The sequence below is a fragment of the Kogia breviceps genome, chromosome 18, assembly GCF_026419965.1.
Source record: "Kogia breviceps isolate mKogBre1 chromosome 18, mKogBre1 haplotype 1, whole genome shotgun sequence".
Lineage (NCBI taxonomy): Eukaryota > Metazoa > Chordata > Mammalia > Artiodactyla > Physeteridae > Kogia > Kogia breviceps.
Genome location: NC_081327.1, coordinates 6,595,863 through 6,655,067, shown reverse-complemented (window position 1 = coordinate 6,655,067; position 59,205 = coordinate 6,595,863). Strand labels below are relative to the sequence as shown.

At 55.8% G+C, this 59,205-nt stretch overlaps 8 protein-coding genes across 14 annotated transcripts; 3 read left to right on the top strand and 5 right to left on the bottom strand.

Moving 5' to 3' along the window:
* Positions 1 to 3,072: 3,072 nt before the first annotated feature.
* Positions 3,073 to 7,098, top strand: BAX (BCL2 associated X, apoptosis regulator). 3 transcript variants are annotated; one of them, XM_067018637.1, is made up of 6 exons: positions 3,073 to 3,166; positions 3,737 to 3,788; positions 3,880 to 4,026; positions 4,408 to 4,543; positions 6,311 to 6,415; positions 6,832 to 7,096. In XM_067018637.1, the coding sequence occupies exons 1-6, from the start codon at positions 3,133 to 3,135 to the stop codon at positions 6,934 to 6,936; spliced, it is 579 nt and encodes a 192-aa protein (XP_066874738.1). In that variant the 5' UTR covers positions 3,073 to 3,132; the 3' UTR covers positions 6,937 to 7,096. The 3 variants fall into 3 exon arrangements, with proteins under 3 accessions (XP_066874738.1, XP_066874740.1, XP_066874739.1); XM_067018639.1 differs by having other exon boundaries at positions 6,311 to 6,420; positions 6,782 to 7,017; XM_067018638.1 differs by having other exon boundaries at positions 3,103 to 3,140; positions 6,832 to 7,098.
* Positions 7,099 to 10,249: 3,151 nt separating this feature from the next.
* On the top strand, positions 10,250 to 11,833 carry FTL (ferritin light chain). Its single transcript, XM_067020379.1, has 4 exons — positions 10,250 to 10,570; positions 10,737 to 10,883; positions 11,236 to 11,361; positions 11,527 to 11,833. Exons 1-4 carry the CDS (start codon positions 10,469 to 10,471, stop codon positions 11,677 to 11,679), a joined length of 528 nt encoding a protein of 175 aa, XP_066876480.1. The 5' UTR covers positions 10,250 to 10,468; the 3' UTR covers positions 11,680 to 11,833.
* Positions 11,834 to 13,220: 1,387 nt separating this feature from the next.
* GYS1 (glycogen synthase 1) lies at positions 13,221 to 27,797 on the bottom strand. 4 transcript variants are annotated; one of them, XM_059046115.2, is made up of 16 exons: positions 27,404 to 27,797; positions 25,785 to 25,966; positions 23,650 to 23,841; positions 22,724 to 22,909; positions 22,336 to 22,480; positions 21,374 to 21,491; positions 20,959 to 21,079; positions 20,530 to 20,636; positions 19,229 to 19,288; positions 19,060 to 19,138; positions 17,249 to 17,362; positions 16,835 to 16,961; positions 15,748 to 15,843; positions 15,395 to 15,558; positions 14,852 to 14,932; positions 13,221 to 14,689 (listed from the first exon to the last, which is right to left on the bottom strand). In XM_059046115.2, the coding sequence occupies exons 1-16, from the start codon at positions 27,519 to 27,521 to the stop codon at positions 14,366 to 14,368; spliced, it is 2,214 nt and encodes a 737-aa protein (XP_058902098.1). In that variant the 5' UTR covers positions 27,522 to 27,797; the 3' UTR covers positions 13,221 to 14,365. The 4 variants fall into 4 exon arrangements, with proteins under 4 accessions (XP_058902098.1, XP_066876478.1, XP_066876479.1 ...); XM_067020377.1 differs by lacking the exon at positions 27,404 to 27,797 and adding an exon at positions 26,541 to 26,584 and having other exon boundaries at positions 25,785 to 25,995; XM_067020378.1 differs by lacking the exon at positions 15,748 to 15,843 and having other exon boundaries at positions 27,404 to 27,719.
* Positions 27,680 to 41,862, top strand: RUVBL2 (RuvB like AAA ATPase 2). The gene is made up of 15 exons (XM_059046131.2): positions 27,680 to 28,242; positions 31,713 to 31,767; positions 33,374 to 33,429; positions 33,741 to 33,882; positions 35,336 to 35,465; positions 35,614 to 35,680; positions 36,591 to 36,697; positions 36,784 to 36,877; positions 37,271 to 37,394; positions 37,717 to 37,811; positions 37,908 to 38,026; positions 40,516 to 40,635; positions 41,026 to 41,155; positions 41,523 to 41,637; positions 41,752 to 41,862. The coding sequence occupies exons 1-15, from the start codon at positions 28,231 to 28,233 to the stop codon at positions 41,775 to 41,777; spliced, it is 1,392 nt and encodes a 463-aa protein (XP_058902114.1). The 5' UTR covers positions 27,680 to 28,230; the 3' UTR covers positions 41,778 to 41,862.
* Positions 41,863 to 41,940: 78 nt separating this feature from the next.
* LHB (luteinizing hormone subunit beta) lies at positions 41,941 to 43,904 on the bottom strand. Its single transcript, XM_059046155.2, has 3 exons — positions 43,066 to 43,904; positions 42,544 to 42,717; positions 41,941 to 42,276 (listed from the first exon to the last, which is right to left on the bottom strand). The coding sequence occupies exons 1-3, from the start codon at positions 43,078 to 43,080 to the stop codon at positions 42,034 to 42,036; spliced, it is 432 nt and encodes a 143-aa protein (XP_058902138.1). The 5' UTR covers positions 43,081 to 43,904; the 3' UTR covers positions 41,941 to 42,033.
* An 80-nt stretch (positions 43,905 to 43,984) lies between these two features.
* SAXO3 (stabilizer of axonemal microtubules 3) lies at positions 43,985 to 46,585 on the bottom strand. Its single transcript, XM_059045623.2, has 5 exons — positions 46,414 to 46,585; positions 45,929 to 46,129; positions 45,667 to 45,828; positions 44,825 to 44,952; positions 43,985 to 44,357 (listed from the first exon to the last, which is right to left on the bottom strand). Exons 1-5 carry the CDS (start codon positions 46,567 to 46,569, stop codon positions 43,985 to 43,987), a joined length of 1,020 nt encoding a protein of 339 aa, XP_058901606.1. The 5' UTR covers positions 46,570 to 46,585.
* A 1,698-nt stretch (positions 46,586 to 48,283) lies between these two features.
* Positions 48,284 to 51,064, bottom strand: NTF4 (neurotrophin 4). 2 transcript variants are annotated; one of them, XM_059046126.2, is made up of 3 exons: positions 50,955 to 51,064; positions 49,828 to 49,956; positions 48,284 to 49,184 (listed from the first exon to the last, which is right to left on the bottom strand). In XM_059046126.2, exon 3 carries the CDS (start codon positions 49,170 to 49,172, stop codon positions 48,540 to 48,542), a length of 633 nt encoding a protein of 210 aa, XP_058902109.1. In that variant the 5' UTR covers positions 49,173 to 49,184; positions 49,828 to 49,956; positions 50,955 to 51,064; the 3' UTR covers positions 48,284 to 48,539. The 2 variants fall into 2 exon arrangements, with proteins under 2 accessions (XP_058902109.1, XP_058902108.1); XM_059046125.2 differs by having other exon boundaries at positions 49,833 to 49,956.
* Positions 51,065 to 53,043: 1,979 nt separating this feature from the next.
* KCNA7 (potassium voltage-gated channel subfamily A member 7) lies at positions 53,044 to 57,439 on the bottom strand. The gene is made up of 2 exons (XM_067018198.1): positions 56,825 to 57,439; positions 53,044 to 55,837 (listed from the first exon to the last, which is right to left on the bottom strand). The coding sequence occupies exons 1-2, from the start codon at positions 57,377 to 57,379 to the stop codon at positions 55,019 to 55,021; spliced, it is 1,374 nt and encodes a 457-aa protein (XP_066874299.1). The 5' UTR covers positions 57,380 to 57,439; the 3' UTR covers positions 53,044 to 55,018.
* Positions 57,440 to 59,205: the final 1,766 nt, after the last annotated feature.

Below are 59,205 nucleotides of genomic sequence, written 5' to 3'. Positions count from 1 at the left end.
TGCAAATGGCATTATTTTATTCTTTTTTATGACTAATATTCCATTGTGTATATAGACCACATCTTCTTCATCCATTCATCTATCGATGGACATTTAGGTTGCTTCCATGTCTTAGCTATTGTAAATAGTGCTGCTATGAGCATAGGGGTGCGTGTGTCTTTTCGAATTAGAGTTTTCTCTGGGGTAATCGGTTTCTAAAATGGCTCTCAATGACCTCCACCTCCTGGTATTCGTGTCCTCATATAATCCCCTCTCCTGTGACTGTGCGGGACCTAGTGACCTGCCGCTCATGGCAAAAGTGATGGGATGTCCCTTCCGAGACTAGGTGATAATAGACTATGACTTCAGTCTTGCCTGCTCACTTTGATTAAGCTTGCTGCCATGTTGTGAGCTGCACTATGAAGAGGTCCCATGGCAAAGAAAGGAGTTCCAGCCAACAAGGAACCAAGATGCTGGCCCTCAGTCCAGCATCTCTCATGTGACCGGGTCTTCCCAACAATCATTTACGGGTGCTTGGAAATGGATCCTTCCCCAGATGAGTCATTGGATGAGACCAGAACCTCAGCTGACACTTTTTTTATAGCCTTGTGAGAGAATGCAAAGCAGAGGACCCAAGTAAGCCACCCCCAGATCCCTCCCCATTATATCCATCTTGTAATATACACCGGTAACTTTAAAACACCGATAAACTGTATATTCCTTTGTTAGAAGAGTCTTAAGTTACTTCCCTGGTGGTCCAGGTGTTAAGACTGCGCTTCCACTGCAGGGGGCACGGGTTCCATCCCTGGTCTCGGAACTACGATCCCACAAGTCATGCGGCATGCCCCCTGCGCCAAAAAAAGTCTTAAAACATCATTTTCTCTCTTATCCCTTTGGATATACAATAAATAACAGATTGTACTAGATTCATGTCTTATAATAATGTGTAAGAGAGACTTACTATTACCAGTGTGCCATGGGAGGGCTGTGAGCAGGTGAGGACCAGGGCCAGCTCTGGATATAGAAAAACCCATCTAGGTTCATATGGAAGATGGGATGGAGGGGAGGGACAGGAGGCTGGGGCCTATGAGTGGGGCTGAGTACGAAAGCCCTGTCCAAGTGACACGGGTCAAGCTGGAGACCTAACAGCACCCACAAGAACTGTACAATTCTGGCAAATCCATCTCCTTCTCTGGGCTCTGGTTTCTGCATCTATAAATAGGCCATAATTATCCTAGATGTATTAGTTATCTATTGCTGTGTAACAAATTGCCCCCAAACTTAGCAGTTTAAAGCAACCATAAACGTTTATTGTCTCACACAATTTCTGAGGGTTGGAAATCAATGAGTGCCTGAGCTGTGGGGTTCTGGCTTAGGATCTCTCACGAGGTTGCAGTCAGGATGTTGGTGGGGACAGCTGTCACCTGAAGGCTTGACTGGGGCTGGAGGACTTGGTTCCTCAACACGTGTGTTTCTCCAGCGGATGATTGCTTGGGTGTCCTCACAACGTGGCAACTGCTTCCTCTAAAGTGAGTGATCCTAGAGAAAGTCTGGCAGAAGCTGCGGTGACTTTTATGACCTAACCTTGGAAGTTACACTCTGCCGTTTCCACAGTACCCTATTAGTCACACTGTCAGCCCTATTCAATGTGGGAGGAGACTACACAGGGGCCTGAATACCTGGAGGTGAGAATCACTGGGGCCCATCTTGGAGGTGGGCTTCATAGTTCTGATATAGTATCTTTATTATTGTAAACAATACTGACTTCAGAACTATCTCAAAAGATTTTTCCCCTCTACTCAACAGCTGTACTGTTTAGAGGTCTGTGGCTGCATTAAAAGCCCTGTCTTCCTTCTCTGTAACTGGGATGGAGGGAGGGCTAATTCATTGGGCTAGAATAACAGACACAAATAAAGTCAGCTTCAAAGTTAATATGAAACACTATTTCCCAAGGACATGCTTTCTTACTCACACTGTTGGAAATTCTATCAGTGAAAATGAAACATCCCACCCTTGCCTGTAGGACCCAAGTCATTTGATACATAGTAGCAGCCTCAATTTCCAACCCAGGTGCAGAGTAAAGTGTTTCTGGACCCAACACTACACATCTACATTCATATTGTAGTTTGCAAGGATACGGGACCCTGGTTCCTTTTGCAGTCCACACACTGCTTGGCTTTGAGCCCAACATAGAGTCATCACCTAAACTCCACTCTTCCTCCAAATCCTATAATAACTCTACCTTTTCCGTTGTCAAGATGCCCCATGATTTCTCTGTTGTGTGGTCTCCATTATCTCAATGGGTCAATAAACTTTAATTTGTCAGACTATATTCCTGGTGTTGTCAGGCTGATGGATTAAGACACCTATAATCTTCAATTGCCATGGCTCCCAGCCACCCTTGGGACATAGATTCCCTTCACTTATATGCCCAAACCGTTCATCATCTGACCCCAGCCTATTTTTCTAATCTCAGTTATTTTTTCTTCTTACTGTTTTCTTTTGAAAGGGAGATATAATCATTTCCATACAGTAAACTGCACGTCTTGTGTGTACAACTCAGTGACTTTTTAAATATGTGTACGCCCAAGTAATCACCACCCAGATAAATATATAGCACATTTCGGACACCCCAGGAGCCCCTCTGTCCGCACCCTGCCAATCTATCACCAATCTATCAATTTTTGAACTTCAGATTCCTTTTATTTTCACAGAAACACATATAAACATTCATAGACTTTTGTCATCTGGAACGTCCTGCCTCAAAGAATGCTACCTTTGGCCTCTGATGTTCCTTCTGTCCTGGCAAGGGCTCAAGTCCCACCCGAAACTTTTGAAAATGTTGCAGGAATGAATAAATGAATAAAAGTTATAGCTGCGATTGAATGCGTGCCTGGTGGAACGGCGCCACGACCAGTTCCTAAGGGGAAGTGCTGATCGGGCAGTCACGTGATAGGGGCCGAGCCTTCCCGGAGCAGGTGAGGCAGGTGCGGTCCCGTGTCCGGGTAGCCCTGCGGGGCAGCGGCTCGCGGCGGCCATTTTGCGGGGCGATCACGTGAGATGACGCACGCTCAGCGGGGCGCTCACGTGACCAGGGGCGTGCTGCGGCCGCCCGGGCGGACCCGGCGAGAGGCGGCGGCGGGAGCGGCGGTGATGGACGGGTCCGGGGAGCAACCCAGAGGCGGGGGTGAGGCGGGAGGCGGACGGGCGGGAGGAGGGCGAGCCCCTCGCCGGCCGACCCCAGGATCCCTCCTGCCGGTATGGGGCCGTGCGATCGCCAAGCACTCCGGGGCAGAAACTCCGGGATCCGGCGCTGCCAGCTTCCACCCACTCCCGGAGTCCCGGGCTCTCTGGCCTCTGCGTCCGGATCCCTTCCTGTCTGGCGCTCTCGGACCCCCGAGAAGCTGGGAAACCCCATAATCCAAGCCCCCGGGGCAGGCCCGGGCTTGTTGCCGGCACCACTTCCTGGTGGGAGGGGCGGGTCTCCCCTCAGTCCCCTCAGGCCAGGGGTCTGGTTGCATGAAGTGTTCCCTCAGCCTCCTCCCCCGGAAGAATGAAGGATACAGGCCCAGGACTCCTGCCTCTTTCTCCATCAGGGACTCAGTTGCCTGGGCCCCCAGTCACTTTATCTACCAGGGACCCAGAAATGCAGGGTCCCCTAGCGTTGTCCTCCCTCAGGGATCGTGAACCACTCCAGTTCCCTGGATCCCCCTAGGACCCAAGAGTCCAGGCACCTCTTCCCTCCTTTCTCCTCTAGGGCCCACCAGCTCTGAGCAGATCATGAAGACAGGGGCCCTTTTGCTTCAGGGGTGAGTTTGAGGTCTGATTATTGCGGAGCAGATTTGAGGAGTGAGGCCCCATTCTGATTCTGCATTCCCTGCAACTCCATTCCCACTCTAGTTTCATCCAGGATCGAGCAGGGCGAATGGGGGGAGAGACACCCGAGCTGGGCCTGGAGCAGGCGCCCCAGGATGCATCCACCAAGAAGCTGAGCGAGTGTCTCAAGCGCATTGGAGATGAACTGGACAGTAACATGGAGCTGCAGAGGTGTGGTCCCTGGGACCCAGGAGTCCAGCCAGTGAGCCCCTTCTCCTCAGAACCCAGGAGTCCCAGCTCCCAACCCCCACTCCCCCTGGGAGCCTGGAGTCCAGGCCCACAACCTCCTTTTCCGCCAGACCCAGGGGTCCAGGGCCCCACCACTCAACTCAGCACTCTGGACTCCCAGCCCTCCCCTGCCCTAGGATCTTGAAACTCTCCTTTAGGGAGTCATTTTCCCCAATTTCCTCAATGTCCACCTTGTGGCTCTCTCCCAAGATGGCTTCCTGGCTCAGGCCTCAGTTTCCTTATCTTTGGTATGGGGTGGACACCAGAGTTTCCACACTCCGCCTGATCCTCCCTCCCCAGCACTGGCTCTCCTCTCTCCTGCAGGATGATCGCGGCCGTGGACACAGATTCCCCCCGAGAGGTCTTTTTCCGAGTGGCGGCCGAAATGTTTTCTGACGGCAACTTCAACTGGGGCCGGGTTGTCGCCCTTTTCTACTTTGCCAGCAAACTGGTGCTCAAGGTGGGCGGCTGCAGGGCTGTGAGCCCAGGCAGGCTCCCCTGTGAGGACCTGGGAGTTGTGAGATCAATCCCTGTGGCAGCCCAGTAACCACAGAGGGAATGGAGAGAGACAGCTATGGACCGCTTGTCTGCTTTTTCAATCATTTATTCATTCAACAAACATTTATGGGGCCTATGGTGTATGTGATCTGTACTTGGCACCCAGGACACAGAACAGAAAAGGCTAGGTCCCTGCTCTCAGGGAGCCCACGTCATATGATGAGTGCTGAGCGAAGTAAACTAGGGTGACGTGAGTGGGCAAAGTGGTCAGGAAAGACTTCTAAGAGGAGGTGACGTGAGAGCCAAAGTTGGAATGACAAGAAAGATGCAGTGATATATTGTATAAAGACGGGGGGAAAGGCATCCTGTAGAGGGGCAGAACATGCAAAGGCCCTGAGGTAGGACCAAGCCTGGTGTGTTGTGGCCAATGAGGAGGCCCATGTGGTTAGAACAGAGTGAGGAGGGGGAGAAGGTGAGAGATGAGGGCAGATTGCGAGGGTCTTGTGGGCCACTGTAAAGACTAGCTTTACTCTGAGTGCGACAGGAGTGACTGGCTGGTTTTAAACAAGAGAGTGAGGTGACCTGATTTATAAATAGAAAAGATTTTTCAAGCAAGGAGAGCAAAATGTTAATTGTAGAATCTAGGTTGTGTGTATATGCCTGTACACTTTGAAATTTTTTTAACTTTTCTCTGTGAAGATTCTCATTATAAAATATTGGGGGAGGGGAAGCCCAGCAAATTATTTTGGCCGTTGTGGGTAGAAAAATGGATTATGGGGCACAAGGGCAAAAACTGGGAAGCTGACGAAGGGGTACCTGTAATAGTCCTGGCTAACGGAAGACTGGCCTGGAGTCAGGCGGCAGCATTGGAGGTGGAGAAGTAGATTTCTTGATGTGTTTGCAAGATTGAGCTGATGGGGCTTGAATGTTAGAGGTGAGGGGGACAGCAGTCAGGGTGATGGTAGGGCTGCGTGTGGAGCTGGGGACAGCAGACAAGAAGCAGCGAGATAAAGGCTGAGTAGGGAAGCTTAGGGAGTTGAAGAGCAGGCGTCAGGCCTTACCTGGTCTGAAGGTCAGAAAGCCCTCTCTGGGGAAGTGACATTAGACCTGAGCTTTGAGGGATGAGTGAAAATTCCCTTGGTTGAGGCCCACTGAGGCAGCAGAATCGGCATGTGCAAAGGTCCTGAAGCAGGTTAACAATTTGGTGGGAATGAAGATATGGAAGAAGCATGGGAATTCCCTGGTGGTCCAGTGGTTAGGACTCCGTGCTTCCACTGCAGGGGGCACGGGTTCGATCCCGGGTCGGGGAACTAACGTCCCACAAGCTGTGTGGAGTGGCCAAAGAAAAAATAAAAATTAAAGTTTAAAATTAAAAAAAAAAAAAAAAAAAAAAAGATATGGAAGAAGGGCAATGAGGCACAGAAAAGAAGAGGAAAATTGGAATGTGATGTGATCAGGTCAGAGGCTTCACACAGAGCCGTGTGGGCCAAGATGTGCTTTTGATTTTTTATCCCAGAGGTACTGGGGAGCCATAGATGGTTTGTGAGCAGGGCAGTTGACAGTGACCAGATCCACTTTACAATTTACGAAGCTCATTCTGACTGTGAGTGGGAAAGAGACTGTAGAAGGGCTGGAGGGGAGGCAGAGAGTTGAGAAAGGAGGCTGGGGGCCACGGCCCCAGGCAGTGGGGACAAGGCTCAGTCCCTAAGGCCCGGCCCACTCCCCGCAGGCCCTGTGCACCAAGGTGCCCCAGCTGATCAGGACCATCATGGGCTGGACACTGGACTTCCTTCGAGAGCGGCTGCTGGGCTGGATCCAGGACCAGGGTGGTTGGGTGAGGCCCCTAACCCCACCCAATCCCCCACTCCTCTGGGACACCTGGGCCTTCCTGAGCCCACCACAGTGGTGCCCCCCCTCCCCATTTTCGGATCATCAGATGTACTCTGTAATGTGTTTTCTTACATGTCTGATCAACCCCTGATTCATAAGGCCCCCACTGACCTCTCCATGACCCTTGACCTCCTGGTGACCTCTGACCTGACTAGTGCCTTCTGCCCTCCCTGGTGCCCCTACTCCCTTCGGAATCCCTCAAGTTCTATGATAACTCTTTGGCCCCCAACTCTTTATTACCATTAATCTTAGGCCCTTGCCCCCACTCATGCCCTCTGACCTCTCTGTGACCCCTCATGTGCTGGCCCAGGGCCTGCCCCTTGGCTGAGCTGCTGAAGTGCCTCATGTCCCTATCCCCAGGACGGCCTCCTCTCCTACTTTGGGACACCCACGTGGCAGACAGTGACCATCTTCGTGGCCGGAGTGCTCACTGCCTCGCTTACCATCTGGAAGAAGATGGGCTGAGGCCACCAGCGGCCTTGGACTGTGTCTTTTCTGCATAAATTATGGCATTTTTCGGGAGGGGTGGGTACTGGGGGCCATGGGCATTTTTCTTACTTTTGTAATTATTGGGATGGGGTGGGGAGGAGTGGTCTCGGGGGGCAATAAACCTCTTTCGGGCCACACTTTCAGAGTCTGAGTTACTGAGCCCACTTCCTGGCTGTCGCAGGAGACCAGGCTTCATGTGCTGACACATCTTTTTCTGAGGTTGCCTGGTGCCCTCTATGGGTAGGTGGTGAGTTAAGTCTTGGCCCTTCCCTTAAGGAGCCCACAGTCCTGAGGGGAGCCGAGGTGACTTGAGATCACATGAGTCATGTGTCACAGCCTAGGGTATTGTGTTAGAGGCGGCACTGTGCCAGGCCCAAGCCCGGCAGAGGGGGCGGGGGCGGGAGCGGGGGTGGGGAGTGGATATCAGGGTAGCAGGGTGCAAAGCAGCCTCCTGGACCCTGGGAACTAGGGCCTGGAAGCTTCCACTATATGGGACCACAGGAAGTTGCACATTTACTGAGGTGGAGAAATAGGGAAGACGCTGGAGGGGGGCGGACCTCGGGAGGACTAGGAGAGCAGGGGAGGGCTCTGGAGCCTTTTGGGGAAGTCCCTGGAGGTTGGAAGGCTGAGGAGGCTGGAAGGCTGAGGAGGCTGGAGAGAGGGTCCAAGGGGGACTCCAGGGGAGGCCTGAGCTTGAGCTGTGTGGCTGCAGAGGAGACACACAGGCTGGAGACTGACAGGTTGTGGAGGGAGGGGCTGGAGGAGGAGGAGGAGGAGTCTAGGGTCTGGCCCCTAAATGGGAAGGGCCCTCCAGGAGAGGAGCGCCCCCTGGGAAGATGCTGCACTCACAAAGCGGCACAGTAGATAGAGCCACAGAAGGAGAATCAGGAAAGGGAATTACAGAGAATAAGGTCACTCGGAGAGCCACGGTTGTCACCTCTCTGACTTGGGTCTTCGTTGCTATGCGCAGTTTTTTTTCTCTCTAGTTGCGGCGAGCGGGGGCTACTCTTCATTGCGGTGCCTGGGCTTCTCGTTGCAGTGGCTTCTCTTGTTGCGGAGCACGGGCTCTAGGCATGCCGGCTTCAGTAGTTGAGGCACGCAGGCCCAAGAGCAGGCGGGCTCAGTAGTTGTGGCTCGTGGGCTTAGTTGCTCCACAGCATGTGGGATATTCCCGGACCAGGGCACGAACCTGTGTCCCCTACACTGGCAGGTGGATTCTTAACCACTGCACCACCAGGGAAGTCCCACGCCTCTGGCTCTCTGTCCCCCTCTCTCTGGGTCCTTCTGTCCCCTTCTTTATCTCTGTTCCTGTCTCTTTGTCCCTCTCTGGGTCTTTCTGTCCCCCTGTCTCTCTCTGTCCCTGTTTCCCTGGGCCACTTGTCTTCTCCCATACCCCCTGATTCCCCCCACCTTCTTCAGATCATCGTTATCTCACCCCTTCCTCTCCCTTCACCTGTGATCACTTTCCAGGTCACCTCTCCTTTCCCAGGCTAAAGGTCTTTGGGCTGAGGTATGAAATTTGGTGAATGAGTAACTGAGACCCCATGGTGACTGTGTGCCGGGGGCAACTGCCCCTCCCCCAGGGACAGCAAGTCAGGGGAGAGATGTCAGATAAGACAGAAGTGAGGGGAGACTGAGCCACCACCCAGAGAGAGGGGACAAATATGGCCACAGGCGGGAGCCCAGGGAAACCATCCAGGGAACTAAAAAGACAGTGCCTGGAGACAAAGCACTCAAGGTGGCACCTTGGGGGAGGGGGCCAGACTTGGGGCCCAGCCAGGCCTAGTTCCCGGGTCCCAGCCAGACTGCAGTCCACCCAAAGTAGATGAGGTCAGCAAGCAGGCTCCACCCCGCCCCCCTGCGGGGAGCCCCTTCCAGAGCTGAGTTCAGCATGACTCAGCACGGCTGCTCTCCTGGCCACTGGCCCAGACACCCCTTGAGGACCCCAGATACCAGCCTGACTGGCGTCCCCTTGATCAGGGAGTACCCTGCCCGGGCTGCTTGAAGAGGCTGCTCTGCAAGGTGAGCCCTGACCTCTGCCCCCAGCGCCCCAGCGGCTTCAGCTTTCCTGCCCCAGCCGACCAGCTGCCTCCGTTAGGGCACTGAAATAGGGTCAAAGTCCTGTCTTTGTTTCTCCTTCCCCCCAAACAACCACAATGGGGAGTTCCTGGAGGGCTCCTTCAGCCAGCTCTGCCACCCAGGCACAGGCCTGGACCAGACACACTTTTAAAATGTCCATTGGTTAAAGACAGACATCCCATCCATAGGTGCCCAGACCCTCCTTGTTTCACCAGGACCCAGTACTTCTCCGTGATCTTGAAGGAGCATGTGTCAGGCAAGACAGGGACAATTGCAGCGAGGCTGCTTCAGAGTCAAAAAGAATTCCCAGTCTCTGGCTGCCTGCAAAGACATCTCCAGGAAGTGCAGCCTCAGAGGGACCCCCAAAACTCCAGTGTCATTTCACCCCTCCCCATCTCAGCTTCCAGAAAAAGTGAGCCCCTAAAATAGCCCCTAGGTATTCCAAGGGGCCCAGACAATCTTTCGAGGCCTCCAAAAGGCTCTCCAAGACCCCTGACCTCTTTAAAAAGCCCCTACTAGGCTTCTGGAAACATCCCTCTCCCCCCGCTCCGGGGCTGAACACCAGGGCCTAAAGACCGCCCTACCAGATCACTTCAAGGGCCTAAAGACCACCCTACCCCCCCGGGGAAGTTTCCAGAAAAATAGGGACTTCCATTGTGAACTCTAAAGCTACAGAATTTCCCCCCACCTTTGAACCCCAAGGCTCCAGGTCCTCCCAGAGAGAGACCCAAGGTTCCAGACATATCTCACCGCCTTCCAAACTTCTCAGTGATCCAGGTACCCCAGCGCAAACCCCAGTCATGTGAAGGTTTCCGCACCTCTGAGGAACCCCCCCAGGGTTCCAGTAAAGTCCGTGCCCTGACACAGCACCAGAATCCGATCTACTTTCCTGAGACACCCCCAGGACCCAGGGATCATTATTTTCCGGGGTTCCCAGTGTCCTCATTAATCTTTCACCTACCAGAGAGTCTCCCTCTCCCCCGCCAGAATCCCTTCACTTGCCACCCATTTCACAACAGCCCTCGCGTACAGGCGCGTGACTTCCCCACCTCTGGCGCGGGGTTGGCGTGGGGGGCCTGGCGGGGAGGGTGTCTAGGAGTCCTATATGCTCCTGATTGGTCACGCCTGGGCTCCAGGCCCCGCCTCCTGCCACCGCAGATTGGCCGATTGCTCTCCCTGACCGTCCCACTTCCGAGGGCCCGCGCGCTATAAAAGAAGCCGCCTTGGCCACAGCCGCTTGCATTGCGCTCGGCGGTTCCCTGGATCTGTGTTTTGCTCCAACAGTGTTTGGACGGAACAGACCCAGGGTCGCCCTTTCCTCCAGCCTCTGACCACCCTCCAATCTTCGGCGTCAACCACTCAGCTATCCTCGGTCACCGGGACCAGCCAACACCATTCTTTGAGCCGAACTCCTTATTACCGATCAACCATGAGCTCCCAGATTCGTCAGAATTATTCCACCGAGGTGGAGGCCGCCGTCAACCGCCTGGTCAACATGCATCTGCGGGCCTACTACACCTACCTCTCTCTGGTGAGGGTCCCCAGGACGCCCCCAGCCCAAGTTCCCCTCAGCTGCGCACCTCCGGCCCTCTGCGCACGCGCTGGCCTTCTTTGTCCTGTTGGATAGTCAGAAGGCGGAGTCCGCATGCCTGGCCTCGCCTCCTGCTAACCATTGTTACCGCCATCTCTTCCCGCAGGGCTTCTATTTTGACCGCGACGATGTGGCTCTGAAGGGCGTGGGCCACTTTTTCCACGAATTGACCGAAGAGAAGCACGAGAGCGCCAGGCGTCTCTTGAAAATGCAAAACCAACGCGGCGGCCGCGCCCTCTTCCAGGACGTGCAGGTAAACAGTGTGTGGGCAGCGGACTACATCTCCCAACAGTCCCTGCACTAGAGGCCCCTTGACTGTAGTGGTTTAGGCACCGCGTAGGCTTCTTGGAGATTGAGTTCAGTCTTTTGTGGGTTATTACAGCTGGAGATCGAGGCGCACCCAGTTCTCCCAAGAAGTGGCGGTCCAGAGTGCAGCGTGTAGTATCCTGGGATGTGTAGTAATAGGACACTGGGGTATGATAGATACAAACTCTTAGACGCTTTTTTCCGGTTAAGCCCTCTACTCTCGCAACTACTGGAAAATTAGTTTTTAGTCCTTTCCAGAGTATGTGGTTAGTACTGAGCCGTTTCTGTGTTCGGTATAGAAGCCATCTCAAGATGAGTGGGGTAAAACTCAGGACGCTATGGAAGCCGCCATTAACATGGAGAAGAACCTGAACCAGGCCCTTCTGGATCTGCATGCCCTGGCTTGTGCCCGCGCAGACCCCCACGTAAGTATCTCCAGTCATGTCTATAAGACCTTCCCTGGAATGATGCTTACATACTAAGCATTGGCCTCATTTGATTGGACAGATTTCCTTCTGAGCCTCCTTCCCCCCACCTGTCACGTTGTTAGATCTGTACGTGGCAACATTTTCTCCTCTTTTATCACTCAGCTCTGCGACTTCCTGGAGAGCCACTTCCTAGATGAGGAGGTGAAACTCATCAAGAAGATGGGTGACCACCTGACCAACCTCCGCAGGCTGGCTGGTCCCCAGGCTGGGCTGGGCGAGTATCTCTTCGAAAGGCTCACCCTCAAGCACGACTAGGAGCCTCCGGAGCCCAGTGGCCTTTGAGGAGCCCCTCTGGTGTCAGGGCTTCTGCCTGAAGCCCCTCTCTGCAGCCAGTAGGCAGCTTGTTAACCACACTGGAGCCCTCTCCCCAGCCATGGACCAAATGGAAACAATAAAGCTTTTTGCAGCAGCTAGTGGTTTTGTGTGTGTATCCTGGGGAAAAAGGTGGGATCTATTTTCACAAGGCTGCTGGCTGCACTGGGCTGGCTGGGAGAGAGGAGTTTGGCGCTCTTTACTTCTAAGACATAATAACACCTGTGGGGGTGTTGCTGTAGTGGGTTTTCTGCTTTGCCAGGCTGTTAACTGCCCCTCCTAAGATGGTAGAGCCCAGACTCCAGGGAGAGTCTGGTAAAACCTGGGGTTGCTAGCTGGAATCAGACAGCTGTTAAGGAGATCAGTAATGAGAAACCGGTTCACATGAGTTATGTTGCTAGGCACTTGCCAAGCTCCGAAAGTACTCTGCCTCAATTCTGGGAGGCTAAGTAGAAATGTGAGCTCCTGTATATGGGTAAGTCGAGACAAACTGTGTAAATTACCCATGGTAACCGGGAGGCACACCCCAGATCTGACCTCCAAAGGCTGTTTGTTACAGGTGTGGAATTCAAGGCACACAAGAGGTAGAACCTGGCTAGCGGGTCGGAGCAGCTGAGGGCACATGGTGTGAAAGAGGTGCTGAGCTAGGGGTTCAGGGCTCAGCACAGACAGAAATGGGATGTGAAATTATCCAGATGGGAACTGAAGAAGCTTGAAGATGACTTAAGCAGCTGCTGGGTCCAAGCAATAAAACGTCAACTCTGATGACCCCCTACCCCATCCTATTTTTGGTAGATGAATCTAAGAGGAAGTGGCTGCTAGACAGCTGTTCTTTGGTCTGCTCAGCACCAGGGCCCTCCCGCTGGTAATTCTGGTGGGGGAGGGGACTCGGGTGTCACAAACACTGTTGCTAACAGAAAGATGATCACACATCCAAATTCAAACAATCAGAGCTTTCTACTCCCCTGAAAAACGATTGATTCAGACATGCACGTGTAGCCTAGGGACCATTAGAACTGAAAGGAGAAAAGGATTTTTTTTCCAAAAGTAGTCATCCAGGGGACAGTAGGGCCAAAGTCCAGAGGCCAGAGTCCTAGAAACATGCTCTAAGCCAGTGCTGTCCAATAGAACTTTTTGCAGTGATAGAAAGTTCTGTATCTGCGCTGTCCAATAGGGTAGCCATGGGCCACGTGTGGCCACAGTGGCTATTGAGCCCTTGCATATGGCTAGTGCTACTGAGGAATTTAAGAGCCTGAGCCAACTTTGCCACTTGCAAGTTGAGTCAAAAACAAGAGAGTTGCCTTCCTTTGAAATAACACTGGAATCCAGTGGCAATCCAAGTCTCTAAGAGTAGAATGAGACAAGAGAACCAGGACACAGCAGTGGCCAAAGGGGAGGAATCAGAGGGGAAGAGGAGGGAAGGAAGAGGAGGGCGGGGCCAGGATTGAGGCCCACCAAGCCCTCCGGTCAGACTAGACCTGAGATTCTTAAATATAGATGTATTTTTTCATCTCTGGACACACTTCAATCACACCCCTTCTGCCCTCCCCCCCCTCCCAATTGCAAACCAAGGGCAGCAGACACAGCACAGCACACGTGAGGGGTCCCTCCCTTTCACCAAAGCTGGGGGAAGGGCACGGCTTAGGGATGGAAGAGCCTCGAGGTAAATATGGAGGTTCTAGAATCCAGTGGGCTGAGTTCTAGACCAGAGGGAAGGGACCAGGATGCAGCAAAGTGGCGAGGTTCTAGATTTGGCAGCTGGAACCTAGAACCCAGTGGTTTCATGGTGGGTCTAGGGGTTGAGGGTTATGTGTGCAGGTACTGGGGAAGACAGACAGTTGTCCTCAGCAGAGGGATTCCCTGTAGGGTGCAGGAGTTTAGAAATATGGGGAAGAGTTCAGACTCAGGGAAGGAGTAGGGTCTGGTCCAGAAAAGGCCAGAAAGGCCTCTAGACCAAGACAGCTTGTTCTCCAGTAGGAATGAGAAGCCAAGTGGTTCTGCCCCCACTTGCTTGGCCAAAGTGCAGAGGAAGAAGGGAGCAGGGGTGGAGGGATCCTCCAGGCAGAGCCGGACACCCCAGGGAGGGCTAAATCAGACTAAACACGAGTGCACTGGCCTGGAGCCCGAGTTCTGGAGTTAACGTGCATTAAGTCCCTGAAAGTGCCCCAGCTCTGTACTTGATTGTCTCATTAGCAGGGACTCCACGCGGTTTCCAGTGCTTGGTGGCCCAGGGCCAGGCCTGAGCACGGCAGGCTCTGTATGCTGTAAAATTAGCAAGCCGCAAGGGGCTCAAGGAGCCCCAGAATAGAAGGCAACAGAGCAGGTTTCTGAAAACCTCTGGCACCACGGCAGGATAATGGCAGATTCCTGGCCTCTGGGATGGCCTGGGGGACTCCAGGGCACAGATTATGCATTCTGGAACCCAAGAAAGGCACTGGCGTTGTGGATTCTGGAGTGTTTGGGATTCCGAGAGAGGAGCTAGAGGGGCTGGAGTGTATGGAGGAGGGGGTAGGGCTGTGGACCCCACAGAGGGTTGGGGATCTGGAGTGGAGTTTAGGGACAGTGCCATTCTGCATCCATCCTCCAGATAAGGGAGGCAGGGTTGGAAGGGGAGTGCGGGGCAGGGGACTTAGTTGCGCTCCTCGCCCAGGGAGCTGGCGGGACTGAGGGGCTCGCTGGGGGTGCTGACTGAGCTGGAGGGCGCTGTGTCCACCGAGCCGCGCTTGCTCCCGCCGGTTGAAGATGTGCTGGAGGAGCGGCGCGGCCATTCCGGCGCACGGATATTGCGCCGGTCCTTGGCAGCCTCCTCGTCCTCGTCGTAGCGCTCGGCATCTTCATCGGGTGGTCCGTCCCGGAGCTCCTCCTCATCCTCGCTCTGGTGCGGGCTGGAGTGTCTCGATAGTGAGGGTGATGGTGGCACTGAGGCTGGCCGCGGGTAGCGGTAGCCCTGGGTCTGCGTACGGAGGTGTAGGCACAAACCGCATAGTGAGCAGAGGCCTCTACAGCCTGCCTGGGCGTCCAGCGTCCTTGAGGCCTTGCAACTCCAGGAGGGACACCCCACTTCACCCCACCCTTCTAGCTCCTGGCCCCCTAGAGAGACCCCGGATCCACTTACCGCGTCAGCCTCGTGGGGCTCGTAGGTGAACTGTTCTGGAAAGGCCTTGGCCAGCGCCATGTGGCGCGCGGACATGTAGTACTTGTTGGGGGGAAAGAAGAGGAGTGGGCATCAGGGGGCAGGAGCCTGGCCCCGCCCCCAGCAGGTTTGGAGGTGGGGTGAACCCTGGTTACACCTTTTAGGCAGATGAGCACACGCTGCGGTGGTTTCCAGTTGGCCCCTCTGCCTATCATCCATCTTTCAGGCTCCACCCCTTATGTAGATAAGCAGAGCTGTGAATGGACAGTCTTTGAGCCACACCCCTTTAACAGGGGCGGAATTCTCCAGTCAGGTACCTCTTTGGCCGCACCCTTATGCAAATAGAGAACCTCCCACCTCCGTGGTCTTCCAGTCTGAAAGTTGATTCTTTTCTTAAAGGGACAGCAAGCGTTACAAATAGGAAGAGACCATGCCCTTTGCGCCAGCTTTCGAGGCACGGGGAATCAGAGACCCAGAGCCGTAAGTGACAGATCCACCAGCAGAGGACAGGGAAGGGAATTATACCCGGCCTAGGTATTTCCAGTCCAGAAGGTCGGAGAGGCGCTCCGTGCGGTTCCGCTGGATAATGCGCTGCCGCCGGCTCTGCTGGCAGAAACTGTAGAGGAAGGAGGTGAGCTGCGAGCAAGAATCATCCAAGCCTCGGAAACGCCGGTCCAGAATGTAGATGCCTGTCGGGGCCAGGACGAGTCTCAGAAAACAGATTGGGGAAACCTGCATTGTCTCTGGGACTCCAGGACTCCAGGACGCCTCCTCCCACTGGGACTCAGGAGTCCACCCCCTCCTCTCGTAGTGACCCAAGAGACCACGCCCCTCCTTCCCAGGATCCAAGAGTCCCGGCTCTCATTCCGGGCGCTGACCGTAAGCTGAGGGGTCGGCGATGTGTTCCTCCATGAAGCAGCCGAAACCAGAAAGGTTGGTGGAGACACTGGGGATACCCATAACCGTGCACTCAGCTGCGGGAAGGCGTGAGAAAGGTCCGCTTAGCTTGCCCCTCTTTATTGCCTTAAATCCCAGTAAAAGCCCAAATGGCGCCTTCTATTAGCGCCTTTAATAAGAGCCGGGCGCTGGGCTGCGCAAGTCAGGAACCAGACAAATTAGGCTGTGCATTAAAGTATGATAGTCCCTATTCCTTAGAGGGGAAGCTACTAGGCCCAGAAAAGGGAATTCATTTGCCCCAAGGCCTCAGGGTAAGGAAGAGTCCATAATTGGGTAATAAGGATGCTAATTTATTGAGCACGGTACTCTGGGCCAATGTCTACCATTTTAATTTATCCTCATGACCTATAAGACACCTTTTTGTGCCAGACTGCAGTTTTGGTTGTCATAGCTTTATAGTCTGTTTTGACAAGAGGTAAGACAAGGTCTCTCATTATTACTTTCACTGTGTACAGAGCACCTACTATACCTCGTTTACTCCCTTAAATAACGCTGAGAAATGCTTCAAGGAGTTTATTATAATTTTTATGTAAGTGTTTCTAAAAACCTCTGTAAGCTGCAAAAGTAGGCACTACATATAACAAGGCTTATGGGAAAAATAGGGTTGGAGCTGGTCACACAAAAACCTATGCACCATTTTAACCGTGGATGAAACTGGCAAATTTCCTAATCATCACACAAGTACAGTTTAAAAGACTTGTCAAATTACTCATCATTTAAGAAATATTACAGCAAATGTGGTATTTATTTCGCCTTAAAAACATATGAAAATAGCTTGTTAGAGGACCGTGCATTTAGCTGTTGTTGTTTTGGGGAACCAAACAGTAGCAAATTGGGAGAAATCAGGTGTGAACTCTGACATCAGCCCTCTAGTTACTCACATGAGCTACTGTGTCACAAAAACACATGAACAGACTGTTTCCATTGTTCCTGTTTTGCAAAGGAGGAGTTTGGAGCTCAGGGAGGGCCAGTCCTTTGTCCTGGGACCACGCCAGACGCTGAACTCACCTGGTGTGTAGCCCCAAGGCTCATAGTAGGAGGGGAAGACCCCCAGGTGGCAGCCGCGGACAAACTCCTCATAGTCCACAGGGAGCAGGGGGCTCGTGGAGGAGAGGAACTCCGGGTGGAAAATCACCTGGCAGTGGACAACAAGGGCTCAGCCCGAGCACCTTATTTAGCTACTCCCTGGGGATCCCAGAGAGGATGAAAAAGTTGTCTAAAGCCACACAAGACAGTGTCAGGACAAAGACTGGAACCCAAGTCCGTCTGCCTCAGAAGCAAAGGTTCTTTCTAAACATTGCAATCCTTTGATATACCAGGAGAGATGGGAAATGTGAGGCTCAGGTCCAGCCCCCATATCACCGCCCTCCCCAGCACCCCCACCCCCACCCATGCCCAACCCACCCTGGCCAGTGCCCTCACCTTGACCCTGTCAGCACTACTATTGAAGAGGCCAATTCGGCGGATGGTGGTCAAAATAGGATCTGAGGAGTCATCCAGCATATTGTGGGTGCACACAGGAGGAAAAGACTGCCGCTGTAGGGGCCACAAGTGGGGTGGGGGTGTCAGGGAAGGGACAGAGGGCTCCCTGCTTCCCCATGAGCCATGCTCATCCTGGGGATCTAAGGAGACAATTCCCATCAGGTTGTGAAGCAACAAACCCAGGAGATTACCAGGAGTTGTAGATTTCCTACTTGGCTCTATCTGTAAAGGTTTTCTGTTCCCTTTAACCACCGTAAGCCGAAAAGAAACTACAATCCCAGCTGTCTTAGAGGCAGAGCCAGTGTTAACATGCCTCACAGACTAGAGGGAGTTGTAGCTATCTTGTTCTGTACTCTGGGCTCTCATCAAAGAAACTCAAAAGGACTGTAACTCCCAGCACTTGATGGGGGCTGTGCCTTTCAGGGGCTGCTTGCTGGAAGTTATAGTTTTCTTATGAAAATCCTGGATCTCTTTCTCTCCAAGTTCCTTTTACTCTCCATCCTGTGTTCTCTCCACCTCCACCCTCAAAAGAGGCCCAAAGAAACCACAATTCCCAAGAGCCACTGGAGGAAGACAGAGCTAGTGTGATAGCAGCCCCAGGGGCTGCTGGGATATACAGTACTTCACAGCTGTCCCATCATTCCTCTCATTAAAAGATCCACTCATCTTCAGTTTACTGACTCCAGGAGTCCAGGAAACTACAACTCCCAGCAGCCCCATGGCAGAAACATCCCCAGTGAGGCTGACTGCCTGAGGAACTACTGGAAATTACAGTTTGGCAAAAACCAATTCACACCTTGTTCGTGCAACTTGGCTGTCTTGGTTTCCATTCCCCAGGATTGGGGGAAATCACCAACCCTGACCACAGCTACCAAAAACCCTGGACTCCAGAGAATAAAAGAACTCTAATTCCCAGGAGTTTCTGGGGCAAGGGAAGAGTCAAGGTAGCAGAAAGCCCTTGGGGCTGCCGCGAGTTGTGGTTCTCATTTTGTGACTGCCAATTTTCTCTAAGGTTTCCCACCCATCTAATTAACCTCAGGTATCTAAAGAAGCTACAACTCCCAGGGGTATTTGGAGCCGAAGACACAACCAGTGGGATAAGAAACAGTAGCTGCTGAAAGTTTTCAGTGTTCTTCAGTGAATAACTGTCGTTTTTTTGTTGTTGTTATCGTTTTTTCTTCTTCTTTGATCGCACCATGTGGCACGTGGGATCTTAGTCCCCAGCCAGGGATCGAACCTGCACCCCCTGTATTTGAAGCACAGAGTCTTAACCACTGGACTGCCAGGGAAGTCCCGAAATAATTTTTTGAGCTGACCTGGCTCTATCCCTAGAGGCCCGACAAAACTACCACTCCCAGCAGTCTCTGGGGGAAGAGGTGGAGGTAGCTTGCAGCAAGGCCCAGGGTTAGCTGGGAGTTGCAGTTCTCCTTTTGCGGCTATCTTGACTTTAGTTTAAGGTCCCTTCCACCGTTTGTTCATGGATCCCCAAGGACTCAAAGAAACTACAACTCCCAGCAGCCTCTGTGGAAGAATAAGCTGTGGGAAAGCAGGCTGCCCTAAAGGCTTCTGGGAACTGAAGTTCTACCAGTCAGCTCACACACACCCCCTTCTGACTTCAGAATTGATTCCTTGAATAAGGGCTGCCAACAAAGCAGAACTCCCAGCCATCTCTGGGGTCAGAGCTAACACGGCAAGCTGCCTCCAGGGCTGCTGGGAATCGCCATCTTTCGACTCAGGAGTCCAAACCATACCTGCGTGGCAAAGATGGCTCTCTTCATCATCGTGAAGTCCTCCTTGTCCAGCATCTTGTTCATGTCTGGGAGGCTCCCCCTGTAAGGCGAGCAGGGGGATGCATCTGGGAATGGGTGATGAGAGGGTTTAGAGCCCAGGAGGATGCAGGGCTGAGGGCGGGGCACTCACACCAGCAAGGATTCATAAAGCTTCCTCCCAAACTTCTCCTTCACTGTGTTGGCCGTATCCCTGGAAGGAACAGAACGACAACATCACTTGTAGACCAGCTGCCATTTATTGTTAGGCTTCTGGGGCAGCTGGGCAGTTGAGGGCTGAGCAGAGAAGCTCTGGGAATTTCTGGCTGGAGGATGGGGACTCAGGGAATAGGCCCTGGAAGGCTAGGATCCCTTGTGCTTTGCATCAGCTCTGCGGCCAGGGACAGGTGGCTTTCCCTCTCTGACTTCAATGCCTCATCTGTCAGATGGGGATAAAAATAGAAGCAACCTCAAAGGTTTGCAGTGAGAATTCGATGAGGTCATGACAAAAAGCGCACAGTGCCCATCACGCAGTGAGCCTTCCCAAAATGTCAGCTATTATTAGGACTTGGGCTAGTCCTGGTAGCGGTGATGCAAAGCCCCATTTTATAAAAAGGGAAAATTACATTCTGAGAGAGGAAAATGTATGGACACAGGTAAAGCTAGCAAAGAGTGCCACCCTACAACTTCATTGACATTCCTCTGTTCGTGGTCCTCTCGTAGCTCTGGCCTCATTTTCTACCCCATCTCCCTAGGGTACTCTGCTTCAGCCCCGCTGGCTTCCTTGCTGTTTCTCAAACATGCCTCAGGGCCTTTGCACGTGCCATTCCCTCTGCCTGAAATGCTGTTCCCCAGATACACACAGGGCTTCCTCCCTCCTTTCCTCTCTTGGTCTCTACTTGCTGGCACTTACTCAGCGTGGCCTGTCCTGACAAACCTGTCTCATATTCCAGTCCTGCTTTTTTTTTTTTGCCAGAGCCCTTTCTATAGAACTTTCTAGAATGTGAACACAACGAAGGCAGGGATTTTTATCTTTCTGTCTCACAGCTGTGTTCCCAGTGCCTAGAACAGCACCTGGCATGCAGTAGGAGCTCAAGAAAGAGCTGATGGCTAATGGGTGTTTTTTTACAGGTGAGGAAACTGAGGCTTGAAGACAGGGAGCGGTTTGCCTAAAGTCGCAAAGCCAGAGCAAGACAGGGGCATAAGCGGGATCTTGCCAGCTTGACACCAGAGCCCCTGGTCATGCTGTCACGCTTGTCCTGCCCGCGACTGCGACTTCGTACTGCCCCCGAGTTGCAGGTGTCTGGAGCAAGTAACTTTGCTGGGCATCAGGTGGGGGATGGATGGCTTGATCATGTCACAGATGACAAAAGTGAGACTCCAGGAGAAACAGGGGACCCAAAGCACCCAGCTGGGAGTGGGGGCGGCAGGGATGCCGGGCCGAGGGCTGCTGACCAAAGCTGCTTGCGCACGGCTTGGCCCTTAAGGGTTTCCACGTTGAAATTGTTGGTACGGGCTGGCATGATGAAGAAGGCGACCACTGTCTGCTCGCTGCCATTCACCTGGGGCGGAGGAAAGGGAGGGGGGGTGCGTGTGTGTGCGTGCGCGTGTGCGCGTGTGAGGATCACGTGGGAGAAGGCTGAGACCACCCACCCTTTCCCACCCACCCCCCAAGACCACGAGGACCCTGCCATGCCCCTTACTGTCAAGGAGAATTACAGGACAGAGCTACCATTCCCACGGGGACTCTGATCTTCTTTCTGGGTCCCTACACTCCTGTTTTACACATGGGTTTCCCTGCCCCCACCTCCCCAGGTCTCCGTTCTCCCCAGTCGTGTACTGATTTTTCTCATCCTCCTTGTCCCCTTGCAGCCCAGGCCTTACTCTTAGCAGATAGTTGAGCCGGGCCAAGGCCTCCAGGAAGACATCGGCCCCCTTGTTGGAGAATTCGTAGCGGCCAGCGATAAAGAAGTACAAGGTCTTGTCCAAGTTGAAGTCCAGGTGTCTAAAGAAGCCACAAGACAGGGTGAAGCCAAGACCCTCACCCATTAGCCCCAGCCTTGAAACTACAAACCCCAGAAGCCACAGGGGACAAAGAAGATCTTAGGACAGAGGCATCATGGGAACTCCTGGGAATGGTTCTTTTCTCCTTAGATGGGGATTTCCTGAAATACTCAGCCATTGTTCTGGCGCTCAAGAACTCAAGAGGCTGAGCCCTCAGCTGTCCCCTCTGTTGGCCCCAGAAGTCTGGGTTCCCAACCACCCTCTCTCTCAAGACCTAGGTACCTGGCCTACATACCCATAAAAATGGCCCCGCACAAACTCCTGGATTCGAGCCTTGCTCTGAGCATGGAGGTTCTGGAACTCATGCATGGCAGAGAATTTCTTCACGTTCAGTCCATTGGGGGTCACGATATCTGGGATTGGGGTAGAAGGTCCCACATTTCATTTCTTCATTTCTTTATTCAGATCAATGTGGCTGAATGAATAAATGAAGGAAAGACCCCTTTCCTTTCACAATGTCTTTGTTTCGATAGCTCCCCAGTGAGCTCCTGTGGTGACCCAGCTGCCTTGCCTGCCACTCAGATATCTTCTTGTCCAACATTGCATGCTTATATTCACAAGCCTGACTACAACTCCCATCAGCCCCTGTGAATGGCCAACCAGACTGGGAACAGAGCAACATCGGGGCTTCTGGGAGTTGCAGCTCTTTTGTTTCCCCTATGCCACCCTGAGCTGGGGGAATGAGTCAATGTCCCCATCTTGCTTCTCTATCTTCAAGCCTCTTTTAGGGCCCCAACCATTTCCTATTCTCATAGAAATTAAAGCATATCAGTGAAAAACTATAACCTCCATCAGCTCCTGGGGCAAAATTCCAGGAATATAAGGAGTTGGACAGCCAAAGGTCTTCTGGGAGTTATAGGTCTCACCTTATACCCATTGAGAATGGATGCTATAGTTTGGGAAGAATAACTGGTTCCAACACTGCTTTTCTCAAAAACAAAATCCAAGGAACCTTCTTCCTCTTTCAGAAGACCAATATCTACATTAGCCAGTAAAAGAATTTTACCATTTCTGAAATTAAAGAAACTACACTTCCCATTAGTCCCTAGGGCATGCAGCCAGGCAGCGTCATATTCAGGTCACCAACCTAGGGCATTCTAGGAGTTGTAGTTCTCTCCTCTTTACAGCAAAAACATTGGAACAGGCCTTGGCATAGACTACCTCGTTTATGTCTACGGGCCCAGGCCTATTTCCTACCTGGTTTCCTTTTGAGTAGGTGCTGAGCCTCAATGGCGGTAATCTGGGACACGGTAGTGAAGACATGAGCGCAGTGGGCTGCCGCCCGCTCCATGCAGTAGCGGTGATAGATTTGCCTCTCACCTGCTTCCTTGTCCACGTTGAACTGGGTAGGGAGGGAGGGCAATCAGGTTAGAAGAACTGGGGAGAAGACAGGGGGTCCAGACTCTAGGGTCTTAGGGGAGATTGGGCCTTGAAGCTGGACTCCTGGGCCTGAGGGTGGAGGCGGTTGGGGACTTGGATTCCTGGGTCCTGGGGGAAGAGGGAACTTGATCCCCTTGGGCTTCGCAGACAGCCTCGGGCTGTCCTGAAATATTGGCAACCCCCATCCGCCACACTCCCAGCTCACATTCTCCAGGTTGTTGTAGAAGTCCACGGCACCGGCACACAGGTATCGCCCCAGCAGCGTGGCATGGGTCGTGAAGATGGTAGCCACGGGCAGCCGCCGGGCACGGCATAAGCAGAGCCCGATGCCCGCCAACCACTCATGGAAGTGTGCAACCACATGTGGTTTCTCCTCGCTCTGGGCCAGGAACTGTGGGGCAATAGGGATAGGGCCACTGTGTCTCCATAAATCCTTAAGGCAGCCAGACTAGCTGACCTCATTCCCAGAGGCTGATGGAAGCTGTGTTTTTTGACCAACCTTCTAAGTCCCAGAAGGGCTGAATTGGAAAGACCAAAGTTTTAGTGTCCCCAAGTCCTGAACACAATTCCTGGACGCCTTTTATGTCAACAAAGAGTAGACCTGTACCGGATACTGGTTGAAAGACTACAACTCCCAGAATGCCCTAGGAGCAGCCAATTCATAAACTGTCCCAGGATATGGGAAACAAAGTTTCTTGAGCCTTTTAAAACCTCAGAGAGGGTCCGAATTGGGGTTCCTGGTTCTCAGATAGGCTGGGGAATTCCCAAACATCCGGGGACCCACCTGAGAGCCAAGTCCCGCCCATATTAGAGAACTACAACTCCCAGAACTCCCTGGGGGGTGAGCCCGCCCGTCAAGCCAACCTCCCCAAGAGCAAATGGCTTAGAATTCCTATATTTGGAAGACTAGAGTGAATGAAGCTGGTGTTGGGAGACTGGGTCTTTGAGGAAAGAAGAATCTTGGCTCCCGGATATCCATATTGCCAGAGATCAGAGCTAATCCTCGGTTTAAAGGACTACAACTCCCAGAATGCTCTGGGAGACACTAGCCACCCTCTGGCCTCGGATGGCCAGTGTAATTTGGGGCCTGGGGTCGAAAGGAGTGACGCGGAGATTGGCAGTGTGGCCTACCTCACCCAGGAACCAGGTGGTGAGAAAGCCAAAAAGGACAGCGTCGTTGCCTTCCCGGTCATACCAGGGCACCCCGATGTTGCACGTGTCCCATAGCTCCCCCTTCCAGCGCTCCAGGGCCCAGGCTGAGGCCCCCACGTCGAGGAGCACCACCAGGGGGCCCCCCTCGATCAGCCAGCGCCCGAAATACACCTGCAGGGGGACACAGGGAGGCTTAGGGTTTTTGTCCACCTGTCTCTGGGCACAGCAACTCCGTTTCTCTCATCCCCAGGAAGACGTCTGGGCTCATGGCCTCGGTGCTTCTAACTTCTGTTTCTGTATCTGCTGCTAATTTCTCACCCGCTGCCTTATTTCTCTATTTGCTATTAGTTATTGCCACCACAATTTTTTCCCATCTCGGCTGCAGCATCTCCCTATCCCTTATTAGTTTCTCTAACAGTTGCCTCTCTTCTCTACTTATAAACCCACACTGCACATGTCCTGTCTCTGTGCCCCCACTGCCTTATTTTTCCACCCTGCTAATCATTTCTCCAGCCCGCTGCCTTGCGTCTGTGCTCGCTGCCACGTTTCTCTCACCAACCCTAATGCTGCTTTCTCCCATTATCTTTCCTTTCTGCTGCTCACTCCTGTACTGGCTCCTTCTTCCACTTGCTCCCTTGTTTCTGATCCTTTCGCCATATATTTGTCACCTGTTTCCTCTTTCCTCTGTCCATAGGTCCATCGTGTATTTCACAGCCTCATTTCTAACACTGCCCACCCACTTTCCATGCACGGGGGCTACACTTTTCTACCCACTGCCGTCTTTCTAAGCCTCGTGGTCGCATTTCCGGCCCTGCCACGTTTCATTGATCTGTTGCTTTCTTCCTGAGATCATGGCCTAGATTCTGGGCCTGCTGCCACAGCTCTATGCAGCCGACAAGCCGCCCTACTCCTCCCCAGCCTGCCTTTTCCCGGCTTTGGGAGCCTGACCCCCTAGGCTCCTCCCCCTCCCAGCTGTTGTCTGCCCTTTGGCTGGGGGGGCTATTCTTAGGCCCCCAGCACATGGACAGCAGCTGCCATGGGGGAGGGACTGGGCTGCCCTATAGGGTTCCTTTGGGACACAGTCCCGTCTAACTGGACTCCAGACCCCACCCCAAATCAGAGGCTGTGAATGAATGAAGGCAGCATTGTACCTCTCCCTCCCAGACCCCAATGTCTGTACCTCAGCCCTGCTGCCTATGGCCCTCTCCCTGGGGGACAGCCACCTCTCTGTCCTCATCCTTCAATTCCTATTGGGTGCCTGGGACTCTCTCCTCCTCTTTTTTATTTTTCCCCTCCTCCTTTTAATTCCTGGCTGTGCAACCAAAACTCTGTCCCCTGGGTTTGCCTGTCTACCTCTCCTCTCTTCCTCAATACTCCATCTTCCTCTGTCCTTCAAGATCCTTCTCTCTGAAACGTCAGGCTACCTCTTTTCTGTATCTGGACTCTGTCTGGCTCCCTATTGCTCTAACCACTGGGGCCACCATCACTTTTTGGAACGCTCAGCCTCTCTCCATCTGGTTCTCTCCTTTGCCTGCCTGTCCACCTCACTCTGCAAGTGTGGCTGCTTTCAGTAATAACGATGATGATAATAATAACCACAAGGATAACAGCTCACAGACAGTACTAACTGCGTACCAGGACCTGGGAGGACCGCATCCTCCCAGGAAACCTATAAAGCGGATGCTATTAGCACGTTCATTCACCAAGGTCACAAGGCAGGAAGCAGAGAAGGTGAATTTGAACTTCAGGCTCCAGAACTCCTGCTCTGGCCTCCTGCCTCACCCCCAAGCCCACCTCCCCTGGGTTTTGTCTGGCTGTCCATCTAGCTCTTTTCCTCTCTCTGGATCTGCGGATCTTGGCCTCGTGGGACCATCTTTCCGTCTCTCGTACCTGCTGTCTGTCCGATCCATTCAGCAATGTCTTAGGGCTGGGGGCTCACCCACTCACTTCACGGGGTCCTGCATCTGTCTGAGCGTCTGTCAGATGTCTGCCCGGGAAAGTGCTGGGCCATCCTGAGTTTCTGTGCATGCCTCCCTCCCTCTCTGGGGCTGTCCATCCCCTGCTGTTTCTCTTTCTGCTGTCCCCACCCCGCCCTCGGCCGGGCCATGTCCCACCTTGCAGCCTTTGCTGTTCATGGAGTCCAGCGTCCTCTTCAGGGCTGGGGTCGGGGGCTCGAGCAGTTCCACCTGGGTCCTCACGCCCTGCTCCGTGTACGGTCCCACTAGGTAGTAGTTGTCTCCCCACTCATCTCCTGTCACCTTCGCCTTCGTCTGCAGCACCGTGTAGATGCCACCCACTGTGGGCAGAGGTCCACAGATCTGGGGCCTGGGGCAGGGAGTGGGTGGGGGGCATGGGAGCCCCGGATCTCTGGCTCAGAGGGAAAAGGGGCCTGGGAGCCCACACTTCAGAGTCAGAGGAAGGAGGGGAGAGGGCGGTGATGGACGGTACTCCTGGGTCTATGGGATAAGGGGGCTGGGGTCGGGACTTGAAGGGAGGAGGCTGCTGAGTCTGAGAGAAGGGGCTGGGGGCCTAGGTTTCTAGGTGTGAGGGAATTAGGGGCTGGGGCTGAGGAGGACAGAAGCTGACAAGGGTTATTAGGGCCTAGCTTCTTGAGTTCCCAGCTTACAGGAGCTGGATTTAAATTCCCAGTCAGGCTCCAGGACACAGTAAGGGAGAATCCCTCTTCGTGGCCTCATTTAGGTTCTTGGAGTTGCCCAAAAGAAGCCAGAGCTGTAATTCCTCACCCCCCAGGGACTCTGCCGACCTGTCCCTCAGTTCCCTCTCCCCGCATGGGGACACAGGCATGCAGGGTCCTGCCCCTCCCATGACTCCATTCCAGACCCAGGAGTCTGGGCCTCCAGCCTCCTTACCTCCTGAAGCCTGGGCCCTGGAGATCCATGTCTCCGTGTTCACAGACCTCCCCTTTCTCTCCCGAGACTCAGCAAAGCAAAATCCCAGCTCCCTTTCTTCTGTGGAGCTAGACTGTCTAGCTCTTGGGATTCCAGCCCCAGCTTTCTCCAAACCCAGAACCTCAAGCCCTTTGGAACCCGGAACCCAGAAATCCAGGCCCCAGCCACTCCCATCCCAGGGCCCAGCCCCTGACCAGCTTAGGACTTCCCAGCGTTTCCCCATTCCTGCGCGCATGTGTCTGAGGCTACAGGCTCCTCTACTCCTAAGAACCCAGAGCTCAGGCCCTCAGAACCCAGGCATCCAGGCCCTAACTCTCTCTCATCCTAGGATCTAAGAATTAGGGTCTCCAGCCCCTTAACATCTTTACCCTCAAATGACCAGTTCCCCAAATTCTCCCACCACGATTCATGCATCGTATCTCCAAGTGGGCTCTCTCCCAAATCTGGAGTTACATCCCAAGACCCTTCCCCCTAGGGCCACAGTTCTGAAGTGCAAAACCCCTCCCCCCATCTCCTTCCGCGAGGAGGAGGTCTCTGGTCTTTTTTGAGGACCCAGGTCTCTGGTCTTTTTTCATTTTAGCCCCCTCACCCCTAGGACCCAGGACCTGGGTTTCCAACCTCCTTTCACCTTAGGCGACTCATCGCCTCCCTCCAGGGCCCAGGAGACAAACTCCAGTCCCTCCCCAAGGACACAGGAGTCACAGGCTCCTTGCCCAGGACCCAAGAGTCATGCCATGCAGCCTCATTCCTCTGTTACTCTATAGTTCCGGGCCTCCATCCCCGACTGCCCTTCTCGTCCGGGTCCCTCCGCCCGGCGTCCTCACCCTTGTTGGCCACTTCCCAGGCCACCTCAAAGAGCACTGTGTTCTCCAGGTCGAATTCATCCTCCCAATCCTCCAGTCCTGGCAGTGAAGACATGGACAAAGTGCGGTTTAGAGGCATGGCCGACGCGGTTAGAAGGCTCCAGGGGCCACAGGTGGGGGCCCTAGAGGTGTCTGAGGAATGCACTGGGCAGGGCGCTGGGCCAGGTAGCTGGTGCCCGACGGGAAGCTTGCACCACCCTCAGCTTCCTATTGCACGACCGCACTCTCGCCCTGAGCGCTCGGACCGGGGCAGGAGGCGGCCGCAGCGTCACTGAGCCCAGTGGGGGTTCCTGCAGTGAAACCTAGCGGCCACCAGGAGGCGGTGCCCGCCCCCCGGCCAGCGCCATTGGTCTGCGCCCGGGGGCGGGGCTCCCGCGTCTCTCATTGGTGCGAGCTCCAGTGGGCGGGGCTTGTCGTTGCGCTGGCTGATTGGCCTTCAGTTCTGTCAATCCGAAGCTAGAGGCCCCAAAATTGGCGGGGGAGGGAAGACGGTGGATAAGGAGGAAAGGAAGCGTGGGGGACGTGTGGTTGCCCGAATTTTGCAATCGGCCTTAGTAAGGAGGCCTGAGTAAAAGGAGGAGGAGCCACGAGGCGTGGGGAATGGACTCAGGAGTTCTGGGAACTCATCTTCCAGAGCAGCCTGGATGGGCGGGGCCTGAAAAGTGACGCCGCGCCCCACCAGGAGAACCACCGAGATATTTGGAGGACCTGGCAGTCTAGAGGGGCCGGAATGCCTCGGTCCTAGCGCGTTTCCGTTTCCGCTAGGATATTGGCGGTTGGTGAGCATCATGGCAACCGTGGTGAGTGTCGGCGTGCGGAGGGCTGAGGAGTCTCAAGGAGGAGGGGGCTGGACGGGGACTCTTGGTTCTTAGCGGAGAGGAGGCTGGGGGCCTGCACTCCTGGTTCTGAGGAAGGAGGATACTGGGGGCCCGGGCTTCTGGATCTGAGGGAGGAAAAAAGAAGGGACTAGGATACCGGCATCCTGGGTTCAAGTGAATATTTACAGTCTCAATGGTCAAATCTGACTCCATCATCTTATAGGAACTCCAACTTCCAATCCTCTGGAAGCAACTAGTGGCCAGTTCTCCAGTCCTTTGCCTTAAAGTCTGATGAGGGTTGTAGTGTCTTGGGCTCCAAGCCATCCAGCAGTCTTGGGTTGTTGATGGTGTGAATAGTACCTGAGTACAAGGGAGAAACACAGGCAGGGAGCCTGGCCTATGCGCTTCAGATCGTGGAGTTGCTTTTTGAGTCTTGGGCCAAAAGAGAGAGTGTTGAGAACCCAGAGGGTGTCAGTAGAGAGCGGAAAGGGCCGGGGGCACAGAGGCTTAGGAACTTGTCATGGGATTGTTTTAGCCATTTTCGTATTCCCAGCGTTTCATCAGGGCATGCCCAACGTGGATGCTCAATAAGTTATCACTTGAATGTATGCATGTGAACTCCATATAGGAGAGACCAGGTACACTGGGCCAGGCACCAAGTACTTTTCTGAGAAACATCTGAATGAAGAAGGGATGTAGCCTTAGCTTGGGGGTTGGACATGGCTTCCAGATGCCTCGGTTCCCATGGTGACCCCAGTCAAGATGGGGCTGGGGTCGGGATGAGAGTTAACTGGTGCCTGAGGGGCAACATGTGAGTCTGTTTCTGTTGTCATGGCAAAGGGGGTGGATGGGGAAGCGGAAGAGGAAAGGGCAATGGCCACACTCCTGAGACCCAGTTCGCATGGGTGTGGATGAAGTATTGGGAGTATGATGGTAGGAGCTGAGTTTTGTTTCCATGGGATCAGCAGGCGGGGGGTGGGGTAGGAGAGACTTATGGTGAAAGGAAAGGTTTTGTAGGAGGCAGGTCTGTTTATGCTGGAATTGCTGAGGGTTGGGATTCCTGGACCAATGTCTATTTTTTGTCTCGAGTAGAGTCTGATAGGCTCTATAGGGGTGGGTGAGAGTATGTTCTCAATCTTTTGCTAGGGGTTTGGGGGCAATGACCAACCTCCTATGAGGAAGAGTAAGTGGGAGAGGTCACAAACAGCAAGGGAGGAGGCTTGTGACCATGTGGTGGTCAAGGAAGTCTGAACTCTTGGTTCCAGAGAGAGGAGGGTTTTCCTTGGGTTGGATGCCTGCATCTCCTCTCATTCTGGTTAGGAGACCTATGAGGAGGAAGAGAATTAGGGGCAGGTGGCCAAGAGCTGGGTCAGCGTGCTGGCTTCTTAGGCCTCCCTTTCTTTTTCTTTTTCTTTTTTTCTTTTTTTTTGCGGTAATCGGGCCTCTCACTGTTGTGGCCTCTCCCGTTGCGGAGCACAGGCTCCGGACGCGCAGGCTCAGCGGCCATGGCTCACGGGCCCAGCCGCTCCGCGGTATGTGGGATCTTCCCAGACCAGGGCACGAACCCGCGTCCCCTGCATCAGCAGGCAGACTCTCAACCACTGTGCCACCAGGGAAGCCCAGGCCTCCCTTTCTTTATTCACCCCAGGCAACCTCTAATCTACTTTGTGTCTCTAGATTTATCTATTCTGGACATATAAATGGAATCATACAACATGTGACCTTTTGTGTCTGGCTTCTTTCACTCAGCATAATGTTTTCAAGGTTCATCCATGTTGTAGCGTGGATCAGAACTTCATCCCTTTTTAAATTTATTTTATTAATTTATTTTTTTTGCGGTACGCGGGCCTCGCACTGCCGTGGCCTCTCCCGTTGCGGAGCACAGGCTCCGGACACGCAGGCCCAGCAGCCACGGCTCACGGGCACAGCCTCTCCGCGGCATGTGGGATCCTCCCGGACCGGGGCACGAACCCGTGTCCCCTGCATCGGCAGGCGGACTCCGAACCACTGTGCCACCAGGGAAGCCCCATCCCTTTTTTTAAAAAAAAAATTATTTACTTATTTATATAAATTTATTTATTTATTTTTGGCTGCGTTGGGTCTTTTTTTTTTTTTTTTTTTTTAAGAATTGTATGCCACGTTGGATCTTCATTGCTGTGTGCGGGCTTTCTCTAGTTGCGGCGAGCGGGGACTACTCTTCGTTGCAGTGTGCGAGCTTCTCGTTGCGGTGGCTTCTCTTGTTGCGGAGCACAGGCTCTAGGCGCACGGGCTTCAGTAGTTGTGGCACGTGGACTCAGTAGTTGTGGCTCGCGGGCTCTAGAGAGCAGGCTCAGTAGTTGTGGTACACGGGCTTAGTTGCTCTGCGACATGTGGGATCTTCCCGGACCAGGGATCAAACCCATGTCTCCTGCATTGGCAGGCGGATTCTTAACCACTGCGCCACCAGGGAAGTCCCTTCATCCCTTTTTATGGCTGAATAATATTCCGTTTTATGGCTACCCCATATTTTGTTTATCTGCTGATGGATGTTTTGGGTTTTTTCCACCTCTTGGTTATAAATAACACTGCCATGAATATCTGAGTGGATCTCCATTCGGTTCTGGAATTGTCCCAGGCAGTGTTTACTCATCTCTCTCCCCCACGTGAGAAGGGGTAATGTCTGACTTTGCTCTTTGGAAAGCTGGGGACACAGGAGACCTCAGTACCTGCTTGTTGAGTGAGCTCAGCACTTCAGGGCGTCATTCATTCAAACTCCAAACGTTGAGCCCCAAGGCAGACCAGTGAGATGTGGGCCGTGCCCTTCATGGGACTCACATCCATTGGAGCCAAGAACACTGACCCAACAGTCTGCCTTGTGAGGGTGAGATCAGACTCCCAAAAGAGGTCCTTCCTTCTGTCTGGACATCCAGAGACCCTAGAACTAGCCGGGCAGGGGCTGAGGTCAGGGAGGGCCTCCCTTAATGAGTGGCGCTTGATCTGATTCAGTGAGGGGGGTGGGGAGAGCAGGCCAGACTAGGGACCTGCACATGCAAAGGCCTAGTGACGGGGAGCTTGGGCAGCGAGGCGCAAGGGGGGCTGGGAGATCAGCAGGGGCCAGAACACGTCCAAGTTAATGCCCGCTCTGCATCTGTCCTCGCAGCTCTGGGGGATGGGGAGGACTTCTTCCTTCAGCAAATAATTCCTGGGCACCAAACATGGGCCCGGCCCTGGGGACGGGGCTGTGAACGAGACAGACACAGTCCTTGGCTTCCTGGGACTGACAGTGTAATGGAGTCAACCCAGCAGCCCTCGTGGGTGACAACTGAGGAGGATCTGGTGTTTGGCCACCAGCCTGCCTGTGGGGAGGAGTGGAAAGGACTGTCTTGTGGGAGGCGGGCAGGAGGGACAGAGGAGGGGTGGTTGAAAGCTGGGACCACAAAGACTCTTACTGATGCATCTTACCCCAACCCCAGACAGCCACAACCAAGGTCCCAGAGATCCGGGACGTGACGAGGATTGAGCGTATCGGTGAGTGAGCGTGGATCAGGAATAGGAGCTAGCCCCTGCCTGCCCCCTGTACCCCTGACAGAGCCCACTTACCCAGGACCTCCAAGAGGGAGTCGGCCTGCACACCGTCCCACCATCCCCCGCCCCCCCATCTAAGGAGGGAGGACCCTGAGTTCCAGAGCAGGTCAGACGGCTGGGGGCGGGGGTGGGGTGGACCAGGCCGAGCCTCAACCCCAGGCGGTACTGCTGCTGGCTTGGCTTCCCTGGCGGGACTCCCTGATGCCCCAGCATCCTGCTTGGAAATCGTGAAAGTCGATATTTGCTGAGCGCTGCACTGACTGTCCCAAACCCCAAGCACACGCGTCATCTCTGTGAGGGCGGGGACCTGGTCTGTCTCCTTCCTAGCGGTGTCCCCAGCACAGGCCCTGGCAGACCAGATGCTCCACACATAACCATTGAATATGAGTCTGCGTCCCTTGAATCCTTACAGTAGCCCCACAAGGCGCCTCTTGTGACCGTCATCCCATTTTAGCTGAGGTGACCAAGACTCAGAGCGGTCCAGCCCCTGGTCCCAGCTCACCCGGGACCAGGAAGTTGGGGTGTAGTGGCAACAGCAGGGTGCAGCCTTTGCAAAGAGCCTTACTTGCAAGGAGGAGACTACACGTATTTGTTCACATTCATTCATTCATTCAGAGCTTCCAGAAGAGGCAGTAAAGGGCTCCTGGCTATGAGCCCGGGTTCTGGAAGCATGCTGCTGGGCGCCACTTCTGAGCCGTGTAGGGAGGGGCTAGTTGCTCTCTGTGCCTCAGCTTCCTTACCTGCAAAACGGTGGGAGGGTAGTTCACCTCCTCGGTTGACATAAGGTACAATAAGGTGAAGCACTTAGCTATCAAGGGCCAGCCCTGCTGGGAGCTGAGGACCCAGGAGACTAGCTGCACCCAGCCCCTGCCCTCAGCGTGCCTACAGTCCAGCACAGGGATTGACACATCTTTCCTTAAAGTGCCAGATAGTAAACCTTCTCTGTTGAAAGTAATCAATTCTGCTGCAGCAGTGCGAGAGCACCTCCAGATGGTATGTGAGCGAATGGATGTGGCTGTGTGCCAATAAAACTTTATTTGCAAAAACAAGTGCCCACCCACAGGCTGTAGTTTGCCTAGCCCTGGTCTAGTATAAAGCATTAGAATCAAAAAAATAAAAATAAAAAAAATAAAAAATAAAAAAAATTTAAAAAAAAGCATTAGAATCCTGTGTCTTCACCTCTCACTGGCCGTGTGGTCTTGAGCAAGGGACCTAACCTCTCTGAACTCCTCTCCGCCTCCATGTCAATGAGGGCCTGGGGGCGATTATTGAGCCCTGGCCATGATCCAGGGTGATAATAGCTGAGACTCTTGTTCTCAGAGTTACATGGAATGCGATTAGAACCTGGGAGGTCACTCAGGCCACCATGTAGCCTAAGAGCCACTATTATTAACTGAGCATTTACCGTGTCCGGCCATCCTCCCAGTGAGGTGGGGAATCGAGGTGCCCCTGTGACCGAGGACCAGGGCTCGGCGGGGAAGCCCCTCAGGCCACACATGGACAGGAGCTGGCTGGTAACCATGTCTTCTGGTTCTTTCCCCGCACACAGGCGCTCACTCCCATATCCGGGGGCTGGGGCTAGATGATGCCTTGGAGCCACGGCAGGTAGAGCCCAGGGATCTGGGGTGGGAAGGCTGCTCCGTGGGGGCCTCGGGCAGAGGGGACCCAGGGCTGTGGGGAGTATGGGGACTGTGTTATGATCTTCCAGACCTTTGTCTGCACTGTATTTATAAAATTCAGCCGCATGTGCAGTTTTATCGGTCTTTAAAAAACGGGGGTGGAAAAGGCTTTTTTGACTTTTTTCTGAAGTCCCAGCCAGCATGTCCTGTTTGATCTCATCAGCCTGGAGGTGGTAGAAATGCAGTAGTAGCCCAGGAGGAAGTCACCTTGTGTGCTCTGTCACCTCCCACCCCCAGGCTTCCCAGGGCATGGTGGGCCAGCTGGCGGCCCGGAGGGCAGCTGGTGTGGTGCTGGAGATGATCCGGGAAGGGAAGATCGCCGGCCGGGCGGTCCTCATCGCCGGCCAGCCGGGTACTGGGAAGACGGCCATCGCCATGGGTAAGACACCTCTCAGGGCAGGATCTCTTCTGGCCTTGCCAGATGATCCCTCCCGTGTAAGTCAGGGTCAGATTCAGCCACGTTTAACAGACAGCCCAAAATGGCAGTGGCTTAAACACTATGGGTTTATTCTCTCCCATAGAAGAATCTGAATGTAGGCCAATTCATCCTTGTTGAACAGTGAAGGCTTCTACCTTCCTGTCTCCACTTCACTTGCTTCCATGTCAGGGTCACCTCATGTTGCAAAAAGATGGCCTACACTCCAGCCATCCCACCCATACTCCATATGGGAAGAAGGAGAAAGAGGAATTTCAATGAGGGTGTACCTCCTAGAGGTAGCTCCCTTTAAGCAGCTGTCTTGGGACTCCCACACACTCTTGCTTATATTTTATTAACTAGAACTTAATGGCTACACTTTGCTGCACAAGAGATTGAGACATTAAAACTTATTTTAATATTTCAGTTGGGATCACTGCTACCCTAATAAAATGGGGGTTCTGGAACGAAGGAAGATGGGAAAGATGGGCATCGCATAGACAGCCAGCAGTCTCTTTTGCAATGCGTTAGTGATTTAAGATCTTTTTACTCACAGCTGTCCCTCATCCTTGTTGAGCTCCTATTCATCCTTCAAAACCCTACCCAGGCATCTTTTCCTCATTGAAGCTTTCCTGGACTCTCCCCTCTTCCCACTCATTCCCACCTTTGTGCCTTGACTGTGGGGCCAGGCAGTGAGAATCAAGGTAACAGCTAGGTCTACAGTTAAGATAAAGTAGCACTCATTCAGGTACCGTGGTGTGCCAGGCCCTGGACCAGGCACTGCAGACACTAAGATGATTAAGACCAAAGGCCTGACTTTAAGAAGCTTCCGACCTGGGGGGGGTGTTCGTGGACACGGTCTCGTCCAGGGTGATGAACAGAGGAGGCTTCTACCTCTGATGAGGGGTGGTGGGGAGAGAAAACAGGGTGCCGGTTGTCAGGAGAGACTTCCCAGGTGAGTCAGTGCCTGAACTAAGACTTGTAGGATGTCTGGGAGTCTCCTGGACAGACAGTAGGGAGCAGGACACCCCGGCACAGAGTGTGACACACATCTGTAAAGGGGACCAAGGAGAGTTGCCAGCTCACACTGGTCAGGAGGGTTCGGTGACTTCCTGTCCAGGAGACTTGGCTCAGAGCTGGGCAGAGCCCTCAGGAAGGTGAGCTAGCAGAGGGGCTCAGCGCTTGGAGTGATGGCAGGAATGGCCCTGCTGTCTACCAGCCAGCTCCAGGCCCTCCCCACGCGGCCCTCGTCGCCCGCCGGCCTTCTGCGTCTCCTTGTCTGCCCCTCGGCACCCCGCCCCTCTCTCCTGCTCTCCTGCCTGAGGAGGGAGAAGAGCTGGTTTGCCACAGAGTGGGTGTTGGGGACCTGGTGCCAGCGCTGCCCCCACCGACCTCGGCTGCCTCCCCTCTTTCCCAGGCATGGCACAGGCCCTGGGCCCTGACACCCCGTTCACAGCCATCGCCGGCAGTGAGATCTTCTCCCTGGAGATGAGCAAAACGGAGGCGCTGACACAGGCCTTCCGGCGCTCCATCGGCGTGCGCATCAAGTAAGCGGGGGTGACGCCAGGTCCCGGCGGCCTCGGAACGTCCCCCCCGGCCCTGGCCAGCTCATCCTGCACCCAGGGGCTCGCGGGAGTTGGCAGTTCCTGAGGGCCCAGGCCTTGGCCTCTCTCCTTAGATCTGTTCTTTGCCCAGGGAGGAGACCGAGATCATCGAAGGGGAGGTGGTGGAGATCCAGATTGATCGGCCAGCAACAGGGACGGTGAGTCTGCTCCCGAGTCTACGCTACCCCCAGGGCTGGAGGGTGGAGGTCAACTTGCACTTTTAACACCTGTAAACAGCCTCCTAAATTAGTCGCATCTATTGCAATTAAATTTTGAATTTTAAAAACATGGTAGGAGAATCTTTAAATATAGGGAAAGCTATTCCCCAGATAGTTCTTTAAATTAGATTTTGATTACAGAAGAAATCCGTGGATATATCCTCCCTTTCAAAGTAAACAACCAACACTCCCTTTAACTCCCTCCCCAACCCCAGTCCTCTTATTCTGCCACCTGTCCCTGCAAAGGGAGCACCTCACTGTGGAAACAATTCCAGGAAACCGGAAAGACTCCGTTATGCTGGGAAAAGCCCAGACTTGGTGACTTCATCTCATGGGGAGGGGCGTGGTGTTTTGTTTTCTTAGCTTATCTCCTGGGGAGGGGCGTGGCGTTTTGTTTTCTTAGCTTATCTGGTGGGGAGGGGCGTGGCGGTTTTTTTTGTTTTCTTAGTTGTGTTTAGCTGAGCTCTTCTGGGTTTGTGATCGACAAAAACCGCCTTTCATTTGGTGTAAAAAAGGAGTGTTACAGTGGGACCCCTTTGACCATTCTGTGAGACGTCAGGTCCCTGTTGTTTTTATAGATTTTGTCTTTTAGGTTTTTGTTTGTTTCTTTATTGGATTTTTAATAATAGCTTTATTAATGTGCAATTGACAGCCAATAAGCCACACCCTTGGAGGTTTACAGTATGTTAGGCTTCGACACACATGCACCCAGGAGGCTGTCACCGCAGTTGCGACAATGGATATGTTCGTCAAGCCCCCAAAGCTGCCCCATGTCATGCTTGCTCTGAAGCTGCGTTAGGGAGACATCGGGCCCGTCTCTGAGCCCCTTGCCTGGCATGTCACCCCTCAGGGCTCCAAGGTGGGCAAGCTGACCCTCAAGACCACAGAGATGGAGACCATATACGACCTGGGCACTAAGATGATCGAGTCCCTGACCAAGGACAAGGTCCAGGCTGGGTGAGCAGCGGGGGGCCACACCAGGTGGTCAGGGTAGCGGAGCTCTGGCCCTTCCTTTCCTCACCCCCGCCCTCCACCCCCTGCAGGGATGTGATCACCATCGACAAGGCCACGGGCAAGATCTCCAAGCTGGGACGCTCGTTCACACGCGCTCGAGACTATGACGCCATGGGCTCCCAGGTGGGCCAGGGCTGCAGGTCCCCTCGGTCAGGCACCAGGATGTTTCTCTCTCCTCCATCGCCCCAGGGCCCACAGGGTCTGGGTCCTCCTGTCACCCCAACCCCACGTCCCTGGTACTCCTGGTTCTTCCCTGTACCCTCTAGGACAGTTGGGGCCCCTCAGCTTGGCACTTGGCTCATGGTTTCCGGGGTCCTCCAGGAACCCCCGTATCCTTCAGTGCTGTTGACTGCCCTGGTCTTGACTACCTCTTGGGCCTGGGGTTTCTGGGTAACCCCCATCTGGATTCTTAGTTCCATTCCAGGGAGTCCCAGTCTCCCCCAGACGGCCCCTCGGGCCCCCGCTTCATGCTCTTTTCTGCCCTTATCCACACCGAACCCCACCCCGGCCCCACAGACCAAGTTCGTGCAGTGCCCAGACGGGGAGCTCCAGAAACGCAAGGAGGTGGTGCACACGGTGTCCCTGCACGAGATCGACGTCATCAACTCCCGCACCCAGGGCTTCCTGGCCCTCTTCTCAGGTTAGGCCCGGCCGTCGTCTCCCCCTGCCCCCGGGGCCCTGGCAGCTCCCCTCTCCCTCTCCCGTCCACCAGTACGGCCCCCCGTGACCATGGCTCTCCTCCTCGTCCTCCATGCCTGTTCGCCAGCTCCTGTCTTCTCCATCTGTGGGTGTGGTTCGTCTCTGCCCCCTGTCGCCTCTCCGACCCCCTGGCCCTCCCGTCGCGCTGCCATCCAGGGCCTCGGTCTCTCTTCCCTCTGTCCCCGGCGTCCCAGCCTTCTGCATCTTGGTCCACCCTCCGGCCCTGGATCCCCGTCTTATCTCTGACACCCCGCCTCCCGCAGGTGACACAGGGGAGATCAAGTCAGAAGTCCGAGAGCAGATCAATGCCAAGGTGGCCGAGTGGCGGGAGGAGGGCAAGGCGGAGATCATCCCCGGCGTGAGTGCCAGGACAGGGCCAGGGCACGTGACGCTGCTGTGGGGGAGAAGAGGGGCCGCAGGAGGTGGGTTTGACGTCCGCCCCTCTGGCCCCCAGGTACTATTTATCGACGAGGTCCACATGCTGGACATTGAGAGCTTCTCCTTCCTCAACCGGGCCCTGGAGAGTGACATGGCGCCTGTCCTCATCATGGCCACCAACCGCGGCATCACCCGGTGAGCCACTGCCGGCCCCTCAGAGGCCCCTGGGGAGAACGGGGACCTCTGGGTGGCGGGAACGGCCACTGCGTAATCAGGGCACGTTTGGTGAGCACCTTATTAGGAAGGGGTGGGCTTGGCCACCCCCAAGCTTTGTGGCCCAGACAAGACAGTGTACTTTCCCCTCAAACAAAAGTAGACGGCGGGTCAGGGCTGGCGGGCACCTCTGCTCCACAAGGAGGTCCAGGTGCCCCTCTCTTCCTGTTTTCTTGTTCCGGTAGCCCTTAGGGCTCCAGTTCCCAAACTGTGTGCCAAGGTACCCCAGGGTACTGCAGAGAACACAGGAGTGCGGGGGGATGTGTTTTGGTTTTGTTTTTTTTAGTTGTTGGCTGTACTGGGTCTTCGTTGCTGCGCGCGGGCTTTCTTTAGTTGCGGCGAGCAGGGGCTACTCTTCGTTGTGGTGTGCGGGCTTCTCATTGCAGTGGCTTCTCTTGCTGCAGAGCGTGGGCTCTAGGCATGTGGGCTCAGTAGTTGTGGCTCGCGGGCTCTAGAGCGCAGGCTCAGTAGTTGTGGTGCGCGGGCTTAGTTGCTCCGCGGCGTGTGAGATCTTCCCGGACCAGGGTTCGAACCCGTGTCCCCTGCATTGGCAGGCGGATTCTTAACCACTGCGCCACCAGGGAAGCCCCCGTGGGATGTTTGAAGGTTTTAAGGGATGCACAGTGACGTGTTTTGGACGCTGCAGAAACTACTACAATTAAGTTGCTTACACCTAACTGCTTAATGGAAATAAAGGGAACGAAGCTTAGTATTTCTCTTGACCTAAGGATACCATGGAAAAATTCCTGAGACATGAAGGGTACCAGGCGCCATAAAGCTTGGGAACCTCTGCCCTAGGGTGTTGCTGTGCCATGTCCTCCCTGCTGGCTCTTCCCCAATCTCATCTACGTTTCAAGAGTCCACAGGAAGGGAGAAGGAAGTGGAGGGCAGAGAGCTCGCAAGAGGCTGGGGCCCAAAGGCTGCACCCTGCATGGCCGCCTGGACCCATTACCCAGGGGTGCTCAGGTGTGGGGCAGCAGCTGGCTGCATGGTAGCCCAGGTACCAGCGCCTCCAGGGCGGCAGCCGTGTACCAGCTGTAGGCAGGGAAGACAGGGGCATGGCTACCAGGGGCAGCAGGCAGGCCGTCCTTGCCTCTGTGCTTGGCCCTTTTCCAGGGGCCTTGTCTCAGCCCTGCTTTATTTTTTTTTATTTTTTTTGGCCATGCATCACAGCTGGCAGGATCTTAGTTCCCCAATCAAGGATCAAACCCGTGCCCCCTGCAATGGAAGCGTGGAGTCCTAACCACCCGGACCACCAGGGAATTCCCTCAGCCCCATTTTAAAGATGGGGGCAGCAAGGCCTGGAAACTTGCCCAAGGTCACACGTAGAAGGTGGCAGGGCCAGAATTTGGTATCCAGAGGACAGGGTTGGACGAGCCCAGCTGAGAGCATGTTTGTAGCAGCTGCAGGTCAGGCTGTGGGAACGGGTGTCTCCTGTGAGGGGCAGCAAACGCAGTCACTCCTCTGCAGATTCTGTATTCATGGATCTGCTTACTCGCTACAGGTGATTTGTAGCCCCCAAATTAGTATCCATCACACTTTGGCGGTCATTCACAAACGTGTGCAGAGCAGGACAAAATTGAATCGCCCATGGCAGACAGTCCAGACGAGGGTGAAAGCAGGCAGTGCTTTGCCTCCTAGTTTCAGTTCACATGCTGTAAGTAAGTGTCCTTTTCCTGATCTGTTTAGTGCCACGTTTATCACATTGTATGCTTTTTGTTCCTGGTAATTTTGCTGTTTAAAACGGCCCCCAGCTATCCAGCGTCGCTAAGCGCAAGAAGGCAGGGATGTGCCGTGCGAAGCAAGCCCATGTGTTAGATGAGCTTCCTTCAGGCACGAGTTCAAGTGCTATTGGCTAAGAGTTCAGCATGAATAAGTCAATAATATATATTGAATAAGGTGTCTTTAACCTGAAACCAGGCTGTCTATTGGTTGGTTGCCAAAAATTGTGACCAGAGGCTCACAAGAGCCTAACCCTGTGTTTGCTAATTGAGTGTTCGCCTCCACTTTGTAGAACGCAGCTACCATGAATAATGGGAACCTGCTGCTTCCTAGCACCACGTGCCAGGCCTCGTGCTGGGCCAGGTGCAGCCGGGGACAGGACCGGCACAGTTGCTTCCCTTGTGGAGCTCTGTGTCAAGCAGAGGAGTGGGACCTTGATCCAGTAATCCCGGACACAGATATCTAGCTAAAGCCAGCTCAGCTCCAGGGGGACTGATGCAGTCAAGGGGTGGCTGCGCCGTCGGGCAGCGACACCAGCCCGGAGCTGAAGGCTAACCGACCGGTATTTGGTCCAGTGAGCGGGCTGTGGCCGAGGGGGTTGGTAGGGGTGGGGTGTTCTGAGTAGAGGGAATGAAGAGCCAGGTTCTAAGGGCATCACCCTGACTGCCTCCCTTCCCCCTCCTCCCCAGGATCCGGGGCACCAGCTACCAGAGCCCCCACGGCATCCCCATTGACCTGCTGGACCGCCTGCTTATCGTCTCGACCTCTCCCTACAGCGAGAAAGACACAAAGCAGATCCTCCGCATCCGGTGCGGATAGGGGGCCCCCCTGGCCTTCCGGGGCAGGACCAGGCTGCAGGCCTGAGAGGCAGGGCTGGTGTCCACCCTGTTTGACACGTGGCAACACTCAGGTCTGAGGCGGAGGTCACTGGGCCTGCCAGAAGCAGGACTGGGCTGGGCATCCAAGCAGTGGCCTATGACTGGGGTGGGGGGGCTCTTTAGAGAAGGGAGGGGCTGTGCCGGTGACTGACCTTGTGGAAAGAGCCCTGGAAGGGGGAGGCTCACGAGGCCCAAGGTTTGGGCCCAGCCTGTGCCTCGGTGGCTCTTCTGTGCTTCTGAGGACGTGGACTCCACGTGTACCCGGGAGGTCCAGCAGCGCCACGGCCCTGGCTGAATGGCCCCCATGCCCCCTGCCCGCAGGTGTGAGGAGGAAGACGTGGAGATGAGTGAGGACGCCTACACAGTGCTGACCCGCATCGGGCTGGAGACCTCGCTGCGCTACGCCATCCAGCTCATCACGGCCGCCAGCCTGGTGTGCCGGAAACGCAAGGTCAGCGGCGGCATCTGCCCAGGGGTCAGATGAGCGAGTGGAGGACGTGCTACTCCCAGGGCTTTCCCTGGGCACTCGCATTCAGCCCCGGAACCCAGAGTCTCACAGGCAGGGGACTTTGGTCTCTCGAGTTAATTTCTGTGGCTCCCAGCCTGACACACGAGAGGCGCTGAGTAAATATCTATCGGCTGCAAGTTGATGCCGTTAAGTCCATTTTACAGATGAAGAAACTGAGGGGTGGGGAGGTGGGGCCCACAGCCGCGAGGTGGCCACGGCAGGATTTGAATGCAGGCGACCTGGCCCCAGAGCCCTCACCCTGACCCGCCTCCTGGGAGGGGCCCCACTGAGGTCTCACGTCCCCTATCAGGGCACCGAGGTGCAGGTGGACGACATCAAGCGCGTCTACTCGCTCTTCCTGGATGAGTCGCGCTCCACGCAGTACATGAAGGAGTACCAGGACGCCTTCCTCTTCAATGAGCTCAGTGAGTGTCCCCCCTCCCCAGCTGCCCCAGAGAGGGAGGAGGGAGCCCGGCCTGGAGAGCTCAGGCCCTGCCCTCGGGGCCACCCTGACCACGTGGCCTTCCTTCTCCCGACAGAAGGTGAAACCATGGACACCTCCTGAGCTGATGTCACCTTCACCTCCGCTTCACCATTTTCTACCAGAGTTCTGACACTGTGACTTTGTATAAAGTGGTTCTGAAACTGGACCTATTGTGCGTGTTGTGTGTGCGTGTGCGCGTACACAGGCGCACACACCCTGAGACCCCAGAAAGACACCCCCAGAGTGCAGTTTGAGAAGTCTTTATTAGGAGGGATGGGGAGGAGCGTCTGCTGGCTCCAGGAGTTGGGGTGGGCATGGGAGGTTGAGGTGGGGATCCTTAGAGGAAGAGGAGGCCTGGGTGAGGGGAGCGGTCACAGGCCAAGGGCTGGGCTCTGGGACCCCCACAGTCAGAGCTGCTGAGGCGGCAGAGCCCGCAGTGACAGCTGAGGGCCACGGGGAAGGAGACCATTGGGTCCACACCAGGCGGGCAGCCGGGGAGCCGGACGGAGGCAAAGCGCAGCTCGCGGTAGGTGCACACGGGCTGGGGCACAGGCGGCAGGGCAGCCGGCAGCACCCGAACCTGGAGGTGGTGGGGTTGTGGGGGGGGCTTGGGTGTCTACTTGGGGCCAAGCCCTCCCCCGAGCTCCCTCACTGCATGCACCCTATAGATCCCAGACTCGGGTGTCCAGAGGACTGTCTGTGCTCTCCTTCCCACACGCCCAGCCCCCGCCCCGGGTGGCAGGCCACCCTTCTACCCCCGGGGCCACTTCCTGTCTTCTGTGGGCCTGGCCCTGAGTAATCCGCCTGGAGCTGAGGTGGCAGCACCCACCCACCCCGGGCAGCTCACCGTGCTGGGGCAGTAGCCGGCACAGATGCTGGCGGTGAAGGTGATGCAGACAGGGCAGGCCTCGTTCTCAGCGGCCAGGGTGGCGTTGATGGGCCGGCACAGCGGCCGCAGTGGCCCCCTGGGTGCCCACACCCCGGCCACGCTCAGCAGCAGCCACAGCCACAGCCGCAGCCCCTGGGACAAGGCCAGTGCCTCAGGGCCAGCCTGAGCCCTCCGCTCCGAGTCCTTACCACCCACCCCCTAGCCCTGCATACACACGTTCGGGGAGCCAGCTCCTCTGCCTGACGTCTTCCATTCAAGAATCTCCCATCCCCACACCCAGGGACCCCAGATACCCCAGCACCTCAGATACCCACCCTCCGGCCCTGCACCAGCTGCTTCCCTCCTCCTGCCAGGAAGCTTGCTGGCTCTCCACACCCTTCTAGAAAGAGGCCTCCTTTGCCAGGTCACAGGACTCTCCCTCTTCCTTCCAGCCGTGGCCTGGATGTAGTCGCAAGGGGCCCAGGGGCCCTGCGGTCTTACCTGAAGCATCTCCATCCTCGGTGTCTCCCCTGCCGCGTTTACCTGGTCTTATAGCTGTGGGCTGTGGGGGCGGCAAGGCCACTGGGGGCGGCAGCATGGTGGGGTAACCTGGACACTAATCTCCCCGGGGGCGAGAGGCAGACAAGGTCAGGGAGATGCAGGAATGGCCCAGTGGCGCCCCCCTCCCCCCACTCCCCGAGTGGCTTCCGCGCCAAGAAGCAGAAGACGCCCAAGGTGAAGCGGACTTCACAGACTCAGTCCCCAGGTGCTAGAGAGGCCGTGGCGGGAGCACAAGGAATAGGCTGTAGGAGGCCGAAGCTGTGCCCCTTGCCTTGTGGGCCCCCCTCTACCCATCCTGAGGGGAGCCCGCCAGAGGCTGGAGCGCCGCCCCTCGGCAGTCCTCCAGTGGTCATAGGCTGAAGCCTCAACCCTGCTCCACCTGCCTCAGACTCAGTCCCACTTCTTAGGAGGGCTGTGGCTTCGATGTTGGATTCTGTCACCAGAGGTGGGGGTTCCACCGAGACGCGCCGCCCCTTCACCAGGGGTTCAGCGGGAATCCCACCTGCCCCACACTCAGTCCCCCAGAAACCAGGAGGCCGGAACCGAACCCAGCAACGAGCGTGGTTTAGGCTATTTAACTGTCGTCGACTGAGATAAGCTCTGCCCTTTCCGCCGCAGAGGGTGTGTCCCACCCTCTAGCCCACAGCCCCAGCGTACCTTTTCCAGGCTCAGTCCCGCCCCCGCGATCGAGTGGGCGTGTTAGATTCGCCCCGCCCCCGGTCCAAGCTCTGCCCCGCCCCCAGGTGGGGGGCGGTGTTCCCTCTTAGCCCCACCCAGTGTACCCCTAGTCCCAGTCTTCCAGGCTCGGCACCCCCGCCCCGCTTTGGGGCGTGTCCAGGGCGGGGCTGGCCCGTCTGGCTCAGACCAGCGCCGGCTTTAAGCTGTCGGAGTTGAAGTTCTCGGTGCTGTCGGCTTGGGGCGCGCTGTAGATGCCTGACTCGGGTTTCCAGTGGGGGCCGCCCCAGGGCAGCTCCAGCGGGCAGAAACGGTCGATCCGGCGGAGCGGGTGCAGCGGGGGGCTGTAGGATACTTGAGCCGGAGACAGCGCCCCGCGGTGCGGCACGGCTGGCATCACCGGGCAGGCGCGGGCCGTGCGGATTGTCGGCGGCCGGAGTGGCCGAGAGGAGCACGGACCGGGCGGCTGCTTCGGGCCGTGGCCCCAGGCCTGGGGCGTCTCCCCGAAGCTCCAGGAGGTCATCGAGTCCTTGCGAGGGTAGCCTGACAACTCCTTCCTGTCGGGGGTTGCGGTGGAGGCACGACGGGGAGGACACATCTGTAGGAGTCGGGGAGCCTTTAGGAAGCATGCGACCGGGGGGGTCCTAGCCTGGATTCCTGGGTCCTCGAGGTATTTAAGGGCCTGGAATCTGGGACTTTTCGCATCCTCGGAAAAGAGTTATCTGGGGGACTCAAATACCAAAGGAGGCCCGCCCTAGACCCTCCGGGTCACATCCCCAGATCCAGAACTCCTTCTTGGGCCGTTTGCAGGCTTCCTGTTCCTGAGAGTTGACACTAAGTATATATACCAGGGCGCTAAAAGAGGTAGGGGCTGGGTCTGAACTCCTGATTATTGCGCGTGCAGGAGCTGAAGGCCGAGACTACTGAGTCAGAGACGGGGAGCCAACACCGGGGGGCTCGGCGTCCCACCAGCCTATGCGGGGGCTGTGCAGGGGGGCGGTGCCAAGGGAGGACCCAGGCTCACTTCGAATAGGCCTGGAAGTCCCGGGCCGAAGTGGTCAGATAGAGCTGATGGCGGTCCAGGATGCCCCGGTCAGAAATAATGAAAGGCCGGCCAGCCAGCTCGGGGTTCTCCGTCCAGAGGATTAGAGCCTGAGGAGGATCGCGGGAGGAGGGGTGAGCAAGAAAGGTTTCATACCCTTTTTCATGCCCTGTGTCCCAGACGGAATTCCTCTTCCTCCGGCCTCAACTGCGCCTGTGAACCAGACCGACACCCGCCCCCAGAATCAGGATCCTTCCTGGCCAGTTGCACGCCGGTGCACTTCAGCTTCGCTCCCCAAATCGGAACCCTTACTAGCCTCACCTCCAAAATCCAAATACTTTCTGCCCGTCATCGGACACAAAGCCAAGCAACCCAGTCACTAAAAAACCTTCCCTGCTCCTCCCCTAGATTCCAACCTGCTCGGTCCCGCCCCTGGAATTCAGCTGCGCCTCGGGCGACTATTACTCCTTACACCACCCTAACAGGGGAAGCCAGCCCCGCCTTCCGCCCCAGACCGGCCTCGGAATATTCAAGCTCCGCCCACACATACATTAGGCTACCTAGCTCCGCCCGCAGCCTCAGAACCGCCTCCTAGGCCCGCCCCAGGATTTACTAGCTGTTCCCCCAGCCTCCGAGCTGGGATTTCAGGCTTCGAGTCCCCTCCTCCTCCTGGCTCCGCCTCAAAAGGCCTAAGCCCCTTCCCCACTCAATGTAACCACCAGCTTCTGTCCCACTCTTTAGACCCCAGACTCAAAATTCCCTCACACCTCGCCCCAGGGTCTCAAAGCTCTGCCAGCTCCTGCCACTGCGGTCTTCTCCGCTACCTGGGAAGGGCCCCCTCGGTTGTGGTCCGCAAGCTCCAGGGGCTGGGGCCCGATGAAGGAGGTGGCGCCCCGGTCCAGGCTGGGCCAGCCGCTGTGCTGCGCCCTCGTCTCACTGCACTGGTGCTTTGTGATCAGAGGGAGGCGCCAGCCGCGGTGTCTGAGCTGCAAGAAGACGACGCGGGGACACAACATGAGGGCGCACGGGACTCCAGTGCGGTCCCCAGCCCTGTCTCCCGCGGACCTGGGCATCCCAGAACCTTACTTTTTCCGCTGCATCCTTGATCCCCCCAGTCCGCGTGCGGTCCTCAGGTTCTGGGGCCTTGGGCTGCGCGTAGGGCCCGCCGTGGGTCTTGGGCACGTGAGCCGAGCCCGAGGTTGTCTCCCAAGTGCTGGTGACCTCGTCGAAAGCCCAAATATGCAAATCCTGCTTTGCGGCCGGGGGCAGGGGCTCCGCGACCGTGGACTGACGAGAAGGTGCAGGACGTCAGCTGAAAGGACTCAGGAGTCTCGTCCGCAAGCCCTGATCTTTCCCAGTCAGTCCCCAGCCCTTTCCTCCCGCCAGTTCAGGCATCCAGGTTCCCTGACCCCTCCTCTCTCAGACCCAGCCCCTGGAACCCTCCTCCTTCTGTCAGACAGGACTCTAAGCCCGGAATCCCCTTTTCTCTCAGCAGGTGTCTGGACCCCCAGGCCCCTCCTTCAGTCTGGGCCCCCAGTCTCCTCTTCGCTAAGAGCCTAGGGTCCTCTCACCTGCACAGTGGGCGAGGAAAAGGGCACGGGCGGGTTACAGTGGTGGGCGACGCCACTGCTGGTGAGATGCCAGCTGGGCTGGGAGCCAGGCACCTCGGTCCCAGAGATGGCGGACCGTGGAGGATCGTAGCGCCGAGCTAGGGTCCGACCCGCCATGGTCCCACCCCCGCCCCGTAGCCTAGCAGGAGCCGGCTTGTTGTTGCTGTTGCCCCGGGTGACGGAACCCTCCCACCCTAAACCCAGCCAATGAAGGGCCTGCAGGCGTGCAGATGGATGGAGTGAGAAAGACACCCAGGCAGGAAGGAGGAGGATTCTGAGAGAGGAGTACAGAGACCCCAAGAGAGGCACACAAACTCAGAGAAATGGGGGGGGGGACGGAGACGCAGAGGGAGAAGGGGGAAGAAAGTGCGGGGGAGAGCAATAGAATTCCAGAGTTCAGAGAGTTTGAGACCCAGAGACCCAGAGAGGGGGCAGCAGAGAGAGGGGGACAGAGACCCCAAAATAGAGGAACAGAGGGAGAGGAGGGCAGGGCTACCCAGCGCACCAGGGCATCCATGAGAAACATCCCCCTTGCCTACAGGGTCCCGGCCCTCTTGGCCACCTCCTCCCTCTGCCAGGACAGCCCACCTCGGCAGCAGAGGGCAGGGGTGAGGGGCTGGGTAACGATTTCCAGACTTCCCCAGGGCTCTCCCTCCCTCCCTGTGTGTGCTGAAGGACTCGGCATCAGCTTCGGCCTCTTCTGTCCTGCCTGCCTTTGATTTGGCTGAAAACTTCCACCTGGGTATGGGGGTGGGAGAAGAGGGAGGGACGCACGGGGAAATACTTAGCAATAGAGAGGGGGGTGTGGAAAGAGCTTTGCTGAATGAGAAAGAAACACACACAGGAATGGGTGAGACAGTGAGTGAGAAACAGGGACAGAAAGAGAGCTCCTGACCCAGAGATGATGGGACAGGAATTTAGACAGGGAGACAGCAAAGGAGGCGGCAGAAAAGAGAGCGGGAACCGCAGACCCAGAACACAGAGATGTAGAAACAAGGGCAAAAGCGTGTGTCTGTGTTTGCATGCGGCTATGGAATGGTAATATATGAAGGGGTGTCCTGAGGGTGTGGGGTCTATCCCTCACTTCTCTGGTCACTTCCTCACTTTAAAGCCCTTTTGGTCAAAGCCTCTGCCTCCTCAGCCCCCATAATCTCATCCCACCAACCCATTCTTCAGACAGGGAAAACTGAGGCTGCCTTCTGCAGCCTGGCCCAGGGTCTCACTGACCCCCTCATTCAGGCTCCTGGGGCCGCTTCACCTGTTGGATTTTCCTGGCTCACTCTAGGCTGATCAGGGTCCAAATCACCCCTGAGCCCAGCCAGAGGGCAGGCCAGTTGGTCAAAACCTCATGCTCTACTCAGGCTGGACAATGGTAAGGTCTATTTCTTTACAAGTATAGGGTAAAGGTTGGGACAGGGAAGAGGGGTAGAAATCTGATTCCAACTCCCCACCAAGGCCAAACTCTTAAGCATCCTGACCTCCTGTCATTCAACCTTGCTTGTACTCCTGCTGTGATAGGTAGCTCACTACCTCAAAACAGAATGTCTAAGCCAACACTTGCCCTATCTGACTAAGTAAGATTTCTCATTCGAACCCCAGCTCCCAACTAGTTGCCTACATGTTCCAGTTTTTATGCTCCCACACACACTTCTTGACATATCCCTTCCTTGTCACTCTCTCCAGGGTGGACAAGGTGATGTCCTCTGAGATCGCATGGTCAGCAGCTTAGAAGCTGAGGGCCTCCAATGGTCAAATCCACCAGAGCTGATCTGACAAGTTGTGTATTAGAGCTCATAAACAGTAGGCACTCAGAAAATATTGGCTATCATCATTATTACCCTCAAGTTCATCCAAGAGAACTCCTATTCATCCTTCAAAACCCCATTTGGTTTCACCATCTGTCTTTCTTGCCCAGATTGAGCCCTCAAAATCAGAGAGCTGTGATTTTTGTGACCATTTGACGAGTTCCCAAACTGAGGCCTAGAGCACCCAGGCCACCCCTGAGGTCTTTTAGCATCCAGCTCTCTTCTTCCTCTACCTGCCCAGGTAGAGGCATGGGCATGGGCCCATGCCCATGGGCATGGGCCTCAGGCCCGGCCAGTCCGGCTGAGGAGCGTGCAGACACAGGCAGTGTCAATTCGAATCCATCGCCAGCCCACACGGCCCTGGGCATCGGTAGTCAATGCCCGCACGTAGGACTGCTTGGCCTTACACTCAGACACCCAGTGTCTCCGGTCCACACCCCGGCAGCCTCCTCCACCCCCACCGGGGCCACCTTCCCCAGCGCTTTCAGCCTTGCAGCGGGTTTCAAAGAAGTACTGGCGAAGAGGACTGCCGCCAGCCGCAGGCACCTCTCCCAGCACCTCCACCTCGCGCCCACGCAGGTCCACAGCAGTCCGGCGGTCTGTCACCCAGCCGCTGACTGCATCACACACAGCCAGCTCTCCGCGGCGACTCGCTGGTGCTGTCTCACTCACCCCCCGCCGACTGCGGTTGGCCGGGCTGCCAGCTGGCTCCCCAAAGGCTCCAGCCTCCAGCAGGAAGAGCAGAGGGGGCCCAGCGGGGGTACCCTTGGACAGGGCTACTCGGGGGGACAAGAGGTCCCACTCGGGCACTGGAAATTGGGGCAGGGGTGAGGGTGAGGCGTGGGGCTCCATTGGGACACTGGGGAGGAGGAAAAGTAGGAGGATGGGGAGGAAGCCTGAGGGGTGGGGTAGCATCTCGCTGAGCACCTGAGGATAGAGAGAGGGAAGCTGGAATTAGAGAGAAGGATAAAAACTAGTGGGGGGTTTGCTGATGGGAACTTCTGTGTGCCAGAACCACAGGGAGGTGGTTCTGGCACTTGTTCTAGAACTTTGGGAGACCCTATATTCTAGGACTTCGATAATGCCCAACTTCTAGATTCATCATAATTAGTCTACTATTATTACTACTAATAGCCAACAAATGGGGAAATACAGGCAAATGGGGAAATACAGGCTCAGAGAGGTTAGTGACTTGCACCAGGTCACACAGCCAGCAAATGCTGGAAGTGGAACTTGAACCCTGTCCCAGCAACTCCACTCTGCCATCCTGCCTCTACAATCCCAAGGTACCCTAAGCCCTGCAGCCTGGAGGAGGTTTGAGTTTCCAAAATTCTGAGAAAGGTCATGTTCTGGAATCCTAGGGAGACCCAAGTTCAGCTTAAAACTGCCACTGTGAAGGCAAGACACTTCCTCTCAGGTGGGGCTTCAGTTTCCCTGTCCATGAAATTGGCCCAGGGCTGGGAGACACTGGCAGGGGTGTGCATACTGCAGTTTCTCTAGAACACTCTGGAAGCCTGTGGATTCTGGGACAGGATGGCCTGGAGAGGACTGAGAAGAAGTGGGTGGTTACCAGACCTGTCAGCACCTCCTCCACCTCCGAGCTCCGGAGTTGGGGGCCCCCAGGCTCCGGGGGGCCCCTGTGGGGGACGCAGGTGGCCCCCTTCTTCCTGACATCTCAGGAGAGGGAGGGGGCAACCACCTAGCGGAGGAAGGGAACAGGTAGGTTATAGAGGCAGGTGGAGGAGGGGGGCCTGAACGCTCTCCTTCTCAAGTGTTCCTCTTAAAGTGTAAGGGACCAAGAGTCAAGGCTGCATCCCCCTGCTGGAGGCCCCTGCCCTGCCCAGGTGATGGCTCCTGGATGGAAAGCAGATGGGGGGAGGCGAGGGGAGGGGAGACGTTGAGGATGAAGGAGGCTGGAAAAGATTACATCCTCCTCAGCCCATTCATCTCTCAGACAGGGCAGGGGCAGGGCTGGCCTGGACACCCAGGTCCCTGAGGGCCCACACTTAAGAAGCCCCGGGTCCCCTAGGCTGCTTCCTGGAATGTTCTCTCCTCACAGGACAGGCCAGGGCCCGTCCAAGACTTCTGTTGCACATACCTGTCGTGGCCGCCTGCCCTGGCTGGGAGATGGGGAAATGGGAAGGGGGAATTGTGAAGAGGGGCACATGTTGACCCAACCAGAACCCGGAGTGTAGGTTCCCAGCTGCCTCCTGCCTCAGATCTGGAGTCCTGGGCCCTAGCTGCCCCCTCCCTTAGGAGAACAGGCTCTCGCCCCCTCCTCACTCAGACCCTAGAGCCCCGGCCCCAGCTGCCTGCTCTTTCAGGAGCTCAGGTCCCCAGCTCCCTCCCTCAGATACGGGAGTCCAGGCCCCCAAATTCCTCTTCCTTCAAACCCAGGAGTCCGGACCCCCAGTGCCCTCCTCCTTCAGACCCTGGAGTTTTAGAGTTCAAGCTCCTTCCCAGGTACTCAGATATACGGACTCCCCGGCCCCGCCTCCCCCAGAAGGTTTAGCCAGGGGGTCCGGACTCCTGAGACCCCGCTGGGGGTCACGGGCTGTCCCTCTGGGACACTGCCCTCCTGCCTCAGTTTCCTCCGCCAAGCCCCGCCCCCGCCGGCCCCGCCCCCGTCCCTCCCTACCCGGGGGCAGGGCGACCCGGACGCCGGAATCCCGGGGGAGGAGGCGCGGAGGCTCTTACCTGGGCCGAACTCCTCGGCTCCCCCGGCTGCCCCTGGCGCGGCGGCGGCTCCTCCTCCTGCTCGCTGGCTGCAGGGACGCCCGCTCGCCCGCCGGCTCCTCGCGGCACGAGCTCCCGAGGGCCCGGGTCGCGGACGGGGGCGGGGCGGCGCCCGACGGCGGAGGCGGGGCCGGGGGATCCCGCCTTCCACACGCGTGCCGAGACCTCGGAAGCCCGGCCTGGCTAGCTCAGCCCCCCGCCCGCCTCAGTCCCAGGAGGCCAGGCGCCAGCACCCCCACGTCCCTCCCTCAGACCCAGGAGTCCGGGTCCCCAGCCCCCTCCTCCCCCGGATCCAGGAGTCCAAGTCCCCCAGCCCCTCCTCCCGCAGACGCCGGAGTCTGGGCCCGCGCAGCTCCCTCTTCCTTCAGACTCAGGAGTCTGGACCCCCAGCCCCTTCTTCCTCAGCTCCAGCCCCCTCCTCCCTCCGACCCAGGAGTCTGGGCCTGAGATTCTTTTGCGTTCTTTTGCCAGTGAAGTGTCAATCCCCGGGCAGGTTCCCACCCTCTGCTCGCACCCCCAGCTCTCCCGGGAGCTCCAGGCCAGACATTAACCAGCTGGGCTCGGGAGTGATAAGGCCCGAGGCCCCGGGGAGACGCTGGGCGAAGGGGTCTCTCCCACATAAGTCCTCTCTGCTGGAATTTCCTGGGTGAGGACTGGGGAGAGGGTCTTGTCCTGAGTTCAGATAAGAGCAACTCAAGGTACTCCAGGACCCGGAGATAGACAAAGATATGATTTGGCAACAGAATGACCTGCTGAGAAAAAGAAAGTGAATAGTGACAGATGAAGGGAGGTAGGGGAAAGGCACAAAAATGGAGAGGAAAAGGGGACAGGCTCCCAGAGAAAGAGCGAGACAGAAACCCAGAGAGAGAGAGAGAAGACACAGATGCAGAGAGAGGGGACGGACATGCTGAGAAAAGGGGACAGAACCCCACAAGGGGGACAGAGACCCAGACACAGAGAGACCTTAAGACAGATGGAGAGCAGACAGGGGTTGGAGTCCCGGGACAGATTTAATGCTTCACCCCTCCCCTGGAGCTATTTTCAGGAGGAAAGCCGACACCCGCCTTCGTGGGGAGGGGGGTCATCCCGTACCCCTCTCTCAGCCTAAATATAGCATGGCAAGGTGGCGGGAAGGGTGTCCCTGGATTAGGGTGTTCCCCTCACCTCTCCCCATCCGAGCCAAGGCCACGTAGAAGGCTGCTGCGGTTGTTGATTGGGGTGGAGGAGGGGGCGCTACCCAGTCTCTGAGTGTCCACTCAGGTCACTTCCCTGACCTCGCCATGCCTCCCATACCCCTAAGCACCCAACATGCCCCACCCCCTACCGGAGGAACTTTTTGCAACTTTCAGTCTCTGATGGGGTAGTAGGGGTGAGTTTTCAAAGAGTAATGGGAAACAGTTTCCGTCTCCCCCTCTCTCCTTGGGTCTCTGTCCCCCTCTCTCTCTCTGTATCCCTCTCCTCTCTGTCTGGGTCCCTGTCCCTCTCTCTTCTCTGGATCTCTGGCCCCTCCTCTCTGGTCTCTTACCCCTTCTATGGGTCTTTGTCCTCCCTCCCATCTCTTACCCCCTCCCAGACCGCTGCCCTCTTCTCTCCTGCTCTCCCTCCTCCCCTTGGGGATCTCTGTCCTCTCTGCACGTGTCTCTTCCTCTTGGGGTCCCTGTGCTGGGCTCTGTGGCTGCCTCCCAGACTCTGCCCTGTTTCTGTCACTGTGAGGGGGTCTGTCTGTCTCCATTTCTTTTCCAAATGTGCCTTTCTCTCCATTTCGGAGAGAAGTGTTATATTATTTAAAGGTTACATTATTTTCAACCTTTATCAAACACTTCTCACAATCTGTACCTTCTTCTATCTCTCTGTGTAAAAAGGTGGTTGGATTAAATCAGGGGTTTCCAAATGGAATTTGTTGGCCACATTCTGAGTTGTCAAGAGAGACTCCTCAAACCAGTTCACACCCTCTGATGCATGACACTTGTGCTCCTAAGGAAGATTTCATTTGACCAAAAAAGAAAGGGGGGGGGTGGTTTCCTAGCTAAAAATAACAACAACAACTCTCTGTAAACCACTGGATGGATTTTAATAAATTAATACAAGTACTTTGAAAGTTACCTGGCACACAGGCAGCCCTACATATGTTAGTGACGTAACCATCCTCCTCTTCTTCCTCCTCCAAATGCCCTTTTAGTACTGAAAGACCTCTGACCTTGGGTAACCCCCTCCCCTCTGAGCCTTAGTTTCCTCATTTGTGAGAAATGAGGCTGTTAGACCCGGGAAGTCCTGTGCAGACCAGCAGGCTGATGGGGACATGTAGGGTCGAGCAGCAGGCCACAAGTCCAGCCCCGCCATCCCTCCCCGGGGACAAGCCATGCGACCTTGGGAAGCCACTCGCATGCTCTGAGACACTGCTTTCTCCCCAGGAAGATAGAGTGGGCCCTGCAGTTTGTCTGACACACTTCTTGAGCTGCGGGAGGATAGGGTGGTGCATCCTGATTTGGGATCCCTTTGTGATTCCATGGAATACACTGTGCATCTCTCCCAGGTTCAGGGGCACTGACTTTTTCTGCCTTTTTCTTTTTTGGTTCTCTTTCTCTGGGGTGCTCTGGTCTCTTTCCAGCTCTGGGTCTCTGTCCCTCTCCCTCTGGGTGCCTGATACCTGCCCCCTCTGGGTCTCTGTCTCCCCCCCCCTCTGGGTCTTTTTCCCCTCTTGGGGGTTTCTTTCTCTTTCTTTCTCTGGGTCTCCATCCCTCCCCAGCTCTCTGTCCCCCTCCTTTGGGTTTCTATCCCCCCATCATGTCTGGACAGAGTACAGTTTCTCCCCCTTTCCCCTTCCCTGATGGCTCTGATCTCCATGTCTGGAAGGAAAACTCCATGGGAAGACAGATAGAGAAGGGGTTTGAATGGCAAAAAAAAGCAGGCGTGGGGTAAACGGAAGCGGCGTCTACATCTTCTGAGTTCACCCAGAAGCCTTCTTCTGTGTGAACAACTGAATCTACAGATACAGAACCTAGCCCTGCCCCTTATAGGCGTGACACTGGGCAAGCCAGTTCAGTTGGTCTCCTAGAGTCTACATACCATATTCACTCCTTGACACATGTTTCAGTCCCAGTGCTGTTATCCTTGGGTCCTGGCGCTACCACTAAATGCAAAACAAACCAGCATGGCCCTGTGGTGCTCATACATCCAGTCCAGCTCAACCCAACGTTCCTACAGGACTCAAGGACGCAACTTGATGTAACCCAAATCAAACAGTTGTATGACCCATCTGAACTGGTCCTACGAGGTTCACATGATTATACAACTCATTACGACTCAACTCATTGCAGCCCCGACAAACTTCTAGCCACATAACTCGACACAATTCAACACAACAGAACCCTGAAAGACTCCTATGCTCATACATTCCAACCCAACTTAACCTCATATGACCTAGAAAGCTCACATTCTATCACATGGCTCTTCGTATTTCTACATGACTCACAAGTTGACAAAACTTAAAATAACACGGCCCTAGAAGAATCACAAAGCCACGCAGTTTCCAGTGTCTCAACCCACCTCTACGGCACCGTGCGTGAACACACAATCAGTCCCAACAGTGCAGTGGGTGACCACCTTACTTGATCCAACATGGCCCTAGGGGACTCAGAAAACCACAGAACCCTGCATAATGCAGTTGAACAAGACTCACCTACACGCGTAACCCAACCCGACCCAACATGGAACTAAGAAACTCACAAAATTATGTGACAAAACCTATCTCAATACTACCCCAAGCTTTACACAACCCAATGCAACACAAACCGATGGAGGCTCCCCCTCAAATCAGCATAACCCATTGGCATTCGCTGTCACCTAAGGAGGTACCCACAGGAGCTACCAATCCACAACTCAAGACCCAGTAAGACTTAGTGTTCCCCAACTCATTACCACCTAACTTAGTTCTTCCTAAACCCAACGCCCTCCCCCCAACTTTCTCCCCTCCCTCCCTCCCTCCCTCCAAGGAAATGTGAGGTTCTGCAGACCCCAACTGTCCCTCACACTTCGGTGACCATGTGTTTCCCAGGGGGAGCCCAGAGGAGTGGGGCTGCGAGCTCAGGAACCTCTCGATCCACAAACCCCCCATTGACCTTGCCCTCCAGTGGGCAACAGGGCTGCGTGTCCACGTGGCTGTACATCCCGGCCTCTTCGTTGTCTGTCTCCCGGTGGTAAAAGTAGCTGAAGTTGGAGACGATGACCGGCACAGGGAGGGAGATGGTCAGCACGCCGGCAATGGCGCACAGAGAGCCCACTATCTTGCCGCCCACCGTGACGGGTGCCATGTCTCCATAGCCAACTGTGGTCATGGTGACCACCGCCCACCAGAAGGACTCAGGGATGCTGGTGAAATGGGATTCTGCCCGGTCGGCCTCAGCAAAATAGACTGCGCTGGAGAAGAGGACCACACCAATGAAAAGGAAGAAGATGAGGAGGCCCAGCTCTCGCATGGAGGCTCTGAAGGTCTGGCCCAAGATCTGCAGGCCCTTTGAGTGCCGGGACAGCTTGAAGACGCGGAAGACGCGTACGAGCCGGATGACCCGCAGGGTGGCCAGGGACATGGCTGGCTGCCCCACCCCCCGCTGCCGGGCCAGCTCAGTGCCCAGTGCCACAAAGTAAGGCAGAATGGCCGCGAAGTCGATGAGGTTCATCACGTTCTTGAAGAAGGCTGTCTTGCTTGGGCAGGCCGCCAGGCGCACCAGCAGCTCGAAGGAGAACCAACAGATGCACAGCGTCTCCACCACAAAGAACGGGTCATCGAAGGGCAAGCGAGGTGGGGGTCCAGGCAATGGGCTGGAGCCGTTCAGCCGAGCCGGAAACTGCAGAGAGGAAGGGGTTCAGGGAGGACCATGCCAGGGCTGGTATACACTGGAATGGCCATATATCCTGTTTAAATATTCAACTACTTCTTTACAAATTGGTCAATAGCTGCTGCCCCCAGAACCCCGGTGACCTAGCTGTAGTGCACTCCTCCTCGGGACCCCCACGGAAGGCTGACTTTAGGGTCCCTGATCCTTCATTGGCAGGGCCTCCGGAAATAATGCTTGAGAAGGGCTCAATCTCTTCCCTCCCCAAATCCCGCCCCCAGAGTTGAATTTCCAGATGGGGAGGGTCCCCCATCCTAGCCCCACTCCCTTGTGCCCTGCCCTCCCCAAACCCAGTCTGGACCATAATGGTTAAAGACCTTATCTTTATGCCAAAAGCCGGGCCCCTCCCCTCACGATCCTCAGCTCAACTTTCTTTATGATGGATTCCTTTTGCCCCACCCCTCGATCTGCAGCTCCCTCGACGGCTTTCTTCAGGTCCCAGATCTCACTACCTCCAGCCCATCCTTCCCATTGGTTACTGCCAGCCGTATAGACCCCCGATTTTTCAGTCTCTCCTTATCCCTCAGTTTTGATTTCTTAATACACCTGTCCTCCTGTGCTCCTGCCCTCCAAAAGCCGGGTTTCTCACCTACCTCAGCGCACGCCTTCTGAAAAGGCAGGTCCTCCTATTTAGATCCTCAGGCCCCGCCCCATTAAGCTACACCTTTCCCGCCCCCAGCCCAGGATTTAATGTAGAGTCCCACGGTCTGGCGCCGTCCCTGGCTCGCCCACCTCTCACAGGCCTTTGCCCACCTTTGATTGGTCAGGTCTTCCAACCAGGCCCCCAATGCCTTGCCCATCCACAGCCAGGCCCCACCTTCCTGAGAGGCCCCCACCTCCCATTGCCCCTTACCCACTTTATGATTAGCCAGGACCCCGTGGACCTCGTCCAGCTCCTCCCAAACCCCGCCTCTCCACGCGCAGGCCCCGCCCCCTCACCGGGCCAGCTGCAGCCACCGCGGCGAGCCCCGAGTTGTCGCGGTCGTCGCGGAAGTCGGGCAGCGTCTCGAGGCAGAAGACGACGATGGAGACGAGGATGACGAGCACTGAGACAACGGCGAGCACGCGCGCGGCCTGCGAGCTCTCGGGGAACTCGAAGAGCAGCCAGAGCTGGCGCGCGAAGGCGCGGCGGGGCAGGGGGCGCTCCGATGGCAAGGGGCAGCCCTCATCCTCGCGCAGGCGCGCTAGCGCCGCGGCGCCCAGCCCATAGAAGGCCACCTCCTCCAGAAAGACGTCGAGTGGCACGTGTGCCGGCCGCCGCAGGCGCCCGCCCGACTGGTAGTAATAGAGCACCGCGTCGAAGCTGGGACGGTGCCGGTCGAAGAAGTACTCGCGTCGCGCGCCGTCGTAGAAATGGCTGCGGCGCACGGGGTCCCCGAGCAGCGTGTCCGGAAAGCGGCCCAGCGTGCGCGCCCGGGTCTCGAAGCGCAGCCCAGCCACGTTGAGCACCACCCGCTCGCAGCAGGCGCACGGCGGCGAGCACCCGGGTTCCATGGCGCGCGCAGCCCCGGCGACCCGCGGACGGACGTGTGGCCCCGACGCCCGACCCGGCCCGGCCCCGCCTCGGCCGCCGCCGCCGCCGCCCCAGCCTGGTGTCCGATGTCCACGCGTAAAAATAGCCCGGTCGTGCGGCCAGGACGCGGGGGAGGGGGCGCCGTGACCCCGGCGGGGCAGAGGGCGGCCGGGCGCCCTCTGCCGGGGCGCCCGCCCTTTACCCGCAGGCGACGCGGCGCTGCGCTTTCTCCGGGTCCACCAGGCCTTCGGGGTTCCTCTTCCTCTGTCTCTCCATCGCCTGAGATCTCTGTCCTGCGTCTCTCCGGGTTTCGTGTATGTCTCTCGTCTATGTTTTTATGAGTATCTGAGCCGCTCTGTTGGAGTCACAAATTTCCATCTCTTTGTCTCTCTCTCTCTCTCTCTCTCTCTCGTTCTTTTGTATGTCTCTGTGTCTCGCTATGTCTTCACTTTGGGTCTGTCTGTATGTCTGATCTCGGGGTTATATCTCTGAGTATCTCTATGGGTCATTTATCTCTGAGCTTTGCCGTTCTAGGGCCATCTGTGTCTGGGGATTCCCGTCAGTCTCTGTGTTTTGGTCTCTCTGAATCTCCATCTTTCTTTTGATTCTTCTATCTCTATCTCTGTTTATTTCTTGTCTTTCTTCGTTGGTCTCTGCCTTTCCCTCTGTCTGGGTCTCTCTGCTTCTTGTCTCTCTGGGTCTCTTCTCTCTCATTATCTCTCAGCCCACTGTGTCTCTGTCCCTGGGATTCTCTGGGTCTCCCCTTTGGGTATCTTTCTTTGCCTGTTTCTCCGAATTACTGCAAGTCTCTGTCTCAGGGCACCGAGCCTCTCCCGAGTCATATCTCTGAATCTCTCTGACATTCACCCTAGGTTGTCTCTGCCATTGTCCTGGTGGTTTTCCCATCCTGGGGATGCTCCAGCAGCTCTAAATCCTGAGCATGTGACCCCCACACGGGGTGCCCTCGCTCGGGTTGCCCCTGCCCCCACCCCCCTGGTCTCCACCTGGATTCTCTGCCAGACTTTCTTAGATCCAGCAAGGCCTGAGCTGCAGCCCTGAATAGTGCAAAAGGAGGCCAGGCCTGCCAGGAACAGGTCAGGGTGGGCTGGGGAAATGCCGCAGGGTCACTCGAAGGGACCAAAGGACAGACAGACGATGGCCTTCCAGCCACCGGTGTCCTATGACACGGGGTAAAAATAGCCCCATCCGATGTGCTTGGCGGGAAGTCGTGGGGACTGGACACCCGGACTCCAGGGAATGAGGCCCCGGGCGCCCTCTGCTGGGGGAGTAGAGAGAGACACTAGAGGTTTTAACCCCCTAGGAATTCTGGCACTCTTTCTCTTCCTGTCTACAATTTCTTTCTGGGATGCTGTCACCATCTATCTGGATTTCCCTCTCTCTGTGTCTATGTCCCTTTCTTTCATGGTCTTTGGCCTTACCCGTGTCTGGGTCTCTGTCTCCCCATCTCTCTGGCCTTTTCCCTTCTTTCTGGTCTCCTTTCTTCTCTTTTTTTTTCTCATTCTCAGCGCCCACAGAGATCCCTCTTTGTGGGTTTCTGAATGCTCTGTGTGCACCGGTCTCTCCTCCTCCTTGCAGCCCTATCTCTTAACACCCTCCTACCACTGAGCCTGGAGGTGGGCGCTCCTTCTCGCCACAATTCCAGACAATTCTCCCTCCCTCAGCTCCTTTGAAGCTCAAGTTATCCATGGACGCCTCTTCCCAGCCTTCCTTAAAGAACTCATTCCTTTCCCTTCTGCCCACTCCCACTCTTTCATGGAAGATTTTCAATCCTGGCTCTATATCCATC

What these genes read in the sequence shown, in the direction of transcription:
- KCNA7 (XM_067018198.1), bottom strand. Translation starts at nt 57,379, where the DNA reads ATGGAACCCGGGTGCTCGCCGCCGTGCGCCTGCTGCGAGCGGGTGGTG. An exon ending in CGGTGGCTGCAGCTGGCCCG is followed by an intron (nt 55,838 to 56,824) that starts GTGAGGGGGCGG and finishes TCCTCTCTGCAG; the next exon opens with TTTCCGGCTCGGCTGAACGG.
- FTL (XM_067020379.1), top strand. Translation starts at nt 10,469, where the DNA reads ATGAGCTCCCAGATTCGTCAGAATTATTCCACCGAGGTGGAGGCCGCC. An exon ending in CCCTCTTCCAGGACGTGCAG is followed by an intron (nt 10,884 to 11,235) that starts GTAAACAGTGTG and finishes TGTTCGGTATAG; the next exon opens with AAGCCATCTCAAGATGAGTG. An exon ending in GTGCCCGCGCAGACCCCCAC is followed by an intron (nt 11,362 to 11,526) that starts GTAAGTATCTCC and finishes TTTATCACTCAG; the next exon opens with CTCTGCGACTTCCTGGAGAG.
- RUVBL2 (XM_059046131.2), top strand. An exon ending in AAGCAGATCCTCCGCATCCG is followed by an intron (nt 40,636 to 41,025) that starts GTGCGGATAGGG and finishes CCCTGCCCGCAG; the next exon opens with GTGTGAGGAGGAAGACGTGG. An exon ending in CTTCCTCTTCAATGAGCTCA is followed by an intron (nt 41,638 to 41,751) that starts GTGAGTGTCCCC and finishes TTCTCCCGACAG; the next exon opens with AAGGTGAAACCATGGACACC.
- LHB (XM_059046155.2), bottom strand. An exon ending in CCGGCTACTGCCCCAGCACG is followed by an intron (nt 42,277 to 42,543) that starts GTGAGCTGCCCG and finishes CACCACCTCCAG; the next exon opens with GTTCGGGTGCTGCCGGCTGC.
- SAXO3 (XM_059045623.2), bottom strand. Translation starts at nt 46,569, where the DNA reads ATGGCGGGTCGGACCCTAGCTCGGCGCTACGATCCTCCACGGTCCGCC. An exon ending in TCAAGGATGCAGCGGAAAAA is followed by an intron (nt 45,829 to 45,928) that starts GTAAGGTTCTGG and finishes GTCTTCTTGCAG; the next exon opens with CTCAGACACCGCGGCTGGCG. An exon ending in ACCGAGGGGGCCCTTCCCAG is followed by an intron (nt 44,953 to 45,666) that starts GTAGCGGAGAAG and finishes GATCCTCCTCAG; the next exon opens with GCTCTAATCCTCTGGACGGA.
- NTF4 (XM_059046126.2), bottom strand. Translation starts at nt 49,172, where the DNA reads ATGCTACCCCACCCCTCAGGCTTCCTCCCCATCCTCCTACTTTTCCTC.
- BAX (XM_067018639.1), top strand. Translation starts at nt 3,133, where the DNA reads ATGGACGGGTCCGGGGAGCAACCCAGAGGCGGGG. An exon ending in GGAGCAACCCAGAGGCGGGG is followed by an intron (nt 3,167 to 3,736) that starts GTGAGGCGGGAG and finishes TTTCTCCTCTAG; the next exon opens with GGCCCACCAGCTCTGAGCAG. An exon ending in CCAGCAAACTGGTGCTCAAG is followed by an intron (nt 4,544 to 6,310) that starts GTGGGCGGCTGC and finishes CACTCCCCGCAG; the next exon opens with GCCCTGTGCACCAAGGTGCC.
- GYS1 (XM_059046115.2), bottom strand. Translation starts at nt 27,521, where the DNA reads ATGCCTCTAAACCGCACTTTGTCCATGTCTTCACTGCCAGGACTGGAG. An exon ending in CCTACTCAAAAGGAAACCAG is followed by an intron (nt 21,492 to 22,335) that starts GTAGGAAATAGG and finishes CCCCAATCCCAG; the next exon opens with ATATCGTGACCCCCAATGGA. An exon ending in GTGCGGGGCCATTTTTATGG is followed by an intron (nt 21,080 to 21,373) that starts GTATGTAGGCCA and finishes TGGCTTCTTTAG; the next exon opens with ACACCTGGACTTCAACTTGG.